Raw genomic sequence first — 72,089 nt, forward strand, 5'->3', positions numbered from 1 at the left:
CAGCATGGAATGCAGGTCCCCCAAGAGGGACGTCAGTACGAAATAATGTACTGAATATGTAAGGCAATATGTAATATATGAGATAAAAACTCAAATGAAACCATGTACTGCTGTGGGGTAAAAGACCACCTTTATGAATATTGTGGAGTCATGTGTCTTATAACAATTATGTTACTTTACTCTTATTACTTGAATAATCTGTGCACAGCATGTAATACAAATGACCAGCTGATCAGTGGTAAGTCTATATCAGGATCGACCCATGCTAGGCTTTCCTTTCACCCCTGGGATACCCCCTGTAATACTGGGATTGACCCATGCTAGGTGATTCTTTCACCCCTGGGATACCACCCAACAGAAGCAACTGTATACATATATCTTCTTATTACTTTTGAGATGAATCTTTGGTAGTCGTAACATTTGAGCTATAAGACTATAAGCATGACAAATGACAAGTATGTGTCCATGTAACATCATATCATAATGAAAAGAGTGGGTTGTACAATTAGTGAAACATGTAGGACATAAACAATGTATGAACTTTATTTAGCTAAAAAGAAGGCTCATATGTCATGGTACCCAATGTATGTATGCAGCAGTGACAATGCTCGAATCTGGACACACAAGTACATGTTAAAGAGTGGAGTGGTTATGTCGAAGTTTGTAAAGATCTCTATGTGCCAATGAAGACTTTGGATTCCATGCCAAATAATAAGAGATCGAATAGCCTTACATACCTCGACATATCAACTTGTTTTTACGTCGAAATGACTTCTTTTCTTCCAACTATTTATCTACAATATCATGTTTTAAAGCTAGTATTAGCAGCTAATCAATGCATCTGGACAGCCCAATCTCACAAGACACAACACTTTGGCAACAAACGTATAACCATCAACTCAATGGTGTTATTCCGACTTTCTCAATTCTAACTGTATTCAACCAGCATAGATTATCATACACATGATTTATACAGCCTATATTAGTTCTATAACATGCTGGCAACAGTCCATAACTACAACACATAACCATTTTACAAAACGCTCAACTAAGAAACACAACATCTCGCCGTCTCCCTACGTTTCGTCGTTAACAATTCATACTTGTCCCAACTTTGAACCAGATGTTCCCAACATATATATACATCAATTAAACCTTAACATAGTCACAAAATAGCTCAAAACATAGGGGGAAACGTGAAACAACAGCCCCCTCAACCAAACAGTCCAATACCATTTTGGAAACACATAAGATCATATAAGGATACTTGTTCCCAAAGAACTAGCAAAACAGCCCAGCAACCTTGGCAACCATATACATACTATAACATGTTAATAACCTCAACTTTATATCATATTAAAGTCAAAAATCAGGGTAAGAATCGTTCCAAAGCCAAGAAAACCAAACAACAACTTTCAGGACACAAGCTGTCCAGAAATTCCTGCACAGTGAACCAGCCAACTTATCTTGTTTTCCATGGAAAATTCATATAAAGTATATGGTTATTTTTACATACCTTAACTCCCAAGGTGTAGGTCTAATTCAAGAACTCAAAAAGTAGCCTTTGGTTGCCTTCCAAGATGAAGAAATACCAAGAGAAACTTAGAGAAAAAACCTGAAATTTTTGGTCTTTTGTTGGTTAACTCAAGGAGCTCGGTTTTGGTCCCTTTTTAAGGATACTTTAGACCGACTTTCTCCTAGTATTTTTAGCTGATTAACTCAAGTTGGTCAATGACTAATTGTCCCCTTTCACTTGGGCCTTTTGGATCTCTAAATCAATGGGCTTTAGTGGCCCATTTCCTTACTCTTTCTTGCACTTTGTTTGGGCTCAATTTTGTTAGTAGTGAATGAATGTAGTTGGGCCTATTATATAAAAATCTTGGGCTGAACATCTTGGCCCAATATAATGTTAAACCATTGTCTTTAATAGCCTCCCTAACTTGGGCTTCGTTTGTCACAAGACTTGGAAAGTTTCGGCGTTAAGCCTTGTCTTCGTTCCCCTTTCTTTTTACTAACGTCTAGACTTCAAGTGAGTTCACTTATGAATGAATTCTTCTCCCTCATGTATATATGATCTTGAAGCTAAGCACACAGGTGACTCACCTGCTAGCTTCCTAAGTTCCATAAGCATGTCAATGATTTTCTCCGTTTAAGGCCACAGTCTCTAAATAGACTTCCATATAGTGCCCCAATCTAACACTTGATCACTTGACAAATTTTGGTAGTAATTAAATCAAGTCGTATGTCATTTTATGTGAATATTACTAGTACGTGTAAAATGTGGGGTGTTACATCACCATACTTCAAGATGCAGAGTAGTGAGAGTAGGGGTCTTACCTACCCGTTATGTGAAGAATGTGGTAAAAAACATAAGGGAGTATGTAGAGCCGGTAGAGATGTGTGCTTTGGATGTGGTAAGACCGGTCACAAAGTTTGAGACTGTCCTAAGCCAAGTCCCTAAAGTCAGCGTAGTGGTCCTTCAGTTCATAATAGATTATATGTACTTCAGGCTCGCCTTGCTCAGGAAGGATTCCCTAAGATAGACCCGGGTAGGTTTTGAGCCTTTCATCTTTGTGATATGCATTTATAGATCCTTTGGTCCTATTTTGAGCTTAGGTGTTAGCATGAGTCATGCATAAATTGCAGATCTTGATCGATCAATTATGACAGTCTGTAGGTGCCCCGCGCATCGCTCTAATTTTTTAGTGAAGTGTCTTTAGAGGAACATAGAGTCCCAAGGAGGAGATACACCATAGTATTATGATGTTACATGCCATTAGATTCATTCCGATGTATGTTCAGATTTTATTTATGAGGTTAGCATCAGTCATTGTTGCATTGTCAAGTCGTGCTTTCAAAAGTCAGCTTAGCCGGATATTCATGCATTATATATGTGCATTTAGCAGAAAGAGTTCATCTTGTCAGCGTGTGTTCAGTCGTGTATTCATGAGATCATCCCAGTTTTGAGTCCATGCATTAGATATGCATGTGTATTATGAGAATTCATCTATGAGTATTATCAGTCGAGTATTCCATGCATTAGACATGCATGCCCAGTGTGAGAACTCTATACGTCAGTCGTTCCAGTTACGTAGTCCTGATCTAAGATGTTTCTATTTCTTGAGTAAGTTTTGTTGATCCGTGTTATCAGTCTATCAAGCGACATTCGAGGATGAATGTTCTCAAGGGGGAGATAATGTAATGCCCCTCAAAATCCTCTTCCAGTCTGAGCCTTAGAGCGTATTTGGTAAATTGAAAATTTGAGTCAAAATGTTTCATAAATATCCTCCTAAGTATGAAATACTTTGAATCTTGTGGAATCTATTTGATCATGAATTAAGATCATAGAGGACTCCTAACTCATGGACGAGTTGGAAGCTTTACTACCGTTCAAGTTTTATTGACCGTCAAAATTTAGGTCAAATTTAATCTACCATAAATCCTTGTATATTTCAAATTAAAGGACCTACCATATATCAAATGAAATATTTTTGAATTATCTTTCCAACGATACCAATTTCGTCAAAAACTGATATTGGAGCAAAGATCTATGCCCATTTTACTCCAGCATGTCAGAATGGAAAATGTGTGAAGATATTTTGTGATGGTCCATCACAGATCTGACGGCTTGTCACAAAAGGTCGTCATAATTAGGCAGAAAGTCATAAAATCCACATTTTGTGACGGCTTGTCATAGGTTTGACGGCCTGTCACAAATGTCTTCAGCCATTTTTTTAGCAATTTAAAGATGTTTTTGCAAGGTTATTTTGGTCATTTTCCACCTTTTGTGATCCTCTATAAATATGAGAACCCATTTCTAAAACACTAATTTCATCATGTTTCTCTTCCAATTCTCTCAAGAATATCTAATTAGAGTTTCATCAAGAACCCTAATCTTCCAAAATTCATCCATAAATCTTCAAGCTTTCTTCAAGAATAAAGTTCCTCATAGTATGGGCTTAGAGAATTAATTATTATAAGTGTGGATAGAGTCTCAAGCATTATAATTCATCCTATTTCAAAGGTTAAGGTATGTAGATGCTGATTGTTCGATCCCTTTCATCCAAGTAGCTCAAGAACACTTTTTAAAACTAAAAGATTTTTTTATGTTTATGAGTTGTTAATGATTTGTATGAGTTGAAATTGATGTTTAATGTGTTTTTGAGTTTTGATTTATGTTTTCCTACAAAAATTATAAGCTTTGACCCTAGTATATGGAATTTATGTGATGTGTGTGATAGACCCTTTTGAAGTTGTTTTCTATGTGATGTTGTCATGACTTTTGAGTATAGAAATGGTTGAATAAGCAAAGCATGTCCCTCATAGGTTTGATAAAAAGCTTAGGTGAAGCATAAGGGACATTATAGTATGTTGAAAAGGAAGCCCCAAATTTTGAGCTAGTCCATGCATGCCTAGTGTTTGATAAAGTGCCTTAGTGAGTGATATGTGCCAACATAGCATGAAATCCCCATGTAGGTTTAAAATCGGTCATGTCTAGTGGTTTTTGAAAGGCCCTAGTGAAGAAGTCGAGATATGATGGTTGTAAATTCCCTGATTATGAGCTCTTTGATATATACTAAGTTTTTAATACATGTCAAGCAGTTAGCAAGTAAGTCGTAACATGATAGTATGATGTTTCCCCAAGACATGTGATATCCAAATAGGTGTCAAGATTGCTATAGGTATGAGATAGTTGAGGTAAAACTATGTTGAATGGAGTACGATCTAGTAGCATATTTCCCTTATGTTATTTTATGATATGATTCCTAATTACTTGAAGATACTTTAATGATCTTGAAGATGCATGAAAGATTATGATGATATATAAATGAACGTGATGATGAATGAATGATTATGCTTTACTTTTATGTCATTGAGTCCTGGGGGTATTTATACCCGATAATAGAGCTGTTGTCTAGAGCCTATGTTAGTTTCTTGATTATTCCAGTCGAGCCATGATTCTCAGAACTTAGTGAACTATAGAACTCTATATCCTCAGACAAGTACAGAACTTAAGAAAGCTTAGTAATCTCTATTATCTCTGTAATCTCTGTATCACTAATAATCTAGCTCAGTACTGTAACCATCTCAGTTCAAATATTATTCAAGTGATTCAATTCTAATCTCAAAAGCGATTCGAATAATCTATTCAAGATCTGTATTGTTAGTCAGATACCATGATTCGATACTTTTCTGTCAGATACGGAACTAAGTAATCTCAGCATAACTCAGTCAGATCTTTTGAGAAATATGATCTGTATTAGATTCAGCTTAGTCTAAGTTTAGTGTCTTTCAGTTGGGAGTAGGACTAAGAACCGAGTGAGTTCAAAGATGGGAACTCACCTACTGATAGAGGGTGTGATTCTTAGGAGTAATCTTTGCACTCCGAAACTACCTAGCCAGCGTAGGATAAGACATCATACCTACTAGTTGAGGGTAGATGAGGTGGCTTGACCTATTAGATGAGGGCTCTACCATTCTCATTTGAGTACCTGATAGATGAGGGTCACATAAAGATAATGTCTTTAATCGTGTCACGGTATTGGCACCCTCCTAGCCGAGGGTAGAGGCTTGATCCCTAAGAGATAGTAGGGGCATATCGGTTAGATGACTACTTCCCACAATTTTAGTTTCAGATTCAGTCTCAGTTTCAGAATTAATCTTCAAAATTAAGGACTGTTAGATACAGTCATCTATCTTTATAAGGAACTCAGATTGTTCCATTGATTCATGGATAATCTTGTCAGATAGGCTTGGAATCATGTACAGTTGTTTGATACCATATTCAGAGATATGCCTCTAGACAGGCTTGATCACAGTATCAGATTTCTATAGAATATTTTTCTTGTCAAGATTCAGATATAATCATATTTCTTATCATTGATAAAGCTTCAAAAGTCATCTATTAGAAACGTTGATCTCTAATTCTGTCAGTCAAAAGTAGTAAGCTCAGAATTCAGTCCTTGATGTAAGTACATCCAAATCCTCAGTTATCAGTATCAGATGAGTCAGTGATTCAGTATCTCAGTGTCAGTAGCGAGTTCAGTCCGCAGTAAAGTGGTATCCGAGTTTCAGTATCTAGAGTTGCGATGATTGTGTTCATGGTCTGTGCATTCATGTATATGTTCTCATGTGGCATCTTTCATGATTATTTCAGTTTAGATATTGTACATTCATGAGCCCTTGCATTAGCCTACCCCATCTACATACTCAGTACATTCTTGTACTGATGCATTTGTGCTATGGTGTCTTACTTTACACCATAGGTTCAGAGGCACAAGAGCCAGAGTATCCTTAGCAGTTCAGTCCCAGTCAACAGCAGTAGTGGTGAGTCCTCTTCTTTCGAGGATGAATCTCAGTTTACTATTATTGTTTTACAATTTATTTATTTTTAGTTGACGGAGTTAGTTGGGAACCTATCCCATCAAATCCACAGTTCAGACAGTTTAGAGGTTTTTTAAATGTATGTATTAGTATTCAGTTTTTTGTATTATGTGTATCATAGATATGTTGAACCTTATGGCTAGTTTCTGCATTTGTTTCTAATATTATGCAGTGTACAGGTACAGATATCAGTAAAGGGTTATCTTATAGTCCTTCGGGGTCATAAGCACCATGTGGCATCTCGGGATGGGATCTCGAGGCGTAGAGTTTCCTAATAGACCACCTACGCCATTATCTTTTTATTCTGCAACTAGTGCTCCACTACAGTTTTAAGGTGCCAGAGGCAATCATTTTGGGAAAATAAGTGAGAGTCAAAGTGTAACATCCTGTATTTTGCTTGTACTTGTTCCAATTATATGGAAACTGGTATAGCCTTGTGGTATATGTAATGGATGAGATTTGTAATACAAGTATTAATGGTGTATATGGAATTTTAGATGTTGCCTGTAAAGTTTAATGTGATGCGACCAAGTTAACGTCGATATAACTATTTAAACTTGGGCTAGTAAGTTGGTATTTGAATCTAAAGTTTAAAGAGACCAAGTGTATATAAGTTTAAGGTTAAATTAAAGGGGTTAGGAGCTGAAAATAGAACAAAATATTGAGGTTCTTTCTTGCCTTATTTAAGCTAGTAGGTGAGTCACCTACTTGAGCTATATGAGACAAGTTAATGGACCAAGTCCATGAATTAGATTTGGGACTTTATTAGCATATTTATTTGGGCCCAAATTAAGGAAAAAAGAAGTAAAATGAAAAAAATGGCCCAATGCTCAAATCTTCTAATGCCCAAATATAATTGAGCCTAACTAAGAAATTAAGCAAGTAGGTGCATCACCTACTTTAACCTTTTGAGCTGCTTGAACTCCTTAAGTAGGTGCATCACCTACTTGTTCCAATTTGATAAAATTTGTGGTCCAAAATCAGCTAGGTGGATGGCAAAAAATAGAGTCTTTATAACAAGAAGTTGTTGGTCATTTCCCTCATTTATTAAGTCATAAAAAGGGTTACACTTCACAAACTCTCTCTACTTCCTTTTAAGAAACAAGTAGAAGCCCTATTTTCCTTTCTTGGGTTCTTGAAGAAACCACAAACTTTACAGCCTAAGGTAAGTGTAAACACTTATGTTTTAGCCTAACTATCTCATGGAAGATTAGGAAAACATGCTACATGTGCCTAATTATAAATACATGGCGGCATTTAGAACAAACTACTTGCTCACTTTTTATTAGTTATTAAGAGATCTATTTTCTTCTTTGGTTTAAAGTGTGAAGGAAAGTGAAAGTTGAAGTTCTTAAGGAGTTAAAATTTAAAAGAACAAGTTACAGAATAGAGGTAGGTTTGTTGTTATTGAGAACTCAAGAGATGATGAGTTTAATAATTATTTGGTACAATAAAAGGAATTTAGGGCTATTTTGTGGAATGTTTTGTGGGTATATCTTGTGGGCTGCCAGGTTTTTTTAGGAAAAAGGTGTGACTAATTCGGATTGAAATATAGAAGAAAGGTGTGGTGGTACACCATAGAACTAGTTATTGCATTTGTTACTGCGCAATCTATTTTACGTATTGTTTGAAATGTGTAATGAAGCTGAAGTGATTTCCATGAATCTTATAAGAACATGTGTGGTATATGGGTGTAATTAGAGGGGAAAAGGTTAAGATAACTCCCTTGATTGATAGAGTAAAGGCTTACTGTCCAATTGTTGTTTTGGTGAAGTTAAATAGCCAAAATATGACGATTGGTTGCTAATATTAATTTTCCATATATTTCATTGTAGATAAGTAATCTAAAAGGGCGGGAAGTTGAGTTGGGATGGTATTGGAGTTGTACAACCAGGTATGTAAGGCATACTTTAGTTTGCACTCTTTGGCATAAAATAGAATATTTTTTCCATCAAGTAAGCTTCCAAGGTTATCCTATAACAAGTGATACATAATAGTAGGACATTATATTCCATGTAGTCAATGACCTTGTTCTCACTCTCTAATATGTTAAAACACCTCGATACATGCTTATTATTTGACCTTCGCATCTATTTTCACTAGAAAATTTCAGAAGTTCTCCGTTTTCTCAAATATGACCCATGTGTATTTTCAGCTCCAAAACACTTCATTTGTGTGCCAACAGCTCCCTACCTCATTGTTGTTGCATTAAGTGTCTATTTATATGTATGTTATTAGCAGATTATTGGTTCAACGTACCAAATATGATGACCACCAAAGTAACAATCTCAAAGGCTAAATAAACTAAGTAATGTAAATCTGTAAAATGAGTAGCAGCTTAGGGGCGTAACCCTAGCATGGGCCGATCTTGATACCTTTATATATTGTGATGCTTCAAGAATTGGCTTAGGGTGTGTATTGATGCAGCATGGTAAAGTCATAGCATATGCCTCATGACAATTATGGCCACATGAGAAAAAATATCCAACACATGATCTGGAGCTAGCAATGGTTATATTTTCCTTACAGATATGGTGTCACTACTTATATGGGATTCATGTTGACATATATATGGAAAACAAGAGTTTGCAATATATATTTAATCAGAAGGACCTAAATTTGAGGTAGTGAAGATGGCTTGAGTTATTAAAATACTATGATGTTGATATTTTGTATCATTCGAAAAAGCAAATATGGTAGCTGATACATTAAGTCGTAAGTCTATGGTTGTCACTTATGGGCAATCTATAGAACGACAAAGGATAACTAAGGATCTACACCAACTAGCCAATTTGGGGGTTTGCCTTCTTAAAACTCTAGATGAGGGCTTATTGTGCGTAATGCTATAGAATCTTTACTAGTAGCTGAAGTGAAAGGGAAGCAATATGCAGATCCTATTCTGTTAAAGCTTAAGGAAAATGTGCAATGTGGTATGATGAAAGCATTTGAGCTTATGCAAGCGGGAGTACTTTGGTGCCAAAACAGATTATGTGTCCCGAATGTTGATGAGCTAAGAAAGATGATTATGATAGAGGCACATCATTCAAGGCATTCCATCAATCTGGGATCAACTAAAATGTATCATGATTTGAAAGGAATATATTAGTGGGGTAACATGAAGAAGAACATTGCATAATTTGTATCCGAATGTCCAAATTGTCAAAGAGTTAAACTAGAGCACCAAAAGTCAGGGGTTATATGCAATGTATAGATCTTCCAATCTAGAAGTGGGACATGATCAACATGAATTTTGTCACTAGTTTGCCTCGGACATCTCAAAGGTTTTATTCCACATGGGTGATAGTTGATAGTCTTACCAAATTAGCACACTTTCTACCGGTTATGACTGCTTACACAGTTGAAGAATATGCCAAATTATATATTAAAGAGATAGTTCAGCTACACAGAGTTCAAACCACTATTACATCAGATCGAGGATCTCAATTTACTGCAAATTTTTGGAAGTCTTTCCAGAGAAATTTGGGAACACAAGTGAATCTAAGTACAATTTTTCACCCTCAAATAGATGGACAAGCAGAACATACCATTTAAACACTTAAAGATATGATGCAAGCTTATGTATTAGACTTTAAAGGTAGTTGGAATTATCATTTACCTCTCATCTAGTTTCCATAAAACAATATCTATTATTCAAGTGTCAAAATTGCACCATATGAAGCTTTGTATGGAAGAAAGTGTAGATCACCAATTAGATGGTTTGAAATGGGTAAAACTGCCTTATTTAGACAAGAAAAGTTTTAAGTGATCCAACAGCGGCTAAAAATAGCCAAAAGTTGACATAAGTTATATGCAGATGTTAGTATGTGGGGCTATAGTTTTCTATAGTTGATTGGGTATTCTTGAAGGTGTCACCAATGAAGGGGGTTATGAGATTTGGTAAGAAAGAAAAAATAATTCCGCATTATATAGGCCCATTCAAGATAACTCGGAGGTTTGGACAAGCCATTATGAATTAGAGCTACCCTAAGAGCTCTCAAAAGTCCATCCAATATTTCACATCTCAATGCTTCGAAAGTGCATGGGAGATCCATCTTATATAACTTCTAATGAAGATGTACAAGCTATGGAAGATCTTACCTATGAAGAAATACCTATTGCTATCCTAGATCAACAAGTTTAGAAGTTAAGGAATAAAGAAATAGCTTCTGTAAAACTGCATTGGAGGAACAGACAAGTAAAAGAAATAACATGGGAAGCTGAAGAAGCGATGAAATCTAAGTACCCCCATTTGTTCAAATACGAAGAGAAAGTCCAAGAAGCTGAATTAGAGCAATAAAAAGTAAGTGTTATATATAAATACTTTGTTATAATAGGGATATGAAACTTAGGCTTGAACTTGTTTTGGTTGGATAGTTGTGCTAACATTCGAGGATGAATATTCCTAAGGGGGGAAGGATGTAACATCCTATATTTTGCTTGTACTTGTTCCAACTATATGGAACCTAGTATAGCCTTTTGTATAGGTAACGGATAAGATTTGTTATGCAAGTATTAATGGTGTAGATGGAATTATAGATGCTGCCTGTACAGTTTAGTATGATGCAACCAAGTTAACGTCGATACAACTATTTAAACTTAGGATCGTAAGTTTGTATTTGAATCTGAAGTTTAAAGTGACCAAGTGTCTTTAAGTTTAAGGTTAGATTAAAGGGGTTAGGAGCTGAAAATGGAATAAAATATTGAGGTACTTGCTTGATTTATTTAAGCTAGTAGGTAAGTCAGCTACTTGAGCTATATGAGCCAAGTTAATGGACCAAGTCGATGAATCAGATTTGGACCTTTATTAGAATACTTATTTGGGTCCAAATTAAGAGAAAGAAGAAGAAAAAGGGAAAAAAGGCCCAATACTCTAATCTGCCAAGGCCCAAATATTATTGAGCCCAACTAAGAAATTAAGCAAGTAGGTGCATCACCTACTTTGACAGTTTGAGCTGCTTGAACTCCTTAAGTAGGTAAATCACCTACTTGGACCAATTTGATTAAATTTGTTGTCCAAAATCAACTAGGCGGATGGCCAAAAATAGAGGATTTAGAAGAAGAAATTGCTGGTTATTTCCCTCATTATTAAGTCATAAAAAAGGTTTATACTTCACAAACTCTCTCTACTTCTTTTTAAGGAGCATCCCTATTTTCTTTTCTAGGGTTCTTGAAGAAACCCCAACCTTTGCATCCCAAGGTAAGTGAAAACACTTATGGTTTAGCTTAATTATCTCATGGAAGCTTATGAAAACATGCTACAGGTTCCTAATTATAAATTTATGGAAGAATATAGAACAAACTACTTGCTCACTTTTTCTCGGTTATTAAGAGATCTCTTTTCTTCTTTGGTTTAAAGTGTGAAGGAAAGTGAAATTTGAAGTTCTTAAGGAGTTCAAATTTAAAAGAATAAGTTGTAGAATTGAGGTAAGGTGACTGCTCCATTTTTTTCTCTATGTATATGAATTTGATAGAGAATTATAGATGTATTGTTATTGAGAACTCAAGAGATGATGAGTTTAATAATTGATTGCTACAATAAAAGGAATTTGGGGATGTTTTGTGGAATTTTTTGTGGGTATATATTGTGGACTACCATGTTTTTGTGGGAGAAAGGTGTGACTTATTCGGATTGAAATATAAAAGAAGGTTGTGGTGGTATATCACCAAACTAATTATTACATTTATTACTGCACAATCTATTTTGCGTATTGTTTGGAATGTGTAATGAAGTTGAAGTTGTTTTTGTGAATCTTATAACATGTGTGGTATGTGGGTGTAATTAGAGGAGAAAAATTAAGATAATACCCTTGATTGATAGACTAAAGGCTTGCTGCCCAACTGCTGTTTGGTGAAGTTAAATAGCCAAAATGTGATGATTGGTTGCTAATATAACTTTGCCATATATTTCATTGTAGATAAGTAATCTAAAAGGGCGGGAGGTCGAATTGGGCTGTTATTGGAGTTGTACAACTAGGTATGTAAGGAATACTCAATAACAAGTGATACATAATAGCATCATATAATATTCCATGTAGCCAATGACCTTTTTCCCACTCTCTAATGTGTTAAGAAACCTCGATACATGCTTATTATTTGACCTGCACATCTATTTTCACTAGAAAATTTCATAAGTTCTCCGTTTACTCAAATAAGACCCATGTGTATTTTCAGCTCCAAAACACTTCATTTGTGTGCCAACAGCTCTCTACCTCAATTTTTTTGCATTAAGTGTCCATGCATATGTCTCTTATTAGTAGATTATTGGTTCAAGGTACCATACTGTGATGACCAACAAAGTAAAAATTCCAAAGGATAAATAAACTAAGTAGCGCAAATCTGTAAAATGAGTGGTAGCTTAGGGGCATAGGCCTAGCATGGGCCAATCTCGATACCTTATATGTGGGTGGTACCTTAGGGGAATAAGCCTAGCATGGGCCGATCCCAATCTTTATATGTAGCTGGCAGCTCAGGGGCGTAAGCCTAGCATGGGTCGATCCTAATTTATCTATTTACCATTGATCAGCTGGTCATTCGCATTATATATGGCTTACAAAGATTTTGAAGTAAGAAAGGTAAAAATGAAGAAAGAAATGTAATGTATGCAGTCCCACAAGTATATATAAAGATGGTCTACTAGTAGTACCTATACACTTGTATCTGATTTTTATTGAGCTCTTGTATCGTGTGTTATTACATTCAGCCTTACATATTCAGTACATATTTTCACTGTCGTCCCTTATGGGGGACCTACATTTTATGCTGCAGGCACAGGTACTTCAGCTCATACAACTCACTAGAAGTTGCGCAGGCTTTTAAGTGACTATTGGTGAGCTCCAGGTTGATTCGTGGCATTCCGAGAATGTTTTATATATTTTGGTATTTTGTAGTGAGTCAAGAGTAGGGTGGGGGTTAGTCTTGACCCTAACTAAGTCTATATATCTTTTAGAGGCTTTGTAGACTAATGTAAAGTTATGGTAGTGTTTGTCTTTAGACGTGATGGCCCCAACGGCCAAGTATTGTATATATAAGTTTATGTTTGCCTATGTAATTATTCTCATCGATACATAATATCATATTGGTTAGAACTTTTGGTTGTCATAGTTACATGCATGAAAAGTACAAGGTTATGAATTAGTTCTCTTGAGCCTTTACAGCTATGGGTGCTTGTCCACCCAATAGGAGTTGAGGCGTGACAAAGGGTTCATGAACAGCGGGATATCAAGTGCAAGAGAGTATGAGCTAATTAAGACCTCCTTGGCAGCCATGTAAACAATGTGGAAATCTTCATTTAGGTGCATGCCATTTGGGACAAATGCTTTTTTTTGGTGTGGTACGTCGGGAAATATGATGAGAGAATACCCACAAAGGGGTATAAGGTGTATGACATAACCTACTAGATCAGCCATAGCATCATCATTTCTGGTGCCTTATTCAGGTAGGGGTGTATAGCCTATGGGTCATGGTAGAGGTACTAAATAAGCAGCTATCTCTAGCGGAGTTCAGAATCGTACATATGCTTTAGTGGATCGACAAAATTTAGAGGCCTCTCCAGATGTGGTTACAGGTACATTGTCTATCTTCTCGCATGATGTATATGTGCATTAGTTGATCCAGGTTCTAAATTATTATATGTTACTCCGTTGGTTGCCGAAAATTTCAAAAGAACACCAGAATTACTAGTTAAGCCATTTGAAGTCTCTACGCCGATTGGTGAATCTATTACAACCAGGAAAGTGTATCAAAAAAATTGTATAATAACTATTTGCGGTTGTGATACAATGGTTGTCCTAGTTGAGTTAGAAATGGTTGATTTTGATGCTGTAATGGGTATAGATTGGTTGGCTTCTTGTTATGCCACAGTAGATTGCCGAACTAAGAGGGTGTATTTGTATTTTCCCAAAAAGGCAGTCCTTTAATGGAGGGGTAATATTGATGTGCCAAGAGGTAAATTTATTTCTTATTTTAAGGTGAAAAGGATGATTTTCAAGGGTTAAAGTGAAGGATACAGATACAGAGCCACCAACTCTTTAATCTATTCCAGTGCTAAATGAATTTCCCAATGTATTTCCTGAAGATCTTCCAGGTTTGCCTCTAGAACGAGAAGTAGAGTTTAGTATTGATGTGATTCTAAGCACTCAACCAATCTCAATTGCTCCATATAGAATGGACCCAGCAGTATTACGAGAGTTGAAAGAGCAATTAAAACACTAACTAGAGAAGGGATTTATAAGGCCTAGTATGTCCCCTTGGGGAACACCAGTGTTATTTGTGCGTAAGAAAGATGGCTCATTGAGAATATGTGTTGACTATCGACAACTAAAAATGGTGACTATTAAGAATAAATATCCTCTTCCGAGAATTGACGACTTATTCAACTAGTTTTAAGGCGCCAAGTGTTTTTCAAAGATTGATTTGAGGTTAGGTTACTACCAAGTCAGGGTCAAAGAGAAGGACATACCCAAGATAGCCTTTCGAACACGGTACGGTTATTATAAGTTTCTAATCATGTCCTTTGGACTAACTAATGCACCTAAAACTTTTATGGATTTGATAAATAGGGTGTTCAATCCATTCTTGGAAGTGTTTGTGATAATTTTTATAGATGATATTCTGGTTTATTTGAGATTAAAGGAGGACATGCCAGTCACTTACGACAGGTGTTACAGATTCTTCATGATCGTAAGCTATATCCAAAGTTCTCTAAATGTGAGTTTTGGTTAAAATCTATGGTATTCTTTGGTCACATTGTATCTGGTAAAGGAATAAAGGTTGATACTCAAAAGATAGAAGTTGTAAAGAACTGGCAAAGACCTATAATGCCTTCAGAGGTTCGTAGTTTCCTTGGGTTGGCAGGTTATTATAGGAGGTTCGTTGAAGGGTTTTCTTCAATTTCTTAACCTTTAACAAAGCTAACACACAAAGCTTCTAAGTTTCAATGGAATGATGTATGTGAAAGAAGTTTCTATGATCTGAAGAATAAGTTGACTTCTACACCCGTATTGGTACTTCCAGAAGGCATAGAAGGGTATGTCGGGCATTGTGATGCTTCAAGAATTGGCTTAGGATGTGTGTTGAAGCAGCATGGTAAAGTGATAGAATATTCCTCAAGATAATTGGGGCCACATGAGAAAAATTATCCTATACATGACTTTGATCTAGCATCGGTTTTTTTTGCCTTAAAGGTATGGCGCCACTACCTGTATGGTATTCATGTTGACATATATTCTGACCACAAAATCTTGAAATATATCTTCAGCCAAAAGGATCTAAATTTGAGGCAGCGAAGGTGCCTGGAGCTATTAAAAGACTATGTGTTGATAACTTGTATCATTCGGGGAAAGCAAATATAGTAGCAGATGCGTTAAGTCATAAGGCTATGGAACCATCTATAGAAAGATAAGGGATGACTATAGATCTGTACCAACTAGCCAATTTGGGGGTTCGTATTCTTGAAACTCTAAATGAGGGGCTTATTGTGCATAATGTGGCAGATTCTTCATTAGCAGCCAAAGTGAAAGAGAAGTAATATGCAGATCCTATTCTATTACAACTCAAGGAGAATGTACAATGTGGTATTGATGTTTCGGTTTTTTACGGAACATTTAGCATCATCTTCTTGGGAAAATTGTATGTTTTCAAGCAACCAAATTGGTATTTAATGAGTTTTTTTTAGTGTTTTAGGGAAAGGAGTGAACCATAGAAGAAACTTGGAAAAAATAGCAGAAAAGGAATTTGATGGTCAAAATAGTAGACCGCCAGTCTTGTGATGGGTCACTAGGTGGATCGTCAGGCTTAACCAGAAAATGTCCTCCTAAAGGACTTAGTAACGAACCAAATAGTATGCCGTCAGACTTTCGACGGACCACCAGTTGGACCGTCAGGCTTTATCTAGAAACCACTCTTCTGAAGGACTCAGTGACAGACTAAATGGTAGACTATTAGACTTTCGACGGACTACCACTTTGGCCGTAGACTTGGATGCGGTATTTCTAATTTTAAATTTTAAATTCTTTTTTACCTGGGAACATATAAATACTAAATTTTTAGGTTAGTGAAGGAGCTTTTTTATATTTTACAAGTTTTTCAGCTAGAGAAACTTTTTGTAACCTAGTACTTTGGGGATTGAAGCATATCTTTGGGGAAGTTAACCATTCAATTCTTTATTGAAGATTCGAGAACTGAATTCTTGAGATTTTTGTAAGTGAATTCTAAATCTATTTATGAATAATACAAGAATTATTTCTTCTTCTTTTATGGACTTTTGTGGCTAAGTTCCCATAACTAGGGTTATGGGATCCTTAATGTGAAAATCATCTATGAGTTCTGAATCAAATTGAGTTCCATGAATAACTGATATTATATAAATCTTTCTTTAATTTAATGGCTTTTCTTGGTTGCAAACTTGAAAAGTGAGCCCAAGAACATCACTTGTCTTAAAGGAAAGTGTTTGTTGGTAAAAAGGAAGTGTTTACATGAATTCTAAGTGCTTTAACCTTTAGATTTATGGAAAATGCCCCAACTGGATTAGCTTACATGAGAAAATGGTTGAAAGAATAATGTATCCTTTGAGTTTGAGAGAATTAGAGGATAATCTATCCACTTAGGTTGAGAAACTAAGGAATAAAGAATAGGATTCAACCCTTCTTGCAATTGAATTTTCTAATTGGAACTCTTAAGTGATTCACAACCCTAGTTGTGCTAGCATTTTGGTAACCATAGCCTTTGTTTATTTAATCTCATTAAATTACTAATTTCAAAGAGAATCATTCACTGGAATACTCTTGTTACAATTAATTACTTTATAAGTTACAAATCAAAACCCCCTTATTCAGGAACCTCTGATCAACAGTCCAGTAACGATTACAATACTTAGTGAGCACAGTATTCCCTGTGGGATTTGACACCCAACCTGGTTGGGTTCTATATTTGACAGGGACTGCTTACGCTGTCTAATGAGAGTTATAATTTGGGCATATCAAATTTTGGTGTTGTTGCCGGGGAATACAGTTTTCAACCAAGTTTTTAATTGTTAATCGACCCTTTGGTCAAAGATTCCTAAATTTTAGTTTTTATTTATTGTTTTTATTTTGTGTAGGTTAAGTGTCTTGTATGCCAAGTACAGAGAGATCAGGTCTACCATTATTACTTATTCATCTAGAACTGCAGCTCATTGGCAGAATGGACGGTCAATAGAACCTAGAAAGAATAGCTGCTTAGTAGGAGCAGGCTGGATTAGCAGCCTTGGCAGTCGCGCAAGTAAGCTAGTAGAATGCAGAAAATGATGGTCGGGAAGTAAAACCAGATGATGAGGACTTGGGTGATGATTAGTTATTAAACCCAAAGTGTGCTGATGATGTAGCCGCCTAGGATGAGACCTGAATGCCGAGCTGTTAGTTTGCTCTAGACGATGATGATGATGACTTGGATGGGGCTAGTGCTACAGGGGTTATTATTCCTCCGCCCTTAGAACCCAATGCCAATTTTAATATCATGAGTACCATGATCCATTTATTGCAACTTAAAGGACTGTTTGATGGACTTGCGGGTGATTACCCTAATATGCATTAGATTAACTTTATCTCGACATACAAATTGTTCGACAATCCAAGAGTAGGACTAAATGTTATTCGGCTGCAACTATTCCCATTGTATCTGTCTAGAGAAGCAACTTTATGGTTGAATGGGCTAACCCTCAATTCTATTACAGATTGGAGGCAATTGAAAGATGTTTTCTTAGAAAGGTTTTTTTCGTCGTCCAAGATGGCACAGTTAAGTGATGAAATTAGTAATTTTAGACAACTTCCAACTGAAGCTCTCCATGAAACTTGGGAGAGGTTCATAAATAAGCTCACAGAGTGCCCGAATCATCATATGACCAAAATCCACCTGAAGGAGACATTATATAGGACCTTGAATTTGGTGACTAAGCCTATGCTGGATAATGCTGCTGGTGGGTCATTAATGGACCTCACTTTTACTAAGGCATCTGAGATGCTAGATCATATGACAAAGCAGAGTAGATCTTGGTATACCAGGGATTCTGAGATAGGAAGCTCTACTGTATCTATTGGTATGACGGCAGAACAGAGGTGAAGGGAAGAGGAACATGCCTAATACATGGCTCACATAAAGACGCAGATGAACCTTCTTACTAAGTATTTATTATCAAGAAAAATAGAGAAGGTTAAAGTTATTGCATCACCGGGAAGAGATGACTTCAATTCTTAGGAGGAAGCCAATTATTTGAACAATCAGGGGGGTTTTCGAGGCAGTAGCCAAGGAAACCAAGGTTGGAACTGCTATGATAAATTTGGATACAAGGACTGAGACCAAGGAAATTAGAAAAACAAGAATGACAGGATTAGGTTGTAGTGCCTCCTGGAAATTGTGAGGCTACTACAACTAGCTCTGGGAAGATGTCCATGGAAGATATGATAGCTAAATTATTGAAGGAGTGGAAGCAACCAATACTAGAGTAGCAGAAATGAAAAATTATTTATCCTCGATGAATCAATTGGTTGACTCGCACTCTACTTCAATAAAATAGTTAGAGCAGCAGATGAACCAACTTTCTACTGCATTTAATCAGAGGAAGGCTGGCACTCTACCAAGTGACACAGTTCAAAATCCAAGAAAAGATGGTTCATGCATGGCAATTACCACTAGGAGTAGTAAAGTACTGGAAAGCCCATCTGTGGGTAAGCCTATGGTTGATATTATGGTAGAGAATGTTAATGAAGCAGATATTGATCATCCGGTAGAGTCTAAAAAACTGGATGAGGTTATTCATGATGTTGTATCAAACTGTCAGCAGGCTGATGAGTTGAAAAGAGAGAAAGACAAGGAAAAGGAAGTAGTGGTGAACACTCTCCCAAAACCACCACCTCCTTTTTCTCAAAGATTGAAGAAGAAGGCTGAGGATATTGTAACGACCCGATTTGCTGAACCAGAATGCTACATGGTGATCATGACCCTAAAGTACCACAAGATAACCCATGACTGATATTTGTACCTATATACTGCATAAGATAACATAATAATGTGGAAACATGCACTGAAAGGCCATAAGGTTTGATCATGAACATAACTGAATAACATAACATCTGTGTAGGGTAATAGAATACCCAAAACAAAACTGAAGTCTAAAACATGATAGTATGTATCTAGTCTGTATCTAGTCTGAAAGCCTCTACTGTCTAAAGAATTTGAATAAGGAGTTGATGGGACATGTCCCCAAATAACTCCAAATAATAAGCTAATCAATGAGATACTAGAAAATCATTATATCATAAAAAGATGAGGACTTACTTCTACTCTGACTGCTGAATCTGGAATCTACTGCTGATCGAGAACACATGTCTCTGAACCTATTGTGTAGCATAAAAAAAGCGCCATAGCGTTAATACATCAGTACATATGTACCAAGTATACATGTGAGGTAGGCTATATGCAATGGTTCATATGCATGAATAATGGTAACTGACTGTTTAACATGAACGTGAGAATACATGCATAAATACATAATTGTAACTTACAATGTGATTTTGTGATTTCTGAGTCTTTATACTGATAACGTAACATGATAGTAACTAATATGACTAATAACATGAAGGACTATATCTAAATAATGCTGATAACATAGGTGACTATATCTGAGTTAACTGCAACTGACAGTCCTGAAATCTGAAGAACGATCTGAGTTCTATTACTGAGACTGATTGACTATATCTGACAGTTGTAATTCTGTAACATGAAACTGTGGGAAGTAGTATCTAAATGACATACCCCAAATATGCTATAATAGCTGAGCTGGGGTCCAATCTATACCCTAATTGGAAGGGTATCAATACCGCGCCACTGGTAAGGACAACATGTGAGTAACTCTCATATAATAGGTAACTCCAGCGAGAACCCTAGGAACCCCCACATAACAGGTTAAGCCATCTCATCTACCCTCATATAGTAGGCTACGATATCTCAACCTCTGTTGGCTACATAGTTTTGGAGCACAAGGATTTCTTCTAGGAATCACACCCTCGTATAACAGGTGAGTCCCCATCCTTGGGTTCACTCGTTCCTAATTCCTACTCCCATCTGAATGGACACTGAACATGATTTACTGAACTGAACTGAGCATGGACTGAGTTACTAAATTTCTGTGGCTGACGAAATACTACAGATATCTGACAACTTACTGAGTCATGAGATCATTGAGATTTTTCCTGAGTCATAAGACTATCTGAAATCTAAGAGTTCATAGCTTAACTGAGAGTATCATGAAAAATATGACATGGCTCTAGAGACACAGCTAATATTTTGGGTACAAGTACCCCCAGGACTCGGTAGAAGGAAACTGACATAGCATGATTTACTTGAAGACTTGACTAACATCATAATACATACTACATTTGTAGGAGCCTTTCATCAAACATGTAATAGGGATAAACTTGTACATACATGGGGATTTCATGATATCATGCTAGTTAGAAAATTTTCCTTCATCTAGACATTTAATCAAACATATTGTAGGCATAGTACATGTAAAGCACATTATACAACAATTAAAATCATACTTCAATTCCAATTCCATCATACAAGGCTTTAGTCGTGAGATTTCATAAATATTTATCTATACTAATCAACCCACATGGAATTTATCATCAAATAATGGAATAGAAATCAATTCCTCATTTATCAACATGAAAGACAACATACAAATTATGAAAACATGAAGAAAATCCATAACTTGTAGTTAAAAAGGATTCTTGGACTTCATGGATGAAAGTAGTCCATGAATGAACACTATGCATTCCTTAGATCATGATTTCATGAAGATTGATAGTGAAATCTTCTTGAAATTGGACCTTTTACGAAAACCCTAGCTTGAGTTCTTGAGAGTATTTTAGAAAAACATTAATATTTTTGATGAATAAGGGCTAAGTCTCATGTTTGGAAGCTTATATGGGGGGCAAATTGACCCTTTCAACCCTGGACACGTAATTTAATTTTCAGTAAAATTTCTCAAACTGATCCCTTGGCGCGACACAGCCATATCACATTGTGTCACTGGAAATTGACAATTAGAAAACTGCACGGTGGCGCGATAAGGAGCTGTCGCGTTGCCACCTTATCTTCAACCTAGATGTTTGGCGCGTTGTGCCAGTATCATGGAACAACACTGGAAATTGACAATTGCCATTTGAGATATCTCCGTGATGCGCTAAATGCTCAGGTCGAACACTATCTCACTAAAAAGGCTCTCACTCTTCTCCCAAGTGTCAGATTTGGGCAAATTACATATCGATGGAAATCTTATTCAATTTCCCATATGATAGGAAGTGAAAATTATGGAAATACCACATGTATAAGAATGAATTATTATTTTAAAGTAAGTTCTAACATCCTTGAGATGATTTTAGAGCTAAGAAAAAAACATGGTTATTACAATATCTTCCCCCTTAGAACATTCGTCCTTGAATGAGACTGACTGAGACGGGAAAAAAATGAGCTGAACATGAATAACTGGAACATGATCTCATGAAGGACGTGACTGACAAGCTGAACATAACATACTGAATATGCATATTTGATGCATGCGTAACTGATTCATAAATGCATAACTTAAAGTTCTAAAGAACTAAGTTTTCTTACAATAAGAATGCATGTTTGATGCATGAATATATAATTGATCTGATACATGAATGCATGAATGAATATGAGGTGGTCCATGATACCTAGTTTATCATGAGAACATGATCATGAGAATTAATACTAAGCTAGTGAAGTGCACTAATCATGAAACTAAGTAAGCTTGAGGAGAACTGTTACCTTGAGCTTGATCTGAGTTTGCGGGGAAGAGGTGAGGATACTTGGTATGCATATCTTCTTCTACTTCTGAAGTATCTCTCTCGACGAAATAATTTTGCCAAAGAACTTTAACTAGAGGGACTTCTTTGTACCTCAATATATGATTCTGATAGTCTAAGATTTTAACTGGAATCTGTTCATAAGAGAGGTTGTTCTGAACATCTATGCTCTGAATAGGAACTACGATTGATGGGTCAGCTATACACATCTTGAGCATAGAGACATAGAAGACTGGATGAACTAAGGCTAGATCTGAAGGCAATTCAAGCTCATAAGCTACCTTACCGAATCGACTGAGAATCTTGAAGGGACCGACATATCGAAGACTAAGCTTTCCCATCTTTCCAAATCTCTTCACACCCTTTGTAGGAGAGATCTTGAGGTAGACATAGTCACGAATCTCAAACTCAAGATACTTTCTACTAACATTTGCATAGGACTTCTGTCGGCTCTGAGTATCCTGGAGTCTTTCTCTAATTAACTTAACTTTCTCTAAGGTGTCGAATAATAAGTCAGGACCTATGACTGAGGCCTCACTATCTTCAAACCAACCGATTAGAGATCTACATCTCCTACCATAGAGAGCTTCGAATGGATCCATCTAAATACTGGAATGATAGCTGTTATTGTATAAAAATTCAATCAAAGGCAAGTGGTTATCCCAACTACCCTTGAAATCAATTACACACAACCTTAGCATACCTTTCAATGTCTAAATGGTCCTTTCTACTTAACCATCTGTCTGAGGATGAAAGGTTGTACTAAGATAAATATGGGTACCAAGACCCTTTTTGAATGCTTTCCAAAAATGAGAGGTGAACTGGGTACCTCTGTCTGAGAATGGAATACCGTGAAATCTAACTAGCTCCTTAATGTAGAGCTTGGTGTAATCCTCGGCTGAATAAGAGGTATGAACTGGAAGAAAAAGAGCTGATTTGGTTGTTCTGCCTACAATGACCCAAAATGAATTATGCTGACGACAAGTTCAAGGCAAACACATCACGAAGTCCATGTTCACAACTTCCCACTTCAAAGTAGGAATAATGAACTGCTGCATAGGAACACTAGGCTTCTAATGCTCTATCTTAACTTGCTGACATGTAGAGAACTTAACCACAAACTCTAAAACATATCTTTTCATCCCACTCCACCAATAGATTTCCTGTAAATCATGGTACATCTTAGTGGCCCCTAGATAAATACAGTAACGCGCACCTTATGCTTCTGCAAGAATTCACTACCTTTTTTCATCTACACCTAGAACACATAGACGACCTTGAAAATGGAGGACGCCATCTCCCCCTTGAGAGAAAATCTCTATTTTCTGATTCTGAATAGACTCTTTTAGATTGACAAGGCTAGGGTCCTAATCTTGCTTTTCTTTCACCTCCAAAACTAAAGAACATTCTGAAATAGTCTGAACACATACACCGCCCTCTGAAGAGTTGACTAAGCAAACGCCTATTCTGGCAAGTTGATGGACTTCCTGGACTAACTTCTTCTTACTATCATCAACATAAGAAATACTACACATGGATAGTCTATTGAGAGCGTAGTCCACTATGTTGGCCTTGCTCAGATGATAGAGGACACTCATGTCATAATCTTTTAAGAGCTCTAACCACCTTCTCTGATGAAGATTGAGATCTTTTTGAGAAAAGACATACTGAAGGCTCTTATGATTTGTGAAGACATCTACATAAACTCCATAGAGATAATACCTCCAAATATTTAAAGCACAGACTACGACTGGTAACTCAAGATCATGAGTAGGATAATTCCTCTTATGGGATTTAAGTTGTCTGGAGGCGTAGGCTATGAACTTACCATGCTGCATAAGGACACTACCCAAACCCACTCTATATGCATCATAATAAACTACAAAACTGTCTGAACCATCTGGAAGAGCTAAAACTAGAGATGATGTGAGTCGGGTCTTCAATTCCTGAAAACTTTCTTGCATGAATCTAACCACGGAAACTTGACTTTCTTCTGAGTCAATCTAGATATAGGGGATTCAATAGAAGAAAATTCCTCAATAAACCATATGTAATAGCCAGCCAAACCCAAAAAACTCCTAATATCTGATGGAGAAACAGGGAGAGGCCAATTTCTTACTCCTTTGGTCTTTTGAGGATCTACTCTAATTCCATCATCGGAAACAATATGACCAAGAAATGCTACTGACCTTAGACAAAATTTTCACTTACTGAATTTGACGAATAACTAATGATTTCTGAGAGTCCGGAGTACTATTTTGAAGACTATGATGAACATATCCAAGTACTGCTTAAACACATAGTTCATCAAGTCCATGAAAGCTGCTAGGGCATTGGTAGAACCAAATGACATGACTAGAAATTTAAAGTGACCATACCGCGTACGAAAACCTGTCTTCGGGATGTCACATTCTCTAACTCTAAGCTGATCATAGCCGGATCTAAGGTCCATCTTAGATAAATAACTGGCAACCAGAAGTTGGTCAAATAAGTCATCGGTTATGGGAAGAGGATACTTTTTCTTGACCGCGACTTTATTGAGTTGATGGTAATCTATACACATTCTGAGTGAACCGTCTTTCTTGCCCACGAATAAGACTGGTGCGCCTCATGGGGAAATGCTAGGTTTGATGAATCCCTTATCTAAGAGATCCTTCAGCTGTTCTTTTAGTTCTCTGAGTTCTACTGGTGCCATTCTATATTGCAGAATAGAGATAGGTTGAGTTTCTAAAAGAAGATCAATATCGAAGTCTATTTTCCTTTCGAAAGGAATTCCTGGATGATCTTCAGAAAGACATATGAATATTTATTCACTACTGGGACTGATTCGAGACTGGGAGCCTCGAAACTAGAATCTCTAACATGAACTAGATGATAAACACATCCCTTAGATATCAATTTTCTTGCCTAAAGGTGGGAAGCAAACTAACCACTAAAAGCGGATACACTACCCTTCTACTCTAGGACGGGTTCATTTGGGAACTAAAATTGAACTATTCTATTTCTACAGTTGACTATGGCATAGCAGGAATAAAGCAAATCCATGCCGAGAATGACATCAACATCAGTCATTTCAAAATTTACTAAATCTGCTAATGTGAGTTTCTAAAATATCATAACCGTGTAGTTCCTGTATACCCACTTAGCTATGGTGGTTTTACCCACTGGGGTAGACACTGAAAAGGGCTCTGCTAGAATTTCAGGACTGATTTCGAAATCATCTGCTATATAAAGAGTAACTAAAGATAAGAAAGCTCCTGGATCTAGCAAAGCATAAATATACACATGAAAGAACTATAACATACCAGTAACTATATCAGGAGAACTTTCCTGATCTTGTCAATTCTAAAGAGCATAGAGATGATTTAGGCATTGCCAACTAGTAGCACTGGAAGTGGCACCTTGCTGATTTAGGCGATCGGACTGAGCTGAAGAGCGATTCTATTGACCCTGAGGACCTAGCTATGGGCAGTCTCTAACTCTATGGCCTGGCTTGCTACAACAAAAACAAATGCCACTACCTTCTCTACACATACCCTGATGGTGCTTACCGCAAGTCCGACAAAGAGGATGGGTGCAGGAACTACTTACACGACCCTGATTCTTAAAGCCTAGCACTCTATCTTTGTTACCCTCTCTGAACATAGAAACCGAAGAACTAGCTGTAGAGGGAGCTAGAACTGATGACTTAGGATGAAACTGGGAATGGTTTCCTCCTTCTGACTTAGGCTGAGCGAAATTGAAACTACCTGTCTTTGCTCTCTTATTCTACTTTTCCCACTGCTTAATTTCTACTCTACTATCTGCTGAGCATGGGTCATAAGTCTAGCAAATGTCATGTCACTTATCAGCATGGCTGATCTACACTCATTAACCACACTGTCGTTCACCCCTAAAGTGAACTTACTCATCTTGGATTTACTATATGCAACCACATGAGGGGCAAACCTGGCTAATTGAGTAAACATAAAAAAATACTCTTTCACTGTCACATTGCCCTACTTGAGGTTAATGAACTATAGCACCTTGGCTTCTCTAAGCTCTTGGGGAAAGAATTTGTCTCAGAGTACAATGACAAAATCCTCCCACTCTATAGGACCTGCATCATCTGATCTTTTAGACTTCCACTATTTGAACCAAGTATGAGCCACATCCTACAACTGGTATGCAACTAGCTAAGCCCTCTAAACAGTAGTCACCCCATGGCGTCTATCACTTTCTGAACTTGATCTAAGAATTCCAGAGGGTCTTTATCTACCATAGACTAGAGAAAGGTTGGAATATTCATTTGGGTGAAGTCATGAATCCTCGTTGCAGCTGATTTGGCCACTGGGTTGGTTGGAACAACTATTGGCCATTCATTATGAGAAGCGAATGATTGAGTAAGAGTGGTAAATGTGCTCTTGAAATATGCATAAGAAACATGATCACCCAATGGTTCTTTGGGCTGAGGGCTTAACTAATTTCTTCTCTTAGGAGGCATGTTCTAAAATAAAGAGAAAAAGTGGATTAGACTGAGAGACTAACTTATCATTATGCTCGCTGGCACGACATAAATACTGAAAGAAGGTAGCCTCTTGCACTTAAATGTGGCACACAACACACCCATGTAAAAGGCTCTACTATATGTAGCTTTCAGACTTCCTGGACTCTATTGAACCTTAGGCTCTGATACAAAATTTGTAATGACCCGATTTGTTGAACCAGAATTCTACACGGTGCTTATGACTCTAAAGGATCACAAGCTAACTTCTGAATGATATCTGTACCTGTATACTACATAATATAACACAATAATGCAAAAACATGCACTGAAAGGCCATAAGGTTCGATCATGAACATAACTAAATAACGTAACATCTGTGAGGGGTAATAGAATACCCAAAACAAAACTGAATTCTAAAACATGATAGTTTATATCTAGTCTACATATAGTTTAAAAGTCTCTACTTTCTAAAAAATCTGAATAAGGAGTTGATGGGATAAGTCCCCAACTATCTCCAACTAATAAGCTAATTAATGAGATACTAGAAAATCATTATTTCCTCGAAGGATGAGGACTCACTTCTACTCTGACTGCAAAATCTGAAATCTAGTGTTGATTTAGAACTTGTGTCTCTGAACCTATGGTGTAACATAAAAAAAAAAAGCACCATAGCATGAATATGACAGTACATATGTATAGAGTATACATGTGAGGTAGGCTATATGCAATGGTTCACATGCATATATAATGCTAACTGATTGTCTAACATTAACATCAAAATACATGTATAAATATGTAACTGTAACTGAAAATGTGATTTCATGATTTCTGAGTCTGTGTAATGATAACGTGACATGTTAGTAACTGATATGACTGATAACATGAAGGACTATATCTGAATAATGTAGATAACAGGGGTGACTATATCTGAGTATAACTGATAACGTGGATGACTGTAGCTGACGGTCCAGAATCTAATGAAACTATCTGAGTTTCGTACTGTATCTGAGTTGACTGTATCTAACTATCCTAAAATCTAAAAAACGATCTGAGTTCTATTACTGAGATAGATTGACTATATCTGACCGTCCTAATTTTGTAACATAAAATTGTGGGAAGTAGTATCTAACCAACATGGGCCAAATATGCTATAATAGCTGAGCTGGGTCCAATCTATGCCCTAAGTGGAAGAGTGTTAATATCGCACCACTGTTAAGGATAATATGTAAGTAACCCTCATATAAAAGGTAAATCTAGCGAGAACGGTGGGAACCCTTACATAATAGGTTAAGCCAATATATCTGCCCTCATATAGAAGGCTATAATGTCTCAACCTCTATTGGCCACATAGTTATGGAATGCAAGGATTGCTTCTAGGAATCACACACTCGTATAACAAGTGAGTTCCCATCATTGGGTTCACTTAGTGCTAATTTCTACTCCCATCTGAATGGACACTGAAAATGATTTAATGAACTGAACTGAGCATGGACTGAGTTACTAAATTTTCATGGTTGATTGGAATACTACTGATATCTGACAAGTAACTGGGTCATGAGATCATGGAGATTTTTCCTGAGTCGTAAGCCTATCTAAAGTCTAAGATTACATAACTTGACTAAGAGTATCATGAGAAACATGACATGGCTCTAGGCACACAGCTAATATTTCTGGTACAAGTACCCCCAGGACTCGATAGAATGAAACTAACATAGCATGATTTACTTGAAGACTTGACTAACATCATAATACATACTACATTCATAGGAGACTTTCATCAAACATGTAATAGGGATAAACTTTTACATACATGGGAATTTCATGATATCATGCTAGTTAGAAAATTTTCCTTCATCTAGGCATTTAATCTTACATATTGTAGGAATAGTACATTATACAATAATTAAACATCATGCTTCAATTCCAATTCCATCATACAAGGTTTTAGTCATGAGATTTCATAAATCTTTATCTATACTAATAAACCCACATGGAATTCATTATCAAATCATTGAATAGAAATCAATTCCTCATTTATCATCATGAAAAAGAACATACAATGTATGAAAAAATGAAGAAAATCCATAATTTGTAGTTAAAAAAGATTCTTAGACTTTATACACGAAAGGAATCCATGAATGAACACTATTCATACCTTAAATCATGATTTCGTGAAGATTGATCGTTAAACCTTTTAAAATTGGACCTTCTATAAGAACCCTAGCTTGAGTTTTTGAGAGTCTTTGAGAAAAACATCAATATTTTGGATGAATAAGGGCTAAATCCTGTATTTGGAAGCTTATATAATGGGGAAAAATTGGCTCTTTTAACCCTGGACACGTAATTTAATTTTTCATAAAATTTCTCGAATTGGGCCCTTGGCGCGATGTGGCACTATCCCACTATGTCACTGCAAATTAACAATTGGAAAACTTCACGCTGGTGCAATGCGGAGCTATCGCGTTGCTACCTTATCTACAACCCAAAAGTTTGGTGCGACGCACCAGTATCGTGGAACAAAATTGGAATTTGACAATTGCCATTTGAGCTATCTCCGCGATGCACTGAAGGATCAAGTCAAACACTGTCTCACTAAAAAGGCTTTAACTCTTCGTTCGGCTATCGGATTTGGGCGAATTGTATATCGATGAAAAGCTTATTCAATTTCCCATGTGATAGAAAGTAAATATTATCAAAATACCATGCGTATAAGAATGAATTCTTATTTCAAAGTAAGTTCTAACATCCTTGAGATGATTTTTGAGCTAATAAAAAAACATAGGTATTATAGATACAAAGTTTAGTAAATTCATGGCTATGTTGAAGCAGTTGACAGTAAATGTGCCTTTGGTTGAGGCAGTTAAGAAAATGTCAGGGTATGCCAAATTTATGAAGGACCTTTTGACAAAGAAAAGAGCAGCGAGCTATGAACAAGTGGATAATCTCCATCATTGAGCACTATTGCTACAAGGTCCTTGGGGTAGAAGAAGGCAGACCCCAGAGCGTTTAATATTCCTTGCACGGTAGGGTCTTGGGAATTTTCTAAGGCATTATGTTATATGGGAGCTAGCATTAACCTGATACCGCTAGCTGTTTATAAAAATTTTGGTTTGAGAAGCCCCACACCCACCAACATGCAACTTGTGATGATGGATAAGTCAATAAAATAACCTGTTAGTATTTATATGATGTACTGGTGAAGGTGGCTACCTTTATATTTCCTACGAATTTTGTAATTCTGGATTGCGAGGTGGACTTTGAGGTGCCCATATTCTTGGGTTGACCTTTTCTCGCAAATAAAAGTGTGCTAATTGATTTTCGAGCTAATGAGCTATTATTTAGGATAAATGATGAAGTGGTGCATTTTGATGTGTGTAAATCAATGAAACAGCATAAAGAGATGAGCGTGTTCTCAATTGTTGATGTATATTATGAAGACGAGGAGGAAGTAACAATAGAAGAGCAGCTTGTTGTTGAGCCATTAGCCGCAGTACTAATAAATTTTGATCATAAAGATATTGAGGATTATGAATAGACTATTTGTGCTTTGACAGGAATGGGATCATACTCTTATGCTCCTAAAAAGCTCGATCTTGATCTTAAAAATCGACCAACACCACCAGCAAAGCCATCTATCGAAGAGCTATCGGTGTTGGAATTGAAAGAGTTACCCATTTATTTGAGGTACGTGTTCCTGGGTAGTGGTAATTGACTACCCATCATTATTATTGCTGATCTGGGTGAGCAACAAGTGGAATCTCTCATCTCTATTCTTAAGAGATATAAGAGAGCTATTGGTTGGACTATTGTGAATATCATTGGTATTTCTCTGGGCATATGTATGCATAAAATTCATCTAGGGGAGGATTGTGTGCCTACTATTGAGCATCAGCGTCACCTGAACCCACCTATACAAGAGATTATAAATAAAGAAATAATCAAGTAGTTAAATGTAGGGGTGGTATATCTTATATCAGATAGTAAGTGGCTGAGTCCTATGCAATGTTTGCCCAAGTAAGAGGGCATGACAGAGATAGCCAATAACAAAAACGAATTGATCCCACTCAGGCTTGCTATTGGGTGTAGGGTGTGTATGGATCACCGAAAGCTCAAGTCGTGGATGTTAAAGGATCACTTTTCAATGCCCTTGATAGATCAAATGTTTGATTGATTGGCAGAAAAGGGATGGTATTTCTTTTTGGATGGTTATTCTGGATATAACCAAATTTGTATTGCTCCTGAAGATAAGGAGATGACCACTTTTACTTGCTCGTATGGCAATTTTTCATTCAAGCGGATACCGTTTAGGTTATGTAATGCACCTGCCACCTTCTAATGGTGCATGATGTCTTTTTTCTTAGATATGGTTGAAGACACCTTGGAGGTGTTTATGGATGATTTTTCGGTTGTAGGAGATTTATTTGAGTTGTGTTTGGCAAACTTGAGTATGGCCTTGCAACGATATGTGGAATTCAATCTTGTACTTAATTTAGAGAAGTGCCACTTTATGGTTAAAGAGGTCATTGTTCTCGGGCATAAAATTTTAGCAAAAGGAATTGAAGTTGATCGAGCCAAGGTTGAAGTTATTGGGAGACTACCACCCCCAATTTCTGTGAAGGGGGTTCGTAGTTTTCTCAGCCATGCTGGTTTTTATCAGAGGTTTATTGAAGACTTCTCCAAGATTGCCAACCCACTCTACAAACTTTTGTATAAAAAAGTAATGCTTTTCTTAGATGAAGATTGCTTGAAGGCATTTGAATGCCTTAAAGGGAAGCTGGTTGAAGCCCCTATCCTTGTAGCACCGGATTGGTCCAAGTCGTTTGAGATCATGTGTGATGCAAGCGGTGTTTCCCTTGGATCTACTTTGGGGCAAAAGAGAGAAATTATTTGATCCAATTTATTATTCCAACAAAGCTATGAATGGAGCTCAAAAGAACTACACTGTCACCGAACAGGAACTCCTTGCCGTAGTGTATGCTCTTGAGAAATTTATAGCTTATCTTCTTGGAACCAAGTTGGTGGTCCACACTAACCATGCAGCCTTGAGATATTTGATGGCTAAAAAAGATGTCAAACCAAGGCTGATTAGATGGGTGTTACTACTCCAAGAATTTGACTTTAAAGTTAAAGATAGAAAGGGTTGCGAAAACCAAGTGGCAGATAATCTGTCTTGGATGGAAGGTAAGCGAGCAGTTAGAGATAAGATGGAAATCAATGATGCATTTCCGGATGAGGAGATCTTAGTCGCTGCTCTGGAGAAACTACCTTGGTATGCTGATTTTTTCTAATTATGTGGTGAGCGAGGTGATTCCAAAAATTCTTTATTTTTATCAGAGAAAGAAATTTCTTCATGATGTGACACACTACTTCTGGGATGAGCCATATCTTTTTCAGTGATGTGCTGATAATATAATAAGGAGATGTGTTCCAGAGGTGGATGCATTTAGCATATCGAAAACATTTCATACTTTCAGAGTCGGGGGTCACCATGCAGGTGATCAAACTGTGAGAAAGGTGTTGCAGAGTGGCTACTATTGGCCATCATTATTCAAGGACGCTCACGAGTTTATGCTGAAATATGACCAATGTCAGAGGAAGGGGTCGATCTCCAAGAGGCATGAAATGCCTTTAACTAAGATACTTGAAGTGAAATTGTTCGATGTCTGGGGCATCAATTTCATGGGCCCTTTTGTAAGCTCGTATGGAATGAAATACATTTTAGTTGTGGTGGATTATATATCCAAATTGGTCAAAGATGTTGCCTTTTCTGATAATGAAGGAAAGCGAGTTGTTTCATTTCTTAAGAAGAACATCTTCTCTCACTTTGGAGTTCCACGAACTATTATAAATGATAGAGGATCCCATTTTTACAACAAAGTGTTTTAGGCGGCTTTAGTAAAATATGGTGTAAAACAGCATAGAGTAGCAACTCCATATCACCCACAAACTAGTGGGCAAGTGGAGGTGTTGAATTGGGAGATTAAAACCATCCTAGCCAAAACAGTGAATTCTACTAGACAAGATTAGGCTAGAAAGCTAGATGACGCTTTGTGAGCGTATCAGACTACTTTTAAGACTCCAATTGGCATGTCACCATATTAGCTAGTCTATGGAAAAGTATGCCATTTACCGGTTGAGCTGGAAGGAAACAATCTGTCTCAGAATACAATGATAAACTCCTCCCACTCTATAGGACCTGCATCATCTGATCTTTTAGACTTCCACTATTTGAACCAAGCATGAGGCACATTCTACAACTGGTATGCAGCTAGCTTAGCACTCTCAACAGTAGTCACCCCCATGGCGTCTGTCACTTTTTGAAGTTGATCTAAGAATTCCAGAGGGTCTTCATCTACCTTAGACCAGAGAAAGGTTGGAATATTCATTCGGGTGAAGTCCTGAATCCTCGTTGCAGCTGAGTTGGCCACTGGGTTGGTTGGAACAACTATTATCCGTTCATTATGAGTAGTGAATGATTGAGCAAGAGTGGTAAATGTGCTCCTAAACTATGCATAAGAAACATGATCACCCAAAGGTTCTTTGGGCTGAGGGGTTGACTGATTTCTTCTCTTAGAAGGCATGTTCTAAAATAAAGAGAAAAAGTGGATTAGACTGAGAGACTAACTTGTGATTATGCTCACTGGCACGACATGAATACTGAGCGAAGGTAGCCTCTTGCACTTAAATGTGGCGCGCAACACACCCATGTACAAGACTCTACTAGATGCAGCTTTTAGACTTCCTGGACTCTATTAAACCTTAGGCTCTGATACAAAATTGGTAATGACCCGATTTGTTGAACCAGAATTCTACACGGTGCTTATGACTCTAAAGGATCACAAGCTAACTTATGAATGATATTTGTACCTGCATACTACATAAGATAATATAATAATGCAGAAACATGCACTGAAAGGCCATAAGGTTTAATCATGAACATAACTAAATAACGTAACATATGTGAGGGGTAACAGAATACCCAAAACAAAACTGAAGTCTAAAACATGATAGTTTATATCTAGTCTACATATAGTTTAAAAGTCTCTACTTTCTGAAAAATCTAAATAAGGAGTTGATGGGATAAGTCCCCAACTATCTCCAACTAATAAGCTAATTAATGAGATACTAGAAAATCATTATTTCCTCAAAGGATGAGGACTCACTTCTACTGTGACTGCAGAATCTGAAATCTAGTGTTGATCTGGACTCGTGTCTCTGAACTTATGATGTAACATTAAAAGAAAGCACCATAGCATGAATATGACAGTATATATGTATCGAGTATACATGTGAGGTAGGCTATATGCAATGGTTCACTCACATATATAATGATTACTGACTGTCTAACATGAACGTCAAAATATATGCATAAATACATAACTGTAACTGATAATGTGATTTCATGATTTCTGAGTCTGTATACTAATAACGTGACATGTTAGTAACTGATATGACTGATAACATAAAGGAATATATATCTGAATAATGCAGATAAAATGGGTGACTGTATCTGAGTATAACTGATAACGTGGGTGACTGTAGTTGACGGTCTAGAATTTGATGGAACTATATAAGTTTCGTAATATATCTGAGTTGACTGTATCTGACAGTCCTGAAATCTAAAGAACGATCTGAGTTCTATTACTAAGACTGATTGACTATATCTGACAGTCCTAATTCTGTAACATAAAACTGTGAGAAGTAGTATCGAACAGACATGGCCCAAATATGCTATAATAGCTGAGCTGGTCCAATCTATGCCCTGAGTGAAAGGGTTTCAATACCGCGCCACTGGTAAGGATAATATGTAAGTAACCCTCATATAACAGGTAACTCTAGCGAGAATGGTGGGAACCCTTACATAACAGGTTAAGCCACCATATCTACCCTCATATAGCGAGCTACAATGTCTCAACCTCTATTGACTACATAGTTCTAGAATGCAAGGATTGCTTCTAGGAATAACACACTCGTATAACAAGTGATTCCCCATCATTGGGTTCACTTCGTGCTAATTCCTACTCCCATCTGAATGGACACTGAACATGATTTACTGAACTGAACTGAGCATGGACTGAGTTACTAAATTTTCATGGCTGATTGGAATACTACTGATATCTGACAACTAACTGAGTCATGAGATCATGGAGATTTTTCCTGAGTCATAAGCCTATCTAAAGTCTAAGAGTACATAACTTGACTGAGAGTATCATGAGAAACATGATATGGCTCTAGGCACACAACTAATATTTCTGGTACAAGTACCCCCAGGACTCGATAGAATGAAACTAACATAGCATGATTTACTTGAAGACTTGACTAACACCATAATACATACTACGTTCATAGGAGACCTTCATCAAACATGTAATAGGGATAAACTTTTACATACATGGGAATTTCATGATATCATGCTAGTTAGAAAATTTTCCTTCATCTAGGCATTTAGTCTAACATATTGTAGGCATAGTACATTATACAATAATTAAACATCATTCTTCAATTCCAATTCCATCATACAAGGTTTTAGTCATGAGATTTCGTAAATCTTTATCTATACTAATAAACCCACATGGAATTCATTATCAAATCATTGAATAAAAATCAATTCTTCATTTATCATTATGAAAGAGAACAAACAATTCATTAAAAAATGAAGAAAATCCATAACTTGTAGTTATAAAAGATTCTTGGACTTTATGCATGAAAGGAATCAATGAATGAACACTATGCATACCTTAAATCATGATTTTGTGAAGATTGATGGTGAAACCTTCTTAAAATTGGACCTTCTATGAGAATCCTAGCTTGAGTTTTTGAGAGTCTTTGAGAAAAACATCAATATTTTGGATGAATAAGTGCTAAATCCTATATTTGGAAGCTTATATAGTGGGGAAAAATTGACCCTTTTAGCCCTAGACGTGTAATTTATTTTTTCGTAAAATTTCCCGAATTGGGCCCTTGGCGCGAAATGGCACTATCCCACTGTGTCACTGGAAATTGACAATTGGAAAACTGCACGTTGGCGTAACGCGGAGCTATCACGTTGCTACCTTATCTACAACCCAGAAGTTTGGTGCGACGCACCAGTATGTGGAACAAATTTGGAATTTGACAATTGCCATTTGAGCTATCTCCGCGATGCGCTGAAGGCTCAAGTCAAACACTGTCTCACTAAAAAGGCTCTAACTCTTCGTTCGGGTGTCGGATTTGGGTGAATTATATATCAATGAAAATCTTATTCAATTTCCCACGTGATAGAAAGTAAAAATTATCAAAATACCATGCGTATAAGAATGAATTCTTATTTCAAAGTAAGTTCTAACATCCTTCAGATGATTTTTTAGCTAAGAAAAAATCACAGGTATTATAGATACGAAGTTTAGTAAATTCATGGCTATGTTGAAGTAGTTGACAATAAATGTGCCTTTGGTTAAGGCAGTTGAGAAAATGTCAGGGTATGCCAAATTTATGAAGGACCTTTTGACAAAGAAAAGAGCAGCGAGCTACGAACCAGTGGATAATATCCATCATTGAGCACATTGCTACAAGGTCCTTGGTGCAGAAGAAGGCAGACCCCAGAGCGTTCAATATTCCTTGCACGGTAGAGTCTTAGGAATTTTCTAAGTCATTAAGTGATATGGGAGCTAGCATTAACCTAATACCGCTAGCTGTTTATAAAAATTTTAGTTTGAGAATCACCACACCCACCAACATGCAACTTGTGATGATGGATAGGTCAATAAAATAACCTGTTAGTATTTGAATGATGTGCTGGTGAAGGTGGCTACCTTCATATTTCCTACGGATTTTGTAATACTGGATTGCGAGGTGGACTTTAAGGTGTCCATATTCTAAGGTTGACCTTTTCTCGCAAACAAGAGTGTGCTAATTAATTTGCGAGCTAATGAGCTATTATTTAGGATAAATGATGAAGTGGTGCATTTTCATGTGTGCAAATCAACGAAACAACATAAAGAGTTGAGCGTGTTCCCAATTGTTGATATATATATTATGAAGACGAGCAGGAAGTACCAATAGAAGAGCAGCTTGCTGTTGAGCCATTAGCCGCAGTACTAATAAATTTTGATCATGAAGATATTGAGGATTATGAATAGACTATTTGTGCTTTGAAAGGAATGGGATCATACTCTTATGCTCCTAAAAAGCTCGATCTTGATCATAGGAATCGACCAACACCACCGGCAAAGCCATCTATCGAAGAGCTATTAGTGTTGGAATTGAAAGAGTTACCCATTTATTTGAGGTACGTGTTCCTGGGTAGTGGTAATTGATGACCCATCATTATTATTGTTGATATGGGTGAGCAACAAGTGTAATCTCTCATCTCTATTCTTAAGAGATATAAGAGAGCTATTGGTTGGACTATTGTGAATATCATTGGTATTCCTCTTAGTATATGTATGCATAAAACTCATCTAGAGGAGGATTGTGTTCCTACTATTGAGCATCAGCGTCGCCTGAACCCACCTATGCAAGAGATTGTAAATAAAGAAATCATCAAGTGGTTAAATGCAGGGGTGGTATATCTTATATCAGACAGTAAGTGGCCGAGTCTTGTGCAATGTTTACCCAAGAAAGGGGGCATGACAGAGATAGCCAATAACAAGAACGAATTGATCCCACTCAGGCCTGTTATTGGGTGTAGGGTGTGTATGGATTACCTAAAGCTCAACTCGTGGATGTTACAGGATCACTTTTCAATGCCCTTGATAGATCAAATGTTTGATGGATTGGCAGGAAAAGGATGTTATTTCTTTTTGGATGGTTATTTTGGATATAACCAAATTTGTATTGCTCCTAAAGATAAGGAGAAGACCACTTTTACTTGCCCGTATGGCACTTTTTCATTCAAGCGGATACCGTTTAGGTTATGTAATACACCTGCAACCTTCTAACATTGCATGATGTCTCTTTTCTCAGATATGGTTTAAGACACCTTGGAGGTGTTTATGGATGATTTTTTGGTTGTAGGAGATTCATTTGAGTTGTGTTTGGTAAACTTAAGTATGGCCTTGCAACGATGTGTGGAATTCAATCTTGTACTTAATTGGGAGAAGTGCCACTTTATGGTTAAGGAGGTCATTGCTCTCGGGCATAAAATTTTAGCAAAAGGAATTGAAGTTGATCGAGCCAAGGTTGAAGTTAGTGGGAGACTACCACCCCCAATTTCTGTGAAGGGGGTTCTTAGTTTTCTCAACCATGCTGGTTTTTATCAGAGGTTTATTAAAGACTTCTCCAAGATTGCAAACCCACTCTACAAACTTTTGTATAAGAAAGCAAAGTTTTTCTTCGATGAAGATTGCTTGAAGGCATTTGAATGACTTAAAGGGAAGCTGCTTGAAGCCCCTATCATTGTAGCACCGGATTGGTCCAAGTCATTTGAGATCATGTGTGATGCAAGCGGTGTTTCCCTTAGAGCTACTTTGGGGAAAAAAAGGGAAAAATTGTTTTATCCAATCTATTATTCCAGCAAAGCTCTGAATGGAGCTTAAAAGAACTATACTATCACCAAACAGGAACTCCTTGCTGTAGTGTATGCTCTTGATAAATTTAGAGCTTATCTTCTTGGAACAAAGTTGGTGGTCCACACTGACCATGCAGCCTTGAGATATTTGATGGCTAAAAAAGGTGTCAAACCAAGGCTGATTAGATGGGTGTTACTACTCCAAGAATTTGACTTTGAAGTTAAAGATAGAAAAGGTTGTGAAAACCAAGTGGCAGATAATCTGTCTTGGATGGAAGGTAAGCGAGCAGTTAGAGATAAGATGGAGATCAATGATGCATTTCTAGATAATGAGATCTTAGTTTCTCCTCTAGAGAAACAACCTTGGTACGCTGATTTTTGCGAATTATTTGGTGAGTGAGGTGATTCCAAAAAATCTTTATTTTCATCAGAGAAAGAAATTTCTTCATGATGTGACACACTACTTTTGGGATGAGCCATATCTTTTTCGGTGATGTGCTGATAATGTAATAAGGAGATGTGTTCCAGAGGTTGATGCATTGAGCATATTGGAAACATGTCATGCTTTCCCAGTCGGGGGTCACCATGCAGGTGATCGAACTGTGAGAAAGGTATTGCAGAGTGGCTACTATTGGCCATCATTATTCAAGGACTCTCACGAGTTTGTGCTGAAATGTGACCAATGTCAGAGGAAGGGGTCGATCTCCAAGAGGCATGAAATGCCTTTAATTAAGATGCTTCATATTGGGGCATCAATTTCATGGTCCCTTTTGTAAGCTCGTATGGAATGAAGTACATTTTAGTTGTTGTGGATTATATATCCAAATTAGTCAAAGATGTTGCCTATTCAGATAATGAAGGAAAGAGAGTTGTTACATTTCTTAAGAAGAACATCTTTTTTCACTTTGGAGTTCCATGAACTATTATAAACGATAGAGGATCCCATTTTTACAACAAAGTGTTTCAGGCGGCTTTAGTAAAATATAGAGTAAAACAGCATAGAGTAGCAATTCCATATCACCCACAAACTAGTGGGAAAGTGGAGGTGTCGAATTGGGAGATTAAAACCATCCTAGCCAAAATAGTGAATTCCAATAGGCAAGATTGGGCTCGAAAGCTAGATGATGCTTTGTGAGTGTATCAGACTACTTTTAAGACTCCAGTTGCATGTCACTGTATTAGTTAGTCTATGGAAAAGTATGTCATTTATCGGTTGAGCTGGAATACAAGGCTTTATGGGATCTAAAAAGGTTAAATCTAAACTAGAAGGAGGTAGCAGAGCTAAGATTAGGGCAACAGAATGAGATGGATCAATTTCGTCTTGGGGCTTAGGAAAGAGCGGACCTTTACAAAGAGAAGATTAAAAATTATAACAATCGAAGACTTGAAAGTATATACTTCGGGAAAGGTGATTTGGTACTTCTGTTCAATTCCAGGCTCAAAGTTTTTCCAGATAAACTCAAGTATAAGTGGTCAGGACCATTTAAAGTTAGTCAATTCTGCTCATCTGGAGTAGTCGAGCTTGAAAATGAAGACGGCAGCATCTTCAAAGTGAACGGGCAACAATCAAACTTTATATCGGTCCAAAAGACTTGATAAGAAGGCTTGATATCTTTTATCCCGATGAAGTCTGAGTAATCGAGATAACTGATTCGTGCTGTGATGATAAATGAGGAGCTATTGGGAGGCAACCCATAATGGGTTTTTGTAACCATAGTTAGAGTCTATTTCATGTTTTTGGGCAATTTTTATGTATTTGTGAAGTGTACAAGGCCAGAAATGCAGTAAAAAGGGGAAGGAGGGATACAAGTGAGATACTAGAACAAGGTGACGGATAACTTGGCAGACCACCAGTCCCCTAACGGACCATCACTTTCAGTCGTCAAGAAATAGTAAGAAAGTTCACTCATTCGATAAGCCACGAAGGCCTAAGTGGCGGACCGTCACAAACCTGGTGGGTCATCATAAAAGCCATCAAAAGTAAGGTAAGTGATTTATATTCTGGTAAAAAGTGACGGTCAAACTGGTGGACCATCATATTCTTGGTGGACCGTCCCATTGACCATCATACGAAAACAAGAACACCCAAACTCTGGTGATAAGTGATGTTCAAAGTGGTGGTCTGACATACTTATGATGTACCGTCAATATCACCGTCACTTTAACCCTTATTCTAAATCAGGTCGGGTTAAATAGGTACTCTTTATAAGTACTCCATATTTAACCCAAAGTGATATTTTAAGGATAAAATTGAGCGGGTACATTCATTGTAACCGTTCCATGACCTTTAGTTGTTCCACTTACTTAAGATTCAAAGAACCTAAAAGGAGTTATCCCATATGAGACTCCCTATCTCCTCTATTTTTACCTTATTTAAACTAGCTCGCTTCTTCCCTCTCTTCATCATAAATAAAGAGTAACGAAAGAGCTAGAATCTGTAAGTTAGCTTTGTCTCCAAAGTTTCAAGCACGTAGCATACCTGCAAAATCAAGGTATGTGCATACCCTTCTGTTCTGGTTGTCCATATTAAGTGTAACATCATGATTTGTTTTCTTGGTTTATTCCTATTGTGTTGAGTTTGAATGACCTGAGTTGGACTTCAATGTTCCAATTTGTGTGAAATCTGAGTAGCATAAGTTGTAAAATTCAAAGAATGTGCTTAAAATATGAGTTTAATGTTGTGTTAATAGCTGGAAATTGATCTGATATGCAATTGCTCGACAAAAGGGTCGAACCCAAAACTATGGCTGAAGATAAAGGTACGATGGTTAAATTGGTGGACCGTCAACTTTATGACGGACCCCCAACTTGACCGTAACAAAGCACTCTGAGATGGCACTTTTTGGATAAGCTACGACAGTTGAATTGGTGACCATCAACTTTTCGATGGACCACCAACTTGACCATCGCAAGGCTAAATTACATAATGAGACTATTTTTAAAGTTTGAACTAATTCATAGCTTCTTTTTCAGGTGTTATAGCCCCTATACTTCCACAAACCAGAGGAGGAAGATCTCAATGAGGTAGGAATGCATCTGCACCGGCTTACAACACCAGACAAAATGAAAGAGAAGCTCCCATACTCTCCCAGTCTGAGGAAGAGAGTAAGAGTACCTCTAACAAAACAAGTTCAAGCCCCGGTGAGGCAACTGTTGCTGCAACTCAACCATTGCCTGTAGAGGATGAAACTGAAACTATTAACATGAAGGACCAAATGAAAGTTCCTGATGCTGAAGCTGAACTGGAGAGTGATAATGTTATTAAGCAGAAGGATCCCCAGATTCGAGAGGCTATCAGGTGGCAGATAAAGAAAGCAAAAAAAAATTTCTATGACAGGTTGACACCCAGAGCTCGAGGGATCAGAAGATCATTCATAGAAGAATATTATACTATGACAATAGAGCTTCATGAATATCCCATGTTAGAGTACCGGTTCAACGAATATGGACTAGCATGGATGAGCAGACCACTAGGAGAGTATCAACCGAACTGGGTAAGGGAATTATTCATAAATGATCTGTGTTTGGTAAAATCGGAATGCCCAAAAGGGACTCCAATCCTAAATAGACAAAATAGGGAGTCTTTCCCAGTCTGAGGGGTCACCGTTGATATCAAAGTCCTAATAATTAACAGGATTCTATTTGGGCTAGGATATGAGGCTCCATCTACTGTCCTAGATTTTGAGTATAGAATGATAAATGCTTCCAGTCAGAGACATTGGTTAGCTTCTTTATTAACTGATGATGGAAATCCTTCCCGGTTGATTAATTCCAAATAGTGTATTGCAAAGTTCACTCTTAGCTTTAAAGATAAGTTCTGGTGGGCTATTGTTCGGTTCAGGTCTATGCCAACAAAAGGAGATGGGAACTTGGATCATCATAGAGCAATAGAAGTAACAAGTTTAGTTTCATGGCTATAAATTGATTTTAGCCAGCTAATTGCAGACGAGATGTTCGTGCGGACACATAAAGTGACCACTTCTGTGCCCTTCCTATGTTTGATCACCGAGTTATGCAAATGAGCCGGTGTGCCACTGATCCGTGGTGTTGACAAAGAAGTACAGGCTATACATAGGCAGGACATTAAGAAGTCAAAAGATGAATCGAAGTTTGAAATTTGTATAACCAAGCCTCCAGCATATCAGCCTCAATCTGCACCAGCTCCCGAGGCCATAGTAATGCTTAAAGGTATGCCTTTACCCATCACCACGCATGTACCACCTGACTATGTGCCCCAGGGTACGTTTGCAGGGTCAGGTTCTATATAGTCTACTGGTGGAGCGGAGTTTGTTGAATACAGGTTTAACCTAAAAAAAATTTTAGGGTGGTGAAGAATCAAAAGCGGTTTCAGAAATAGTTAGAAAAGTGGGCTGGAGATTTCAAAACTTTTGTGGATGAAATTATAGCCGAAGCAGTCAGGCGATTTCAAACTATTCAAGTTAGGATGGATAACATGGAAGCCCACACCAATAAAAGTCTAGATTCACTGTCTCTCCGATCTTGCTAAGCTCATGGCAGAGTTCGAGTAGGGAAAGGCTGATATAGCAGAGTTAAAGGGTAAGCAGTCGCATCCATCTGCATTTAACCCAACTTTAGTAGTAAGTGATAATGATGAGGGCATTCTGGATCTAATGGGTAGACCCGTGAAGGACAAAGGCAAGCAGAAAATAGATAAAAAAGCTGTAAGGAAGGAAAAAAAAAAGGGAAGAGAGAACTAATGTTACCTGAGGAGATAGACCAACATAACCTTACAAGAGCTACAAAGAATTCAAAGAAAGAAGCTGAAAGGAGTCTCTACTAGTGCTGCCCCAGTAGGGGGCGAAGTACAAGTTCAGTTTGAGAGACGATCCCTCAAATTGTGAAGGGTGAGGTTGTGAGTGCTCCTACCACCATATGGGCTAACATTGCACTGGGTGAGGGCGTAGGGACCTCACCTTACCTAACAGATTCCTTAGAGGAACAGAAGGTAAAGCAAATATCCCAATTCAACCATGTACGGTAATTTATTGCTTTGAGGACAATGCATATCTTTTTGTATGGGGGTGGCTGTATTTACATCATGGTTGGATGTTGTTGCCAATATTTTAAATCCAATAATGTGCTATCTAGTAGAAGCAGCATGTCTAGGATGTTTTTATTATTGCATTTCAAATTCAATAGCTTGTGATGTAAATATATGTGTTAAATGATTATCTATAAAATGTTTCTGTTTCAGTACTTCGTTGTAAATATGGATAATGAATGATGTTGGCATAAGACTATGAGCATGTGTATGTAATTATTTACTTTATTCATGCTAACATGTGTACATAACCTTCAGTAAATCTGCATTTGGCATTATTCTATAAGAGGTGCATGAATCATGTGATGAACATTCTAAGAGTTGGAAAACAAGTTTAGCTCAGTTGCCTGTGGGTCTGAGGATTTACCTTCGGTTCTTGCATAGTCTAATGCCTATAACTTGCCTGAGTTATTGATATGGTCTTCTAGTGGATTCAATAGGATAGGATAACATGCCTCCTTATACTTTTAGCCTACTTAGCCTAAATAAATAACCCCACCAAAAAGATTTTAATCTCATTTGAACCCTTCTTGTGCCTTTAGGACCATTTTTCAATTCCAATAACTTTCATTTACTCTTCGTAGGACATTAGCATCCTACTCTTGCCTTGGCCCAATAGTTGTGTATTGATAAATGAGAAAATGCACGGTGGCGCGATGCGGAGGTATCATATTGCCACCTTGTCTATGACCTGGAAGTTTGGCACAACACGCCAATATCACAGAGCAACACTGGAATTTGACAATTTCCATTTGAGATATTTCTGTGACGAGCTGAAAGCTCAGGTCAAACACTGTCTTACTAAAAAGGCTCTAACTCTTCGCCCAAGTGTCAGATTTGGGCAAATTATATATTGATGGAAATCTTATTCAATTTCCCATGTGATAGGAAGTAAAAATTATGGAAATACCATGTGTATAAGAATGAATATTTATTTCAAAGAAAGTTCTAACATTCTTGAGATAATTTTCTAGCTAAGGAAAAGCATGGGTATTACAATATCTCCCCTTTGAGAACATTTGTCCTCGAATGAGATTGACTATGAGGGGAAACAATGAGCTGAACACGAATAAGTGGAACATGTTATCATGACGGACGTCACTGACAAGGTGAACATAACATACTGAACATGCATATCTAATGCATGCGTAACTGATTCATAAATACATAACTGAAAGTTCTGAAGAACTAAGTTTTCTCATAATGAGAATGCATGTTTGATGCATGACTATATAACTGATCTGATACATGACTGTATGACTGAATATGCCTTGGTACTTTATGCCAAGTTTATCATAGGAACATGAACATGAGACTGAATACTAAGTTAGTGAGGTTCACTAATCATGAAACTGAGCAAGCTTTAGAAGAACTATTACCTTGAGCTTGATCTGAGTCAATGGGGAAGAGGTGAGGGTACTTGGTATGCATATCTCCTTTTGCTTCCCAAGTAGCTCCCTCAATGAACTAATTTCGTCAAAGAACTTTAACTAGAGGGACTTCTTTGTTCCTAAATCTATGAGTCTGATAGTCTAAGATTTCAACTGGAATCTCTTTATAAGAGAGTTTGTTCTGAACATCAATGCTCTGAATAGAGACTACGACTAATAGGTCACCTATGCACTTCTTCATCAAAAAGACATGAAAGACTGGATGAAATGAGACTAGATCTGAAGGCAATTCGATCTCATAAGCTACCATACCGAATTGACTAAGAATCTTGAAAGGACCGACATATCAGGGACTGAGCTTTTCCTTCTTGCTGAATCTCTACACTCCCTACATAGGAGAGATCTTAAGGTAGACATCGTCACCAATATTAAAATCGAGATCCTTTCTACAAACATCTGTATAAGACTTCTGTTGGCTCTGAGAAGCCCGAAGTCTTTCTCTAATTAACTGAAATTTCTCTAAGGTATCGAATACTAAGTCAGGACCTTTAACTAAGGCATCACTAACTTTGAACTAACCGATTAGAGATCTATATATCCTACCATAAAGAGCTTTGAACGGAGCCATCTGAATACTAGAATGATAGCTATTATTGTATGCAAATTCAATCTAAGCCAAGTGGTCATCCCAACTACCCTTGAAATCAATTACACACACCCTTAGCATATCTTCCAAAGTTTGAATGGTCCTTTCTACTTGACCATCTTTCTGAGGATGAAAGGCTGTACTGAGATGAACTTGGGTACCAAGACCCTTTTTAAATGCTTTCCAATAATGAAAGGTGAACTGGGTACCTCTTTCTGAGATAAAAATCAATGGAACACCGTGCAATCTGACCAACTCCTTAATGTAGTGCTTGGCATAATCCTTGGTTGAATAAGAGTTATGAACTGGAAGGAAAATAGTTGATTTGGTTATCCTATCTATAGTGACCCAAACTGAATCATGTTTATAATGAGTTCGAGGCAAACCCATCACGAAGTCCATATTCATAACTTCCCACTTCTAAGTAGGAATACCAAACTCCTGCATAGGACCACTAGGCTTCTGATGCTCTATCTTAACTTGCTGACATGTAGAGCACTTAGACATAAACTCTGCAACATCTCTTTTCATCGCATTCAACCAATACATCTCCCGCAAAATGAGGTACATCTTAATGCCCCTGGATGAATAGAGTAACATGCACCATGCACTTCTGCAAGAATTCGCTGCCTTACGTCATCTATTTCTGGAACACAGAGATGACCCTGACAACGAAGAACACCATCTTCCCCTTGGGAGAAAACCTCTATTATCTGATTTTGAACTGACTCTTTGAGCTTGAGAAGGGTAGGATCATTATCTTACTTTTCTTTCACCTCAAAAACTAGAGATGATTCTGAACTACTCTGAACACACACACCACCCTCTAAAAAGTCGACTAAGTGAATGCCTAGTCTGGCAAGCTTGTGGACTTCCTGGACTAACTTCTTTTTACTATCATCAACATGAGAAATACTACCCATGGACAGTCTACTGAGAGTGTCGGACACTATGTTGGCCTTGTTCGGATGATAGAGGACACTTATGTTATAATATTTTAAGAAATCTAACCACCTTCTCTGATAAAGATTAAGATCTTTTTTAGAAAAGACATACTGAAGGATCTTATGATCTGTGAAGACGTCTACATGAACTCCATAGATATAATGCCTCCAAATCTATAAGGCAAAGACTACAGCTACTAACTCATGATCATGAGTAGGATAATTCTTCTCATGGGGTTTAAGCTGTCTGGAGGCGTAGGCTATGAGCTTACCATAATGCATGAGGACACAACCTAAACCCACTCTACATGTATCTCAATGAACTAAAAGACCTTATGAACCATCTGGAATAGCTAGAACTGCAGCTAAGGTGAGTCAACTCTTCAATTCCTCAAAACTCTTCTCATAAGGATCTAACCCAAAAAACTTGACTTTCTTCTGAGTCAATCTGGACATAGGGGATGCAATAAAATAAAATCCCTCAACAAACCATCTGTAATAGCCAGCCAAACCCAAGAACTCCTAATATCTGATGGAGAAATAGGGTGAGGCCATTTTCTTACTGCTTCAGTCTTTTGAAAATCTACTCTAATGCCATCACCGAAAATAATATGGCCAAGGAATGCTACTGATCTTAGCCAAAATTCACACATACTAAATTTGGCAAATAACTAATGATCTTTGAGAGTCTGAAATGCTATTCTGAGATGGTCTGCATGATCTGGTTCAGTGCAAAAATAGACCAGAATATCATCTATGAAGACTATGATGAACATGTCCAAGTACTTCTTGAACATATGGTTCATCTAGTCCATGAAAGCTATTGGGGCATTGGTAAGACCAAATAACATGACTAGAAATTCAAAGTGACCATGCAGCATATGGAAAGCTATCTTCGGGATGTCACATTCTCTAACTCTGAGCTGATGATAGCCGGATCTGAGGTCTATCTTAAGGAAATAACTAACACCCTGAAGTTGGTCAAACAACTCATTGATTCTGGGAAGAGGATACTTTTTCTTGACCGTAACTTTATTGAGTTGATGGTAATCTATACACATTCTGAGAGAAACATATTTCTTGCACACGAATAAGACTGCTACGCCCTACGAGGAAACACTGGGTCTAATGAATTCCTTATCTAAGAGATCCTTCAATTGTTCTTTCAGTTCTCTAAGTTCTACTAGTGCCATTTTATATGGAGGAATGAGATAGGCTGAGTGTCTAAAAGAAGATCAATACTGAAGTCTATTTCCCTTTCGGGAGGAATTCTTGAAAGGTCTTTAGGAAAGACATCTGAATATTCATTCATTACTGGAACTGATTTGAAACTGGGAGCCTCGGAACTAGAATCTCTAACATGAACTAGATGATAAACACATCCCTTAGATATCAATTTCCTTGCCTGATGGTAGGAAATAAGTTGACCCCTGAAAGCGGATACGTTACCCTTCCACTCTAGGATGGGTTCATTTGGGAACTGCAACTGAACTATTTTATTTCTGAAGTTGACTATGGCATAGCAGGAATAAAGTCAATCATGCTGAGAATGGCATCAAAATTAGTCATCTCTAATTCGACTAAGTCTGCTGAAGTGACTTTCTAAAATATCATAACCGGGCAGTTCCTGTATACTCGTTGGGCTATGATGGTTTTACCCTCTTAGGTAGAGACTAATAAGGGCTCTGCTAGAATTTCGGGATTGATTCTGAAATCAGTTGCTATATAAGGAGTAAAAAAAGACAAAGAAGCTCCTGGATCTAGCAAAGCATAAATATGCATATGAAATATCTATAACGTACCAGTAACTACATTAGGAGAACTTTCCTGATCTTGTCTATTCTTAAGAGCATAGAGACTATTTGGACATTGCCTGCTAGTAGCTCTAGAACTGGAACCCTGCTGATTTGGGTGACTGAACTGAGCTGAGGAGTGATTTTGTTGACCCTCAGGACCTAGCTGTGGACAGTCTCTAACTCTATGGCTTGGCTTTCCAAAACCAAAACAAATGCCACTACCTGCTCTACACACACCCTGATGGTGCTTACCACAAGTATGGCAAAGAGGATAGGTGCAGTCACTACTAATACTGCCCTGGGTCTTAGATCCTGGAGCTCTATCTTTGTTACCCTTTCTGAACTTAGGAACTGGAGCACTGGCTGTAGAGGGAGCTGAAACTAATGACTTAGGAAAAAATTGGGAATGGTTTCCTCCTTCTAACTTAAGCTGAGCGAAGTTGAAACTACCTATCTTCACTCTCTTATTCTGTTTCTCCCACTTCTTAATCTTCTATTTCTCTATCTGTTGAGCATAAGTCATAAGCCTAGCTAAGGTTATGCCACTGTTCAACATGGTGGATCTGCACTCATTAACCACGCTGTTGTTCACCCCTGAATTGAACTTACTTATCTTGGATCTACTGTCTACAACCACATGAGGGGTATACCTGGCTAAGTGGCTAAACTTAAAAAAATACTCTTTCACTGTCATATTGCCCTGCCTGAGGTTGATGAACTCTAGCACCTTAGATTCTCGAATTTCTTGGGGAAAGAATCTATCTAAGAATGCAGTGACAAACTCCTCCCACTCTATAGGAACTACATCATCTAATCTTTTGGACTTCCACTATTTGAACCAAGAATGAGCCAAATCCTGCAACTGGTATGCAGCTACCCCAGCACTCTCAACAGTAGTCACCCCCATTATGTCTGTCACTTTATAAACTTGATCAATGAATTCTTGAGGGTTTTCATCTACCTTAGACCCGAGGAAGGTTGGAAGATTCATTCGGGTGAAGTCTCAAATTCTTGCTACATCTTAGTTTGCCACTGGGTTGGCCAGAACAACTCTTGGCCATTCATTATGAGCACGAATGATTGAGCAAGAGTGGTAAATATTGTCCCGAACTCTGTATGAGAAACATGATCGCCCAAAGGTTCTTCGGGCTGAAGGTCTGACTGATTTCTTCTCTTAGCAGGCATTTTCTAAAATAAAGAGAAAAAGCGAATTAGACTGAGAGACTGACTCATAATTATACTCACTGGAACAGAATAAATACTGAAAGAGGGGAAACTATTCATAAAACATATCATATCCTCTTGCACATAAATGTGGCACACAATATACCCATGCACAAGACTCTACTAGACACGACTTTCAGACTTCTTAGGACTCTATTAAACCTTAGGCTCTGATATCAAGTTTGTAACGACCCAATTTGTTAAACAGAAATGATACACGGTGATGGTGACCCCGAAGGACCACAATCTAACCCATGATTGATATTTGTACCTGTATACTGCATAAGATAATATAATAATGTAGAAACATGCACTAAAAGGCCATAAGGTTTAATCATTAACATAACTAAATAACGTAACATCAGTGAGGGGTAATAGAATACCCAAAACAAAACTGAAGTCTAAAACATGATATTTTGTATCTAGTCTACATCTAGTCTAAAAGCCTCTACTGTCTGTAGAATCTGAATAAGGAGTTGATGAGACATGTCCCCAACTAACTCCAACTTATAAGCTAATCAATGAGATACTAGAAAATCATTATGTACTAAAGGATGAGGACTCACTCCTACTCTAATTTTTGAATTTGGAATCTACTGATGATCTGGAACTCGTGTCTCTGAACCTATGGTGTAACATAAAAAGAAAGAACCATAGCGCAAATACGTCAGTATATGTTCTGAGTATACATGTGAGGTAGGCTATATGCAATGGTTTACATACATGAATAATGCTAACTGACTGTCTTATATCAACGTGAGAATACATGCATAAATATGTAACTGTAACTGACAACATAATTTCATAATTTTCTGAGTCTGTATACTGATAAAATGATATGATAGTAATTGATATAACCGATAACATGAAATACTATATCAAAATAATACTAATAACATGGGTGACTATATCAGGGTATAACTAATAGCGTGGTTGACTATAGCTGACATTCCTAAATCTGATGGAACTATCTGAGTTTCATGTTGTATCTGAGTTGACTGTATCTAACAGTCCTGAAATCTAAAGAACTATCTGAGCTCTATCACTGAGACTGACTGACTGTATCTGACAGTCCTGATTATGTAAACAGAAACTATGGGAAGTAGTATCTAATCGACATGTCCTAAAGGTGCTATAATAGCTGAGTTGGGGTCCAATCTATGCCCTGATTGGTAGGGTGTCAATATCGCACCACTTGTAAGGACAACCTATGAGTAGCCCTCATATAATAGGTAACTCTAGCGAGAATGGTGTGAACCCTCACATAACAGGTTAAGCCACCTCATCTACCCTCATATAGTAGGCTACGATGTCTCAACCTATGCTGGATACATAGTTCTGGAATGCAAGAATTCCTTATAGGAATCACAATCTCATATAAAAGGTGAGTCCCCATCCTTGGGTTTACTCAGTGCTAATTCCTACTCCCATCTGAATGGACACTGAACATGATTTACTGAACAGAACTGAGCATAGACTGAGTTACTGAATTTTTGTGGCTGACGGAATACTACTGATATCTAACGACTAACTGAGTCATGAGATCATGGATATTTTTCCTGAGTCATAAGACTATCTAAAGTCTAAGAGTTCATATCTTGACTGAGAGTATCGTGGAAACATGACATGGATCTAGGCACACAGCTAATATTTCGGGTACAAGTACCCCCAAGACTCGATGGAAGGAAACTGACATGACTTGATAATCTTGAATACATGATAATCACCATAATACGTTTATTGAAGCATTTCATCAAATGTCTAATGGGCATAAGCTTGTTCATTTATGAGGATTTTCATGAAATCATGCTAGTTAGGGAAATTTCCTTCATCTAGGTATTTTATCAAACATATGGCTCACAAAGTACATGCAAAACACATCATACAACAATTAAACATCATGCTTCAATTCCAATTCCATCATACAAGGTTTTAGTCATGAGATTTAGTAAATATTTATCTATACTAATCAACCCACATGGAATTTATCATCAAATCATGGAATAGAAATCAATTCCTTATTTATCAACATCAAAGATAACATACAAAGCATAAAAACATGAAGAAAATCCATAACTTGTAGTTAAAAGGGATTCTTAGACTTCATGGATGAAAGGAGTCCATGAATGAACAATATGCATACCTTAGTTCGTGATTTCGTGTAGATTGATGGTGAAACCTTCTTGAAATTGGACCTTCTATAAAAACCCTAGTTTGAGTTCTTGAGAGTATTTGAGAAAAACATTAATATTTTGGATGAATAAGGGATAAATCTCATGTTTGGAAGCTTATATAGGGGGTTAAATTGACCTTTTTAACCCTGGACACGTAATTTAAATTTTCAATGAAATTTCCCAAATTGCACCCTCGATGTGACGCGACGTTATCACGTCGTGTCACTAGAAATAGACAAATGGGAAACTGCGTGGTGGTGCGATGTGGAGCTATCACATTGCCACCTTTTCTACGACCAGGAAGTTTAGAGCGATGAGCCAGTATTGCGGAGCAATACTGGAATTTTACAATTGCCATTTGAGCTATCTCTGCGACACGCCGAAGGCTCAGGTTAAACACTATCTCATTAAAAAGGCTCTAACGCTTCGCTCTAGTGTCAGATTTGGGTGAATTATATATAGATGGAAATATTATTCAATTTCCCACGTGATAGGAAGTGAAAATTATGAAAATACCACGCATATAAGAATGAATTCTTATTTCCAAGCAAGTTCTAACATCTTTGAGATAATTTTTGAGCTAATAAAAAGAACGAGTATTACATTCTTGAATCTTAAATAGAAGGTAATGATCAAGAAATGACTCTTTAAACTCTTTCCAAGTAGCTAAAGGTGAATCAATACCCTTAGATCATTTCCAGTCTTCATACCAAAATATAACCTCCCCTTCGAATCTATATGCTGCTAGCTCAACTATCTCATTACCTAGTATATGCATGACGTCTAGAGCCCTTTCGATTTGATTAATAAAGTCCTGTGGGTCTTCATTACGATCTGATCCGGTGAACGTGGGAGGATCCAATTTAAGAAAATCCTGCATTCGTAGGCTAGCAGCCCTATCTACACCACTAGAACCTATGGTTGGAATTGCTTGTCCTTAAGCTTGTCCAGCAACTATACGAGCCAATAATTGTACCGCATTCCTTAAATCTTGGTCTGTAGCATTAATAGGTGTTTCTGAGGATGCAGTTCTTCTCCTTCTTAGATCTTCTGGAGATGGAGGAGTAGAAGAAGTTAGGGATACAAACTCAACTTGAGCTTCTCTTTTGATTAGCCCGTCTAGGTTGTGATTTACTAGTCCTCTCTCTGGCATCCACGTCTATTTGCTTACCTTTATTCTTTCTCCTTCTTATAACTGACATCTTTACTATAATAAAAGGAAAACAAATAGGTTCAATGGTTAAATATGAGTTCACCTACAACATGGTCTGTATTGCACAATCTAAGATATGAAGAAAAAAAAACAACCCCTAAATGTCCCATAGCCTCCTATTTCTATATGTGGTGCATAACAGGCCCATAAACAAGGCCTATATAGACACGGCTTTGTAGACACCCTAGGACGACATTATCTGATACCACTTTTTTCATGCCTCAAATTCTATTGGGGCAGACAAGCACCCGTTCCCGTAAAGGCCCGAGAGAACTAATTCATAACCTTGTACTTCTCATGCATGTAACTATGATAACCAAAGGTTCTAACCAACATGATATTATGTATCGATGAGAATAATTACATAGGAAGGCACAAACTTATATATACAACACTTGGCCGTTGGGGCCACCACGTCTAACGACAAACACTACCATAAATTTACATTAGTCTACAAAGCCTTTAAAAGATACATAGACTAATTTAGGGCCGGGACAAACCCCCTCCCTACTCTTGACGCACTGCATAATACCAAAATATATGGAACAGACTCGAAAAGCCCTGAATCAACCTGGAGCTCACCAATTATCACTGAAAGGCCTGCGCTCCTATTAGTGAGTTGTATGAGCTGAAGTAACTGTGCCTGCAGCATGAAATGCTGGTCCCCCGTGAGGGACGTCAGTATGAAAATATGTATTGAATATGTAAGGTTTAAGGTAACAACACATGACACAAGTTCTCAATAGAAATCAGATACAAGTGTATAAGTAGTACTAGCAGACCACCTTTATATATACTTGTGGGACTACATACATTACATTATTTTCTTCATTTTTACCTTTCTTACTTCATAATATTTGTAATCCATATATAATGCAAATGATCAGTTGATCAGAGGTAAATAGATAAATTAGGATTGACCCAAGCTAGGCTTACGCCCCTAAGATGCCACTTACATATAAGGATTGGGATCGGCCCATGCTAGGCTTATGCCCTTGAACTTCCACCCATAGATAAAGGTATCGAGTTCGACCCATGCTAGGCTTACGCCCCTGAGCTTCCACTCATTTTACAGATTTGCGTTAGTTTATTTAGCCTTTAATATTGTTACTTTGGTGGTCATCATATTATGGTACCTTAAACCAATAATCTGCTAATAAGAGACATATAAATGGACACTTAATGCAACAACAATGAGGTCGGGAGCTGTTGGCACACAAATAAAGTGTTTAGAAGCTGAAAATGCACATGGGTCTTATTTGAGTAAACGGAGAACTTCTAAAATTTTCTAGTTAAAATAGAAGTGCAGGTCAAATAATAAGCATGTATCGAGGTGTTTTAACACATGAGAGAGTGGGAAAATTTTCATTGGCTACATGGGATATTATACGCTACCATTATGTATCACATGTTATAGGATAACCTCGGAAGCTTACTTGATGGAACAAATATCTGATTTCATGCCAAAGAGTGGAAACTAGAGTATGCCAGACATACCTGGTCGCACAACTCCAATACCAACCCAACTCAATTTCCTGCCCTTTTAGATTACTTATCTACAATAAAATATATGGCAAACTAATATTAGCAACCAACCGTCATATTTTGGCTATTTAACTTTACCAAAACAGTAATTGGGCAGTAAGCCTATACTCTATCAATCAAGGGTGTTATCTAAACCTTTGTTCTCCTTTAATTAAACCCACATAACATACATGTTCTTATAAGATTCACAAAACCACTTCAGCTTCATTACACATTCCAAACAATACGCAAAACATATTGTGCAATAACAAATGCAATAATTAGTTCGGTGGTGTACCACCACACCTTTCTTCTATATTTCAATCCGAATTAGTCACACCTTTCTCAAAAAAAACCAGGCAGCCCAAAACATATACCAACCAAACATTCCACAAAATAGCCTCAAATTCCTTTTATTGTAGCAATCAATTATTAAACTCATCATCTCTTGAGTTCTCAATAACAACACATCTATAATTCTATATGAAATTCGTATACACAGAGAAAAAAATAGAGCAGTCACTTACCTCAATTCTACAACTTATTCTTTTAAATTTGAACTCCTTAAGAACTTCGACTTTCACTTTCCTTCACACTTTAAATAAAAGAAGAAAAGAGATCTCTTAATAACCAAGAAAAAGTGAGCAAGTAGTTTGTTCTATATTCTACACTGTATTTATAACTAGGTACCTGTAGCATGCTTTCCTAAGCTTCCATGAGATAATTAAGCTAAAACATAAGTGTTTTCACTTACCTTGGGCTGCAAAGGTTGGGGTTTCTTCAAGAACCCTAGAAAAGAAAATAGGGATGCTCCTAGTTTCTTAAAAGGAAGTAGAGAGAGTTTATGAAGTATAACCCTTTTTTATGACTTAATAATGAGGAAAATGACCAGCAACTTCTTCTTATAAAGCCTCTATTTTTGGCGATCCACCTAGCTAATTTTGGACCATAAATTTAATCAAATTGGTCCAAGTAGGTGATACACCTACTTAAGGATTTCAAGCAGCTCAAAATGTCAAAGTAGGTGATGCACCTACTTGCTTAATTTCTTAGTTGGGCTCAATTATATTTGGGCCTTGGAAGATTTAAGCATTGGGCCTTTTTTCCATTTTCTTCCTCTTTTATTCAATTTGGGCCCAAATGAGTACATTAGTATAGGCCCAAATCTGGTCCATAGCCATAGGTCCATTAATTTAGTCCAAAAAGCTTAAGTAGGTGACTCACCTACTTGCTTAATTAATTCAAGCAAGCACCTCAATATTTCATTCCATTTTTAGCTTCTAATCACCTTAATTAACTTACAACTTGTACACACTTGGTCATGTTCAACTTTAGATTCAAATACTAGCTTACGATCCCAAGTTTAAATAGTTGTATCGATGTTAACTTGGTCACATCACATTAAACTTACGGGAAGCATCTATAATTCCATATACACCATTAATACTTGCATAAAAAATCTCATCCATTACCTATACAATAAGACTATACCAGGTTCCATATAATTGGAACAAGTAAAAACAAAAATACAGGATGTTACATAAAGTAGAGCATCAAAAGCCTGGGGGTTATATGCAATGTATAGATCTTCCAATCCATAAGTGGGCCATGATCAACATGGATTTCATCACTGGTTTACCTCGTACATCTTGACAGTTTGATTCCATATGGGTGATAGTTGATAGGCTTACCAAATTAGCATACTTCCTATTGGTTAGGACAACTTATACCGTTGAAGAGTATGTCAAATTATATATCAAAGAGATAGTTCGACTACACGGAGTACCAATCTCTATTATATCAAAATGAGGAGCTCAATTTACTACAAATTTTTGGAAGTCTTTTCAAAGAAATTTAGGGGCACAAGTGAATCTAAGTGTAGCTTTTCACGCTCAAACAGATGACAAGTAGAACATACCATTCAAATATTTGATGATATGCAATGAGCTTGTCTATTAGACTTTAAAGGTAATTGTAATGATCATTTACCTCTTATCGAGTTCGCCTACAACAATAGTTATCATTCAAGTATCAAAATGGTGCCATATGAAGCTTTGTATGGAAGAAAGTGTACATCACCAATTGGATGATTTGAAGTGGGTGAAACTGCCTTATTCCGGCCAGATCTTGTTCATCATTCTATGGAAAAGGTTAAAGTGATCCAACGGCGGCTGGACAAAGCCCAAAGTTGACATAAGTCATATGCAGATGTTAGAAGAAGGGGGCTAGATTCTGCTATAGGTGATTGGGTATTCTTAAAGGTTTCACCAATGAAGGGGGTTATGAGGTTTTGTAAAAAGGGAAAACTAAGTCCATGTTATAGAGGCCCATACAAGATTACTCGGAGGCTTGGCCAAGTTGCTTATGAATTAGAGCTACCCCAAGAGCCCTCAACTGTTCATCCAGTATTTAACGTCTCAATGCTTCAATAGTGCATGGGTGGTCCATTTCATATTACTCCTACTGAAGATGTACAAGTTACGAAAGATCTCACCTATGAAGAAATACTTACTAGTATCCTAGATCGACGAGTTAAAAAGTTAACGAATAAAGAAATAGCTTTGGTAAAAGTGTTTTGGAGAAACCAACAAGTATAAGAGATAACATGGGAAGCTGAAGAAGCGATGAAATCTAAGTACCCCCATTTGTTCAAATACAAAGAAAAAGTCCAAGATGCTGAATTGGATCAATAACAAGTAAGTATAATATATAAGTACCATGTGATAATAGGGATATTTAACTTAGGCTTGAACTTGTTTTGGTTGGATAGTTATGCTAACATTCAAGAACAAATGTTTCTAAGAAGGAGAGGATGTGACACCTCGTACATTGCATGTAATTTCCCTATTTATGGGTAACTTGGTATAGCCCTGTGGTATAGATAACGGATGAGATTTTTTATGCAAGAATTAATGGTAGATGAAATTAGAGATGTTACTCGTACGTTATTTTGTTACACGATCAAGTTAACATCGATACAACTATGTAAACTTGGGATTGTAAGCTGGTATTTGGATCTAAAGTTTAAAATGACCAATTGTGTATAAGTTGAAGGTTAGATTAAAGGAATTAGGAGCTGGAAATGGAATGAAATATTGAAGTGCTTTCTTGACTTAATTAAGCTAGTAGGTGAGTCACCTACTTATGCTTTTTAGACCAAATTAATGGACCCATGGCTATGGACCAGGTTTGGGCCTCAACTAATGTACTCATTTGGGCCAAATTGAATAAAAGAGAAAGAAAATGGAGAAATGTCCCAACACTTAAATCTGCCAAAGGCCCAAGTTAATTGAGCCCAAAATAAGAATTTAAGCAAGTAGGTGCATTACCTACTTTGAAATTTTGAGCAGCGTGAACCCTTACGTAGGTGCATCACCTACTTGACTAATTTGTGGCTGGAAATGAGGTCAATAATAACGGATCAATATAAGATCAATATAGCTGGACATTTTGCTCATTTTAACCACAATATTCCCTTTTAAATTTCAGCAGTCTCCCTTTCTTAACAAGGATAATAACAGCAGCCCTAAAATTCCTTCTAGGGTTTTTGAAGAAACCCTCATCTTTGCAAATTGAAGGAAAATCATCTTACAAATCACTTTTTATTTGTTATTAAGAGATCTCTTTTCTTCTTTGGTTTAAAGTGTGAAGAAATTTAAAGTAAAAGTTCTTGAGGAGTTCAAATTTAAGTATAAGTTGTAGAATTAAGGTAAGGTGACTGCTCCATTTTATTCTCCTTATATGTGAATTTGAGAGAGAATTATGAATGTGTTGTTATTGAGAACTTAAGAGATAATGAGTACAATAAGTGATTGCTACAATAAAAGGGATTTGGGACTATTTTATCGACTATTTTGTATGTACATGTTATGGGATGCCAGGTTGATATTGGAGAAAGGTATGATTAGTTTGTAATGAAATGCTGAAGAATGGTGCGGGGGTACACCACCGAACTAATTATTGCATTTGTTTACTGCCCAATCTGTTTTGTGTAGTGTTTCGAATGTGTAATGAAGCCAAGGTAGTTTTGGTAAATGTTATAAGGACATGTATGGTATGTGGGTGTAATTGGAAGAGAAAAAACCTAAAATAATACCCTTAATTGATAGATTAAGAGCTTACTTCCCTGTTACTGTTTTGGTGAAGTTAAATAGTCCAAACGTGTCGGTTGGTTGCTAATATTAGTTTACCATAACTTCTATTGTAGATAAGTAATTTGAAAGGTGGAAAGTCAAGTTTGGTTAGTTTTGGAGTAATATAATCAGGTATGTAAGGCATATGTAAGTCATACTCTATTTTGCACTCTTTGGCATGAAATCGGAAATTTGGTCCATCAAGTAAGCTTCCAAGGTTATCCTACAACAAGTGATACATACTGGCAGCATATTATATCCCATGTAGTCAATGACCTTGTTCCCACTCTGTAACATTTTAAAACACCTCAATATATGTTTATTATTAAACTTGCACGTCTACTTTCACTAGAGAATTTCAGCAGTTCTTCGTTTACTCAAATAAGACCCATGTGCTATTTTCAGCTCCTAAACACTTCATTTGTGTGCCAACTGCTTCCTACCACATTGTTATTGCATTAAGTTCCCATTTACATATCTATTATTGGTAGATTACTATTTCAAGGTACCATAATGTTATGACCACCAAAGTAGCAATTTCAAAGGTTAAACAAACTAAGTAATGCAGATCTGTAAAAGGAGTGGCAGCTCAGGGGCATAAACCTAGCATGGGCCGATCTCAATACCTTTATATGTGGGTGGCAGCTTAGGGGTATAAGCCTAGCATAGGCTGATCCCAATGTTTATTCATGGGTGGCAGCTCAGGGGCGTAAGCCTACCATGGGTTGATCCCAATATTTCTATTTACCACTGATCAGCTAGTTATTTTTATTATATGACTTATAAAGATTATGAAGTAAGAAAGGTAAAATGAAGAAAGGAATGTAATGTACCTGATCCTACAAATATATAAAGGTGGTCTACTAGCACTATTTATTCACTGGTATCTAATTTCTATTGATCTTTTGTATCATGTGTTGTTACCTTCAGCCTTGCATATTCAGTACATATTTTCATACTGACATCCCTTATGAGGGACCTGTATTTCATGCTACAGTCACAGGTGCTTCAGCTAATACACCTTGCTAGTAGAAGCACAGGCTATTCAGTGACTGTTGGTGAGCTCCAGGTTGATTCGGGGCTTTTCGATTTTGTTTCAAATGATTTGTTATTGTGCAGTAGTCAAGAGTAGGGTTAGGGTTAGAAAAAAAAGCATATCATCATGCGAAGGTTGCACATTCTTTAAGTATAACCAAGGATCCTTTGTGTTAAACATTAGAAATCTAATGAAAAATGCACAAAAGAGTTGGATAGGGGAATCAGCAAGAGGTAAGGAAACCACAAATGTCTTAATAGCATCGGTAAATCCAAAAGTTAATGTTACCGTCACCTTTGGAGCCATAAGACACAATTGCTTCATCACCTCTTAGGAAACCATATCAACAGTAGTGTCTCATTTGGTATTAAAGTCCACAAGATGCATATTGCAATGTTACTCATACAAGTGGACCAACCAACAAGTTCCCTACCACTACATAAAGCAAGTCCAAGACTAGCATGGATATCATCATAGGCAAAGGGGTAGTATAGGAACGAATTAAGTATAAAGGCATCATCCATTATGCTCTTATCTAAGAGAATGTCATTTGGCTTAAAAGATATAGCACATGAGGCACACAATGATGAAATCAAGACATTTAAGCATGTATGACTTTTTCCCTTCAAGTAGATCATCAACTTGGCATCCTCAAGTTGGTATTTATAAAACTAAGCATAAGTGTTTCAAACAAGGATGCACATATATAAACAATACCCAAAGGAGACAATGACACATTTTCCCTCGAGTTCTCAAGAATGATACCACCTTTGAGAAGGAGGTCATCATCTCTACACACATATTGAAGAAGGGTATCACACAAATGGAGTTTATCCAAAGTAGTTTCAAGAGAAGACTCTCTCCTTGACCTAAAAGTGGTAAAACCTTAGTCAAGAGTGGAAATACACATTGGTGAACTCTCTTGGAGCTTTTCATGGATCGCCTTCTTTTAAAACCCTTCACCTTAGTTGGATCTCTTTTTTTTTACACAATGTTGGTCCCTCAAGTGGATTTTGAATCCCCAAGAAAGACTTTCCATCATGGGGAATGATAACAACATCCTCATCCAAGATTTTTTTGTCATGTAGACCAAGTAACAAGTTGAGTGTTCCCACATCATCATATTCAAATTTGGCACCGGGCTTGAATGGATAGAGTGGCCATAGACATAGGTCTAGACAAAAAATTTTCCCCATAGTCTTTACCCAATATAAAAGACATACTCTCTACAATAGCATACACATCATCAAAACCAAATAGAGAGTAGAGAAAGGTATCACTTAATTCAACTTCAACTAAGGTATCCTCATGTATGTACTCACTACTATTTTTAAAATCATCACCATAAGTACTCTCAATAATAAGGTCACACAAAGTAAAAGAGGAAGTAATTTCCAAACAATGGACACTTTTTTTATATGGAATAATCCTCTAAGGGATTATTACTTAAGTCTTCACCAAAAAACCGCCTATTGGGTTTCTTAAATATTCAAGCAAATCAAAGCTATCATCACCAAATTTATCATCCCTTTCCAAGTCCCCACATTCCTTTCCCTTAAGAGTATGTTCATCTTCCAAGAAGAGATTTCCATCTTTAGGAGGAACGTTGGCACACCATAGTGGGTTGGCCTATAGGCAATAGACTTCATTACCATTCTCACCACTAGATTTACTAGGAGTGAACTCATCATATTAAAAAAAGATATTGCTCTTAAAAAGAGAATGATATATCCATGAATAGAAGGATATAGAACATGCAAATCTATTCTCTAAAAGATCATTATCAAGTATCAAAGATGTTTCAAGCACATGATTATCCTTATGATCCACGCAAGCATTAGAATCTTCACTAAAGGACAAGCTCAAAGGGCCACACCCATTTTCTTAACCAACATTCTCAATTTAATCACTCACTTGAGGTTCATTAATATCATCGCACCTCCTCAAGTGGTGGACTAGTTTTGCACATAATTTTCACAAGATGATGTACTATCATTCAACACAATGGCTTCAACACTAGGTAGACATAAATTAATCTTATAGAAAGAGTCAATTCGGTCTTCAATAGGATCAACTAGTGCATCCATACTCATATACGTACATAATCATCAAGAGGAAAAGAATCAATAGAATTACATGTAGGTAAGCTACTACTCACACTCAATGGGATACTAGCCACACAATCCTCATTCATATGCACAAAAGTGTAAGAGATAGCTATGTTACCCTAAATTCTTAAGAACATTCTTCTTTACCTTTGTGTAAAGGTCCTCCCCCACAATCCTTGGAAGCATCTAAAATTTCCCTCGTCAAGTCTTTTAAGGGAATCTTTTGTTTTAGCACTTGTTCTCTTCTGCTTGCCATGTTGGTGCCTACACACATGTCCTTATTAAAAGAAAAAAGACATTGACTCCTACTATACCTTCCATCCATACCTTGGTTCCCACTTCCATACATTTGGGAACTAAAACAAGTAGCTTTAGATATAACACCCTTAGACCTCAGAGATGCATACACTTTTCTACTCATGGGACAACCTCCTCTATAGCTAGTATAACCATTCACACTACTTCAACTTTGGTAAGAAGTATGAAAAAGTGAGCAATATGAATCTTCATACTCCACATGTGCTTTCTTACCATTATTCTTAGAAGGTCCATAAGAGAGAAGGTTATACTTTACATTGCCTTGATATTCAGAGTAGGAAGTATAATAATCTTCACAACACCCATATTCCTCATAAAAACCATCACAAAGATCTTCATTAATTCCATATTCACTATACGTACTAGGGTCATCATTTATCTCGCACTCTTCATCGAAATAATAGCCTTGATCTTCATCCATATCTTGATCATGGAAATATTCATAGACCCCATAACCTCCCTCTTCTTTGTAGCCATAACTATCTTCACCATAATTATAGTTTCCTATGTCATAGTCATAATTATCCGAGGCTACCAAAGACATGTTGCCCTTATATCACCTTGTACCTACAAAATGAACAAACAAGATTAGTAGTAAAGCACCTCACAAACACTCGTATGAACTCACCTTTGTGATCCTCATAATTGGAGTGGCAAATTTTAAAAGTTGCTCAACTCCGATGGATAATAAGGTGTCAATCTCTATTTTGCGGTTGGAGTGGATTGTTATTTGATCAGCTCAAAGAAATAAAAATCTACTAATGAACTTGAATCAAAAAGTTACAATGAATTAAAACTAGAAAAGCATACAAAGAAAAAAGACAGAGAAAGAAACGGACTCAAATACTAATTCACAACTAAGTAGGGTGATTACTAATTATTAATTAACATTTAGAATCAAGAAAAGAAGACTAAGAATCAAAGAAAAGAAACTAAGAAATCTAAGAATGAGCTTACGATTAAAATCCTAGAGACGTTGGTAAACTTCTCTCAAGTGACGGTCTTAGTGACTGACCGTAACAATGGTGACTGACCGCCACCTCGTCCGTCGCTCCTAATCAATTATATGCTGGAATTTGGAGTTTGACGATGGAGATGTTAGTGGTTCGTCACCCTCTTGACAAACCTTAAAGGTGACCATCAAGCTGATCTAGAAGCTGATTTATGCTTTCCCCCAAGTAGTGTGCTCTCATGCTCTATAACTTGTGACAAAGGGTGTAGAGGGTCTTTGTCACCCCTCAAATCCTATTGGGGTTGACATGCACCCGTAACCATAAAGGCCCGAGATAACCAATCATAACCTTGTACTTCTCATGCATGTAACTATGACAACCAAAGATTCTGACAAACATGATATTATGCATTGATGAGAATAAATACGTAGGCAAGTACAAAATTATATATACAACACTTGGTCATTGGGGCCACCTTATCTAAAAGACAAGACACTACCATGTTTAACTTTACACTAGTCTACAAATCCTCTAAAAGAGACATAGACTCAGTTAGGGTCAGGAAAAAACACCGCCCTACTCTTTACCATTACACAATACCAAAATATATGGAACAGACTCGAAAAGCCCAAAATTAACCTGGAGCTCACCGATAGTCACTAAATAGCCTGTGCACGTATTACAAAGTGTATTAGCTAAAGCATCTGTGCGTGCAGCATGAAATACAAGTCCACCGTAAGGGACATCAGTATGAAGATATGTACTGAATATGTAAGGCTGAAGGTAACAACACATGATATACGAGCTAAATAGAGATCAGATACAAGTGTATAAGTAGAACTAGTAGACCACCTTTATATATAATTGTGGGACGTACATTACATTCTTTTCTTCATTTTTAACCTTTCTTACTTCATAATCTTTGTAAGCCATATAATGCAAATGGCCAGCTGATTAGTGGTAAATAGATAAATTGGGATCGGCCCATGCTAGGCTTACACCCCTGAGCTACCACCCATATAAGAACATTGGGATTTGCCCATGCTAGGGTAATACCCCTGAGTTGACACCCACATATAAAGATATCAAGATCTGCCCATGCTAGGTTTATACCCCTAAGCTACAACTCGTTTTACAGATTGGGCAGAAATACATACAATAATTAGTTCGGTGGTGTACCGCCACATCTTTCTTTTATATTTCAATTCAAACTAGTCACACTTTTCTCCAACATTAACCTGGCAGCCCATAACATATACATACAAAACAATCCACAAAACAATCTCAAATCCCTTTGATTGTAGCAATCAATTATTGAACTCATCATCCCTTGAGTTCTCAATAACAATACATCCATAATTTATTCTTAAATTCATATATAAGGAGAATAAAATGGGCAGTCACCTTACCTTAAATCAGAAACTTATTCTTTTAATTTGAACTCCTCAAGAACTTCAACTTTCACTTTTCTTCACACTTTAAACCAAAGAAGAAAAGAAATCTCTTAATAACAAAGAAAAAGTGAATAAGTAGCTTGTTCCATATTCAGCCATGAATCAATAATTAATCATTTATATCATATTTTCCTAATCTTCCTCGAGATAATTAAGATAAACCATAAGTGTTTTCACTTACCTTGGCTTGTAAAGGTTCGGGCTTCTTTAGGAACCCTAGAAAGCAAAATAGGGCTGCTCCTTGTTATTTAAAATAAAGTAGAGAGAATTTGTGAAGTAACCCTTTTGTTTTACTTAAGAATAAGGGAAAATGACCAGAAATGTGGCCTTATAAAGTCCCTAATTATGACTATCCACTTAGCTGATTTTGGACCGCAAATTTAATCAAATTGGTCCAAGTAGGTGATGCACCTACTTAAGGAGTTCAAGCAGCTCAAAATGTTAAAGTAGGTGATGCACCTACTTGCTTAATTTATTAGTTGGGCTCAATTATATTTGGGCCTTAGAAGATTTAAGCATTTGGCCTTTTCTCTATTTTTGTTCTTTTTTTTACTTAATTTGGGCCCAAATAAGTATACTAATAAAGGCCCAAATCTGATTCATGGACTTGGTCCATTAACTTGGCTCACATAACCCAAGAAGGTGACTCACCTACTATATTAATTAAGTCAAGCAAGCACCTCAATATTTCATTCCATTTTCAGCTCCTAATCTCCTTAATCTAACTTATAACTTGTACACACCTGGTCACTTTAAACTTTAATTCAAATACCGTCTTACAATTCCAAGTTAAATAGTTGTATCGATGTTAACTTGATCGCGTTTCATAAAAAGGTACGGGCAGCGCCTACAATTCTATCTACACTATTAATAGCAAAACAAATCTCATCCATTACCTACCACAAGGCTATACCAAGTTACTATAAATAGAAAAAGTATCTCCAACATATGGGGTGTCACATCCTCCCCTCCTTAGAAACATTCATCCTCGAATGTTAGCATAACTATCCAACGAAAACAAGTTCAAGCCTAAGTTAAATATCCCTCTTATCGCATAGTACTTATAAATTATACTTACTTGTTATTGCTCCAATTAAGCATCTTAGACTTTTTCTTCGTATTTGAACAAATGGGGGTACTTAGATTTCATCACTTCTTCAGCTTCCCATGTTATCTCCTCTACTTGTTGGTTTCTCCAAAGCACTTTTACAGAAGCTATTTCCTTATTCCTCAACTTCTTAACTTGTCGATCTAGAATAGCAATAGGTATTTATTCATAGGTGAGATCTTTCATAACTTGTACATCTTTAGTGGGAATAGTATATGATGGATCTTTGATGCACTTTTGAAGCATTGAGACATGAAATACTGGATAAACTTTTAAGAGCTCTTGGGGTAGCTCTAATTCATAAGCGACTTGGCTAAACCTCCAAGTAATCTTATATGGGCCTATATAACGTGGACTTAGATTTCCTTGCTTACCAAATCTCATCACCCCCTTCATTGGTGACACCTTTAAGAATACCCAATCACCTATAGCAAACTCTATCCCCCTTCTTCTAACATTTGCATATGACTTTTGTCAACTTTGGGTTGTCTCTAGCCATTGTTGGATCACTTTAACCTTTTCCATAGCTTGATGAACAAGATTTGGTCCGAACAAGGTAGTTTCACCCACTTTACACCATCCAATTGGTGATATACACTTTCTCCCATACAAAGTCTCATACGGTGTCATTTTGATACTTAAATTGTAGCTATTATTGTATGCGAACTCGATGAAAGGTAAATGATTATCCCAACTACCTATAAAGTCCAATACACAAGCTCGTAGCCAATCTTAAAGTTTTTGAATACTATGTTCTGATTGTCCATCTGTTTGAGGGTGGAAAGCTATAGTTAAATTAACTTGTGTTCCCAAATTTCTCTGGAAAGACTTCAAAAAATTTGTAGTAAATTGATCTCCCCTATCTGATATAATAGAGATTGGTACTCTGTGTAATTGAACTATCTATTTGATATACAATTTGGCATAATCTTCAATTGTATAAGTGGTCCTAACTGGTAGGAAGTGCACTGATTTGGTAAGCCAATCAACTATCACCTATATAGAATCAAAATATCGAGGTGTACGAGGCAAACCAGTGACAAAATCCATGTTAATCATGTCCCACTTCTAGATTGAAAGATCTATACATTGCATATAACCCTCGGGCATTTGTTGCTCTACTTTAACTTTTTGACAATTTGGACATTCTAATATAAATTCTGCAATGTTTTTCTTTAGGTCACCCCACGAATACATTCCTTTCAAATCATGATACAATTTAGTTGACCCTGGGTGGATGGAATACCTTGAATGATGTACCTCTGTCATAATCCTCTTTCTTAGCCCATCTACATTAGGCACACATAATCTATTTTGGCACCGAAGTACTCCTTCTTACGTTAGCTCAAATGACTTTGTCATATCACATTGTACATACTTCTTAAGGTGTAATAGTATGGGATCTGCATATTGCTTCTCTTTCACTTCACCTACTAATGAAGATTCTACTGCATTATGCATAATAAGCCCTTCATCTGGAATTTCAAGAAGGCAAATCCCCGAATTGGCTAGTTGGTATAGATCTTTAGTCATCCCTTGTCTTTCTGTAGATGGTTCCATAATCTTTCGACCTAACGCATTTGCTACCACATTTGCTTTCCCTGGATGATAAAAAATATCAACATATAGTCTTTTAATAGCTAAAATCATCTTCACTACCTCAAATTTAGGTCATTCTAATTAAAGATATATTGAAAATTCTTGCGGTTAGTGTATATGTCAACATGAATCCCATACAAGTAGTGACACCATATCTTTAAGGCAAATATAACCGCTGCTAGCTCCAAATCATACTTTGGATAATTTTTCTTATTTGATCGCAATTGTCTTAAGGCATATGCTATCACTTTACCATGTTGCATCAACACACATCCTAAACCAATTCTTGAAGCATCACAATACACTGCATACCCTTCTGTGCCTTCTAGAAGTGCCAATACGGGTGTAGATGTAAACTTATTCTTCAAATCTTAGAAACTCCTTTCACATGCATCACTCCTTTAAAACTTGAAAGCTTTATGTGTTAGCTTTGTTAAATGTGCAGAAATTAAAGAAAACCCTTCAACGAACCTCCTATAATAACCTGCCAACCCAAGGAAACTACGAACCTCATAGGCGTTATAGGTCTTGGCCAGTTCTTCATGGCTTCTATCTTTTGAGTATCAACCATGATCCCTTCATCAGATTCAAAATGACACAAAAATGCCACAGATTTTAACCAAAACTCATATTTAGAGAACTTTGCATATAGCTTACAATCATGAAGAATCTGTAACACCTATCATAAGTGACAGGTGTCGTCCTCCATTGATCTCGAATAAACTAGAATATCATCTATAAAAACTATCACAAACACATCCAAGAATGGATTGAACACCCTTTTCATCAAATCTATAAAAGTTGCAGAGGCATTAGTTAGCCCAAATGACATGACCAGAAACTCGTAATGACTGTATCGTGTTCAAAAATCTATCTTGGATATGTCCTTCTCTTTGACCCTCACTTGATGGTAACCTGACCTCAAATCAATCTTTGAAAAACACTTGGCGCCATGCAAATGATCGAATAGGTCATCAATTCTTTGAAGGGGATATTTTTTATTAATAGTCACCTTATTCAGTTACCTTTAGTCAATACACATTATTAATGAGCCATCTCTCTTAAACATAAATAACACTGGTGTGCCCCAAGGGGACATACTAGGCCTTATGATTCCTTTTTCTAGAAAGTCTTTCAATTTCTCTTTCAACTCTCATAATTCTATCGGGGCTATTCTATTTGAAGGAATTGAGATTGGTTGAGTACCTAGAATTACATCAATACCAAACTCCACTTCTCGTTCTAGTGGAAAACCTGAAAGATCTTCAAGAAATACATTGAAAAATTCATTTACCACTAGAATAGTTTGAAGAGTTGGTGGCTCCGCATCTGTATCCTTCACTCTAACTAGATGATATATATAACCCTTGGAAGTTATCCTTTTAGCCTTAAAATATGAAATAAATTTACCTTTTGGCGCACCAATGTTACCCCTCCATTCAAGGGTTGTCTCTCTTGGAATATGGAAATACACCCTTTTAGTTCGGCAATCTACTATGGCATAACAAGAAAACAACCAATCCATACCCATTATAGCATCTAAATCTACCATTTCCAACTCAACCAGGTCAGCCATAGTATCCTAACCACAAATCATTATTATACAATTTTGATACACTCTCCTGGATATAATAGATTCATCAACCGGCGTAGACACTTCAAATGGCTTAACTAGCAATTCTGGTGTCCTTTTGAACTTTCCAGCAACCAGTGGAGTGACATATGATAAAGTAGAACCCGGATCAATTTATACATATACATTATGTGAAAATATGGACAATGTAATTATAACCACATCTGGAGAAGCCTCTAAATTTTGTTTATCTGCTAGAGCATATGTACGATTTTGAACTCTACTAGAGATAACTACTCCTTTTGAACCTCTACCATGACTAATAGGTCGTACACATCTACCTAAAGAAGGCACCAATGATGATAATGCAACGGCTAATCCAGTAGGTCATGCCATTCCACAATGCCTCTTTGTGGGCATTCTCTCATCATATGCCCCGATATACCACACCAAAAACAAGCATTTGTGCCAAATTGACATGCACCTGAATAAATCTTTCCACATTATTTACATGACTGCCAAGGAGGCCTTAATTGGCTCATACTCCCTTGCTCTTGATACCCCATTGTTCGTGAACTATGACTCTCACTTCTTTTCCTAAACTGGTTACCTTTGGACCCTTGAAACTGTGGATCACTAGCTATAGGATAAGAAGATAATGAACTAGGTGGTCTATTAGAAAACTAATGCCTAAACTCACCTTGGGATGCTATGAACTATCTCATAGATATGGCCCTCTTGGAATACCTTCTTTTCAATTCATGTGTTCTTCTTTGCCTCTAATCCTCTATTTTTTTTAGCAAAAGCTTGTATCCTTGCTATGTCCATGTCTTTGTTCAAAGAAGCAGTAGTACAATCTCTAACCAAATATCAATCCAATCTATCCACATATCAATGAACTCTATCATCCATAGTATCTACTACATTAGGAGCATACCTAGACAAAAAGTTAAATCCGAGGCTGTACTCCCTCGCACTCATATTCCCTTAGCGAAGATTCAGGAACTGATCTGCATGGGACAGTCGAATCTTAAATGGAGTTAATGATCAAGAAATGCCTTTTATACTCTTTCCAAGTAGCTAAAGATACATCAATACCCTTAGATTATTTCCAGACTTCATACCAAAATATAGCCTTTCCTTTAAATCTATATGCTGCTAGCTCCACTGTTTTCTTACCCGATAGGTGCATGACATCCAGATCCCTTTGGATTTGATCAATAAAATCCTTTGGGTCTTTATTAATATCTGATTCGGTGAATGTGAGAAGATCCAAGTTAAGAAAATCCTTTGTCTGTAGGCTAACTCTACACCACTAGAACCTACGGTTGGAATTACTTATCCTTGAGCTTGCCTAGCATCTATACAAGTGAACAATTGCACCGCATTCCTTTAATCTTGGTTAGTAGCATTAAAAGGTGGTTTTGAGGATGCGGTTCTTCTCCTCTTTAGTTCTTCTGGAGATGGAGGAGTAGAAGTTTGTGATACAAACTCAGCTTGAGCCTCACTTTGATTATCTTGTCTAGGTGGTGACTTGCTTGTCCCTTCTCCAGCAGCCACGTCTACTCGCTTACCTATATATTTACTTCTTCTTGTAACCGGCATCTTTACTATAATGAGAAAGAAACAGGTTTAGTTGTTCAACATGACTTTACCTATGACTTGTGCTCTATTGCATGATCTAAGATGTGTAAAAAATAAACAACCCATAAATTCCCATAGCGTCTTGTTTATAGATGTGGTGCACAACACACCCATAAGCAAGACTCTACGTAGACACGGTTTTGTACACTCCCTAGGACGACCTGCTCTGATACAACTTTGGTCATGCCTCAAATCCTATTAGGGTAGACAAGCACCCGAGAGAACCAATCCATAACCTTGTACTTCTCATGCATGTAACTATGACAACCAAAGGTTCTGACAAACATGATATTATGCATCGATGAGAATAACTATGTAGGCAAGCACAAAACTATATATACAATACTTGGACGTTGGGGCCACCATATCTAAAAGACAAGACATTACCATGTTTAACTTTACATTCATCTACAAAGCCTCTCTGAAAGATACATAGACTCAATTAGGGTCGGTACAAACCCCCACCCTACTCTAGACTATTGTAAAATACCAAAATACATGGAACAGACTCGGAAAGCCCCGAATCAACCTGGAGCTCACTAATAGTCACTAAATAGCCTGTGCTCGTACTAAAGAGGTGTGTTAGCTGAAGTACCTGTGCCTACAGCATAAAATATAGGTCCCCCGTAAGGGACATCAGTACAAAGAAATGTACTGAATATGTAAAGCTGAAGGTAACAACACATGATATACGAGCTCAATAGAAATTAGATATAAGTGTATAAGTAGTACTAGTAGACCACCTTTATATATACTTGTGGGTTGACGTACATTACATTTTTTTCTTTATTTTTTTACCTTTCTCATTTCATAATCTTTGTAATCCATATAATTGATACAAGCATGAGAAGCACCAAGAGCACAAGACCTTTTACAAGGAGTCAAGCCAAAGATTTTTATGGTCTTCAAGCAATATTTATGAAGTTGGAAGCTTGTGATTGTGTCATGAGTTCAACTATTGGAGTGTATATGCTAAAGTGTGAAGTGGAGATTTGAATTACACTCCAAAGCCGCCTCTATTTGGGGGTTCATTAAGGGCATTCTTGTCTTTTAATGACTTCTTTTTACACTGCAAAGGAGCACCCTTCATTAAGGGTATTTTTGTCATTGTTTGTAATAGTATAAATAGACACCTTAGCTATTATTTTCCTTAGTTTTGAGATAATGAATTGAGTAACTTTTTATATTGTAATCTTAGTGTTAGATTGTAGTGTTCACCTTCTCCTTAAGAGACAAAAACCAAAATTTGAACCTTGAATGCATTTGAATTGGTTTTTACTTGTATTGGATTATTTGTCAAGAAATGTGTGCTAGAGGAAGTGTGACTCCTTTTGGTCACCAAAGAGAGTGGTTTGAGCTTCCATTAGTGAGGAGTGATTGGAGATTTAATACATCTCCTTTTGTTAATCACATAGCGGAAGTAAGGGTCTCTCTACTATCTTTACATTTATGCAATTCTTCTTCTTCATCTTCTTCTAGTGTGTTGTTTTTATCTTTGTGTGCTTTATGATTTTTGCATCTTAGTTTCATTTTCGTGCGTTTGATAGTATTTAGGCTATCAATAATGCAAATGATCACCTGATCAGTGGTAAGTGGATAAATCGGGATCGGCCCATAATAGGCTTACCCCCCTGAGCTGCCACCCATATAAGAACATTGGGATCGGCCTATGCTAGGCTTATGCCCCTGAGCTGCTACCCACATATAAAGATATCGAGACCTGCCCATGCTAGGCTTATTCCACTGAGATACTACTCGCTTTACAGATTGGGCAGTAAACACATGCAATAATTAGTTCGGTGGTGTACCACCACACCTTTCTTTTATATTTCAATTCAAACTAGTCACACCTTTCTCCAACATCAACCTGGCAGCCCATAACATATACATACAAAACAATCCACAAAATAGTCCCAAATCCCTTTTATTGTAGCAATTAATTATTGAACTCATCATCCCTTGAGT

This window comes from Capsicum annuum, chromosome 7 (genome assembly GCF_002878395.1).
Source record: "Capsicum annuum cultivar UCD-10X-F1 chromosome 7, UCD10Xv1.1, whole genome shotgun sequence".
Taxonomy (NCBI): Eukaryota; Viridiplantae; Streptophyta; class Magnoliopsida; order Solanales; family Solanaceae; genus Capsicum; species Capsicum annuum.